Source organism: Drosophila rhopaloa, unplaced genomic scaffold (genome assembly GCF_018152115.1).
Source record: "Drosophila rhopaloa isolate 14029-0021.01 unplaced genomic scaffold, ASM1815211v1 contig_3, whole genome shotgun sequence".
Taxonomy (NCBI): domain Eukaryota; kingdom Metazoa; phylum Arthropoda; class Insecta; order Diptera; family Drosophilidae; genus Drosophila; species Drosophila rhopaloa.
This window is the reverse complement of record NW_025335123.1, coordinates 8,156,345-8,228,433: the sequence shown is the minus strand read 5'-3', so window position 1 is coordinate 8,228,433 and position 72,089 is coordinate 8,156,345. Positions and strand designations below refer to the sequence as shown.

The 72,089-nt window shown below is 40.0% G+C and overlaps 3 protein-coding genes across 5 annotated transcripts; 2 read left to right on the top strand and 1 right to left on the bottom strand.

Moving 5' to 3' along the window:
* The first annotated feature begins 16,207 nt into the window (after window positions 1-16,207).
* On the top strand, window positions 16,208-64,772 carry LOC108046417. 3 transcript variants are annotated; one of them, XM_017126077.1, is made up of 10 exons: window positions 16,208-16,308; window positions 17,012-17,105; window positions 59,518-59,814; window positions 60,364-60,655; window positions 60,726-60,944; window positions 61,009-61,236; window positions 61,293-61,583; window positions 61,862-62,002; window positions 62,075-64,599; window positions 64,669-64,772. In XM_017126077.1, the coding sequence occupies exons 3-9, from the start codon at window positions 59,542-59,544 to the stop codon at window positions 64,588-64,590; spliced, it is 3,960 nt and encodes a 1,319-aa protein (XP_016981566.1). In that variant the 5' UTR covers window positions 16,208-16,308; window positions 17,012-17,105; window positions 59,518-59,541; the 3' UTR covers window positions 64,591-64,599; window positions 64,669-64,772. The 3 variants fall into 3 exon arrangements, with proteins under 3 accessions (XP_016981566.1, XP_016981565.1, XP_016981567.1); XM_017126076.1 differs by having other exon boundaries at window positions 61,850-62,002; XM_017126078.1 differs by lacking the exons at window positions 16,208-16,308; window positions 17,012-17,105; window positions 59,518-59,814; window positions 60,364-60,655 and having other exon boundaries at window positions 60,719-60,944; window positions 61,850-62,002.
* LOC108046418 lies at window positions 29,434-30,580 on the top strand. Its single transcript, XM_017126079.2, is given in 2 exon segments — window positions 29,434-30,084; window positions 30,087-30,580. Coding segments are annotated over 2 exon segments (1,011 nt in total). The 5' UTR covers window positions 29,434-29,498; the 3' UTR covers window positions 30,512-30,580.
* On the bottom strand, window positions 39,866-40,266 carry LOC108046421. The gene has a single exon (XM_017126081.1). It carries the CDS (start codon window positions 40,211-40,213, stop codon window positions 39,866-39,868), a length of 348 nt encoding a protein of 115 aa, XP_016981570.1. The 5' UTR covers window positions 40,214-40,266.
* Window positions 64,773-72,089: the final 7,317 nt, after the last annotated feature.

Here is a 72,089-nt window from a genome sequence, read left to right as displayed (position 1 = left end):
GAGAAACGTTTTCAATTAAGTTAAATTTCTCCACACTCAATTGAATTGAAGCATTCACACGCCCTTTTGCCACACGATCGGCGATCCAACAATCGCATTGACAAGAGGAAAACAACAGGCAAAAAAAAAAAAAAACGGAGAAACAAAAACTGATCGCCAAGTTGAGATGCTGATGAGCTGCCGTTGATCACATTAACACCAGGCGGAGTGGAACGATCATCATTGGCATTAATGATCGGCCCAGGCGCGAGGAGATATGCGATACTCATATTCATATGTATATTCCCCGCAGACTGCAGCGGCGGCTTACCAATTTATTGAAATGTCACTTTCAATTAAAACTAACTGCTGAGCAAACATAATTCATGCGTCGATCACTGCGCCCTCGCAGCAGATCTTTGCATTAATTGATGATATCAAACTGAAGTGTCCGCATTGGCACATTATCGCTTTGTCCGCACTGAGAAAAATAGTAGAGCGCATCAGCTTCATATAATTACACAATTCCCAAATTAATCTATTTTTACTTTAAACAGCCAAATTAGAAAACAAATAGAGCACTATTAATTGATTTTGGCCGCGGTGTTTAAAATTCAGCAAAATTGAAACAAATTAGTATTCAACTTTAAATAGTCTTTTCAAAAAAAAAAAAAACCTTTAATAAGGAATGTTTTCGGCTCCTGCAGTAAATTGAGTTTTTATAACGTTGTTGTTTAGAAAATGACCATATTTTTCTTGCAGTGCCAGGCAGCTGCATTGGTCCAACTTGACCCCAGAGACAATGCCCATCTTGGCACTCATTAAGCAAAGACCTCCTCCGCTCTCCTCTGTCTGATATTGACTTATGGCATTTTTATTACCAGAACCCCTTTTTATTTTTTTGTTTAAGCTTGCAGCGGCATTCCGGGAATTTTTCAGGCTTATACTCGAATTGCATCGCTTGGTGTGGGTCGCAAGGAGCCACCAAGGACATCATTATCATCATCAATAAAGCATAATTCCTGGCAAACAATTCTATTGAACAACAACAAGAATGAGGCAGAATCGTCGTCGTCGTCGCCGGCCCACCAAAAGTGCCATTATAAAGCGAGGCTTCTGGCTCGTGTTACAGCCGCTGACCAAGAATCCCCGGCCCGAGTTCCAGGTTCTCCAGGTCTATGATCAGCGATCGCTGGATTGCAGCTCGGTGGCGCGGCTACACAATAGGGGTCACAATGAATGGCAATTTTTTCAAACTGTCAAAAATTTATAGTTCGAGCTGCCTGTCTGCCAAGCCAGGCAGAAGTCAAGCAACAGGAGCGGATCAGTTGGTTAAAGGGTTCAAGATAAAGATATAAGATATCACATACAAAATTAACATCTTATACTTTTTTCAACTATTTAAGGTTTAGAAATTGTTAAATCCATTTTTTCCTTGCTTTTTTTTCTAATTGATTAAAGGCCCAAAAGCTTTTATATATTTTTAAATAACGTTTAGTTACATTGTAATGTTTTCGCTTAGCTGTTAACTTTTCAATTAGTTTTCAACCCAAGAGCATCTTAATAAAGGCCCCACGTTGGGCGCCACATACATTTTCCACCGCCTCTTTCCATAATTGTCCGTCCCGATCAGAGAGTGGCCATCAGTAGTCGCCCACCTACTGAGGGCGTTCCTCGCATAGCACAACCGAATCCGAATCCGCAGCCGAGTCCGAACTCAAGCCCAAACCGATGGATCCCCACCCACAGCTGCACAGCTCCATCGCACCATCACCAGAACTCCCACCACTTCTTCCTTGGACTCTGGGCAATAGACAAATAGTGGTCGGGCGAGAGGCGCGCGCTGGTCGATTTATAAAGGTGGCTTATTATTGCAATTTAGCCACTGGTTTTGATTTTGCCAGGCATAAAAACACAGCGAGAGGTCCGCGTAAGAAGTGTGTGTGTGTGTGTCGTTTGGGCGCGAGACGAGACAAATGTCATTTGGCAGCATTCGAGCGACTATATAGGCTGTCATGATCATTATCGCAATATATATTCCCCTACCGAGAAACGGCACGCACAGTCAAAGTCGAGAGCTGCTGTAATCCCAGCTCATCTCGCTCGAAATCGCTGTGGTTGGTCTCCCCGTCTCCAGAAGCCAGAATCCAGTATCCAGAATCCGGAATCCCGCTCTATGGATGAATTGTTGAGGCGAAAGTGAGTTATGCCCTCGGCGCGTGCACTGGGCCAATGTCCTGCTGTGTGACACCGTCCCGTCGCTACGGTTTCGGATGGGTTCGATTCGATCCGATCCGATCCGAATCGAGTCGAGTCGATCTGGTGCCTCACCTGTCCTTGGGTTCTGGCCGGCCCTCTTCCTGGGCCACTCATTTGTAATTTATACCCTCCAGCCAAGCAGTCAATAAATGTCATGTTTGTGTTGTTGATTGTCCACACCACCACTATGCGAGCCAAATCCCAAGCCCCCAAATCCCCCAAGCCACCAAGATCCCAAGACCCGTTCTCGTTTTCCCTTTGAGAGAGGTGCTCCAGTATTCGAAATCGCAGGCATTCCTCTTGCCAGGGCTCCTCGCTCTGCGATTTGCATACACAAGATCAATTGCAGGTGATTTGTTTAGCTGTCGAAATCGTCGTCTTATCGTAACTCATTACGAGATTTATTTTGTTCAACAAATGCAGAAGGTGTGATTTGTCTTTGTACCGATCACAGTCCTGCTCGCTTTCTTTCTTAACCTTCTGCCCCGCTTCATTCCACTTGCCGATCTTGGCATTTATTTTTTATTGAGTGAATCATGCATCAGAAGGCCTTACGGTGCACTTGAAAAAATAATTGATTTAGATTACAATTAAAATGTATCAATAATCAATTAGAATATTATGAAATATAATATATTATGAAATATATATATTCTTGATTAGCATCACCAAACGAGTCGCCATGAATGTTTTGCAGAAATATTCTAAATCCTGCAATTTTAAGGCCATAACTTTCCTTACAGACATCCGGTTTTAAAGTGGTATACTTTTAAAGACTTTTGATTAATTTCCTTAAAATCTGTGTTCCAAAATTGATTTTAAATTTTATATCAATTTTTGTAATTTGTATACCCTTGCAAAGGGTATTAAAATTTCAGCCAAAGTTGGCAACGCAATGAAAGGCAAATTTCCGACTTTATAAAGTATATATATTCTTGATCAGTATCAAGATTCCTGTTATAGTTTTTGATTTCTGAAGTTAAAATTTTCGTAGCCACAAACTTATAGAAATATCAATAAAAATATGATATTACCGAATCGGGTAATAATTTTTTTTTTTTCTGTGCAACTTTAGTTCGGGCTTTTGGCTGGTGTCGGCTGAATGGACTTTTAGGCAATGGTTCAATAAATTCTCCTCGCTCCCAACGCACTTGGCAGCATCATTAACCGTCCGCGGACACAAGCACGGACACAAACGGACACGGACACGGACAAACGGTCATGGGGACAAATGGACAAACGGACAGAGACAGTGGGCCGCCCACAAAGGCCGCCCGGCCGCATGATGAGCAGCTTCTAAATGCGACCGCAGCCAGTTGGTCCACAAGCGAAGCGATAATGTGATTTATGCCGTCCATTAATCTGGTAATTCATTTAAGCGCAGGAAACTGAGCCGCTATCCCAGTTCAGTTCAGTTCAGTTCAGTTCGGCGCAGACCACGTCCAGTGTTGTCGGTTTGGCATGCAAACGAGGAGGAGGAGTCGCCTGGTGCACATATTTTATGGCATTGTGCATATGAATCTCTTGGCCGGTTGCCGCTTGCCTCACCGCATCGATTGCAATTCGACTGCTGTTCATCTTGGCCGGGCCAAGAACAGGTGAGGAGCGGCCTGGGGGGATTGTGGCTCAAAAAGAGATCGGGGGGATTACGGAGGAGGCCCCTTGCTGTCTCCCAGCGGAGGGCCAATGAAGTCCAAGTCGAAGCTGGCAGCGATCGCTTGTCGCTTGTATTAATAAAACATTAATTACACACTTGATACTCGCTCAAGTCGCAGGTTTCGATGCTGCAATGCACTGGACAAAAAATTTATTTATTTTTGCGACCTGTGTTGTTATGCATATTCTTATTTTATATTGCTAAACTAGGCTTTGTCTATGTTTCAGTTGGGGGTCACCTCCAACTTTTGGTGATGTATTGTGACCATACATTACAAATATATATATATAAAAGAGTATAAGGAAAACAAAGATCAAGATCAGTAAAAATAAAAGAACTTAGTCTTAAAATAATGAAAAAGTACATCTAGCAATGTCTTTTAAATGTGTTAATTCGAATGATATAGTGATGTACATATATTGGTGATTATGTCTTTAAATCAGATATGTGTTTTAGTAAATTCAAACAAATACATTTGCCGTCTTTTCAATAATATTATTGTTTTACTAACCTTTTTTGTCTCAGTGTGCTGCCATGCTTCAATGCTTTTCTGCATTGCTGCTTTTCTGCTGCGTTGCTTCGATGCTCCGATGCCGCGATGCTGCGATGCTTCGATGGTCTATGAGGTGTCGTTGTAGGTGTTGCATGGGCTTGGCTGGTGGTCCACACGTTAGACGCGCCTGCTGATGCCGATGATGATGCGCAAAATTGATGGGCACACGGCCACCGAATGCTGTCAGTTTGTAGTTGCTGCTTTGCCGGATTTTTGGCCACAGGGGGGAAGGGGGTTGAGGTCACCAGAGTGTGGCTTTCATTCACCTCTTGAAGGGAGTTGAGGTGCCGATTGATGGGGGTCACCTGGGGTTGAGTGTTCCAAAGGGAGGAATTTTAGCAAGCTGGTAAATTGAGTTTGGTTGGGGTCTCCAGAGGAGCAAAGCTGGGTTATGATTTTAGCTTATATATACGTAGAGGGTTTTAAGATCGAGTTGTGTGTTTACTAACTCTTGTTACTTATTTGAAGGATTGAATTTACCGATTTTATTTGATTTCCTGCTCTTCTACATTTTTCTTTTGACTGACCAATCTCTAAGCCCCCTGGTTTCCGTTTATCTATGCCCAATTTCACTAGCAAACCAATCAATTCAGATACCTGGCAATCGTCCAGGTCTATGAGCCAAACAAATTGATGGGCATGTCGTCATGCTAATTGTACGTGTGATTATTTTGACAGCGAAGGAGCGACGGAGGCAACTTCCGATGTCGAAGTTGTCGCTGTCGTTGTCAAATTGAAAATGCAATCATGCGTCCAAACGTCAAATTAAACAGCTCGGAACTGATTTCAGGCGGCAGATCGCACCGAAAACGACGGTCCACGGTCCAAAATCGTATGAGCGAACACCCACTTAACTAATCGCATGATTAATGATGTCAAACTGACACTTGAGGCGAACTCGGCTCGGTTCTCTGGCTGTTTCATCCACATCCTCAGTGCTCGGTGTTCAGTCCCCAGTTCCCAGTTCCCGATTCCCAGTCCCCAGTTTATACAGCAATCCCATAGCGATTCCCATTCCGATTTCCAGTAGGTGCATGTTGGGCCTGCCAATCGCAGCTGCGACGCTTGAATGACAGGTGCTGACAGGTGATAGATTATTGCTGGCGTGCTGCCGATGTTTCTGCTGCAGCCTTTGGACCTTGCGTGATTTATCCCAAAAAAAAAATAAACAACAAAATCAAGACGAACAGGAGGCCAAAACACTCGCGCACACATCAAATTATATGTTTCTGATTATGCGCTGCACACGGAAAGAAAAATATGGTATTTCCTTTAGGACCTTAATGGGTACAAGTCAATAAGATATTATTTTTCGATCGTAGAAAATATAAAAATGATAATTATATTTAATTGATTTAATGTATAGATATGTAATGATATACCAAACACTATTCTTCATCAACAAGAACATTATTATTGAAGTTTATGTTCCGAAAAACTCTTTCTCATCTGCTTGACTTAGATATCATTTTTAATATTTTTCTATATATTTCAACTCTGATACCTTTTAAATCGATTATTTCGATTATATATTTTTCAAATCTCTTCTTTTATCAGAAGTTTTTAGTGGTTCCTTAATATTGTCGATTAAAGCCGATTATTTCGGTTGTGTGATTTTATATCACAGCTTAATGTATCTTCAGATATTGTGTCACCAAATATATTTTTTTTGGAGAAGTCTCTGCTTTTTCTCTCCGTGTACAGCATTATTGCTGCAAGGAAGCACGTTGGCATCGCCTCATAAAGGCATCGAAGCATCGGGCAAGCAGCCAAGCAGTCAGCGGGTAATTGATCTGTTCAATCCACGGCGATCGGCCACGCCGGAATGGGACTCCCCAGTCAGTTCCCCCGGTGGGTGAAAATCGGGGGGAATGGCTTTAGTTGCCAGCACTTTGAGCGTTATTAATGATGGCAACGTGTCCGCCGGGTTTGCTGCCCTATTAGCCGATAACTCAATTCATTTCGACTAATTGAACGATGGGGGGAAAAAACAGCAGGAAAAACAGGACGAAAGGATTACGCCCCGGCACTTTCACTTCCGTTCCGGTTGACATCGGACAATGGAAGGGATAAACATTGCCGTGGCTAGAGTACTTAATGACTTCTGCTTGGATTTGCTATGGCGTTCAAAAGGGCAAAGGTCATTGATTGACAAGCGGTTTTGTTGGGTCTTTTTTGCCTACTAACAGATGGAAATTTAAGAAATATTTATATATTTATATATGCATATTAATATGATTCTAAATTGCAGATTCTAAATTGAAAACCTTTCGAACTATTACAATTTAGCTATTAAATATGTATCATCACATTAATAACTAAAAACTATATATTTTAGGATCTCTTTTTATAGGGTTTAAGAACTTCAAAAAGAGCAATAATTGAGTATTCGACCAAACCGACAATCTACAATTAATATGTCTTGAGAAAAGTTATAATAATAATGGTTGAATGAAGGAATATATTATTACTCTAAATGTGCCAATTCCCCTCTACTTTAACTGGACTGTTCGCATTAAAGGCTGATTCAAATCCATCCAACCGATTTGGACTGATCCGATCCCACGTAGCGACCGCGGGCGCTGACAATTGATTTGTCATCACAATTGGACGTGGCCCGGCGATCTTGGCCAGAGATTTGCCATAGTCGAATCAATCAAAGGCCCCAGCCATTATAAAGCTCGAGGTTAGGGCAAATCAAATCGGTCGGGCAAAGCAAATACAAGAGGGTACACCAGCGATCGTGTCACGTACATGGAATTGGGTTGGCATCGGTTTGGGTTTTCAGTATTCAGTATTCAGTTTTGAGTTGTTCTGGTCCCAGTTCTCCATTTCCTTCAGTCCTCAGTCCTCGGTCTTCCAGGCAAGGTGCCGTCGAAGCCGTTTACTAGAACGAATTTCGTTAATTTTTATTGTGATTTCCTAGAACCGAACGACAGTCAAAGTCTTTGGCCTGTTTGGCCTGGTAAATCACGAAAAAGTGTCGGCGGACACGCGCCTCTAAAAGCCCAGCGAGCGTTCCAATCGAATCGAAATGCAAATTATGCAACGCCGCCAAATGAGGTGGACAGAAATGCGAGGGGGCGGAGGCAGGAGGGCGGGAGGAAAGAGTGTTCTGCAGTTAATTTTTAACGACGCCAGATTTGTGCATTCAGGCGCTACAAATTGTTTATTGTGGGGGCCCCGTGCCCCCAAATCGTCGCACTGTTCTTTTCTTTTCCTTTTTTTTTTTTCCTTACCGAGAGCGACTTGTCGTCCAAGAGTTTCCATCACCAAATCGAATTCGCTGTGGTCAGTCCTCGTCGTCGTCGTCTTTTATCTTTTCACTCTGCAGTCTGTTTCCTGGGACATTCAATCACGTGTTTGGCGGTTGGACGGTCAAAAATCCGATGGTGGTGACACCTTTCCTGGGGGAAAACCATTCCCTTAATTATAATGTAATTGAATAAAATATGTTTTTCCTTTAACCCTTTTAAGCTCAAACAATAAATCAAATATAAATATGCTTTTAAAAATGTGAAGAAATCTACAAATATATTTATATGATTATTTTATCCCTAGAAAAGGATTTTGGTAATGGTACCTCAATGCCGCCGAAAATACATATAAGTATAAATATAGAAACGAAATAACTTAAATTTTATATAGACATTTAAAGTAGATTTATATTTGAGTGTTTGAACAAATAAGTAATATATATGATTTTATTAAAGGTTTGAATTGCTTAGATATGATTAAATACTTCTAAAATTGTGGACTAGTTTTGCAGTAGTTTAAGAAATATGCACTCAACAGAATATGTCGCATCGCCTGAGATCGGTTAGGAACCTTCTGGATCGTATCCCTCCTTTGCTCTCTAACTCCTCAATCCCCATCCCCCCTCCCCACCCATCTTGCAGACCCTGACACACCCCCCCACCCCACTCCTTAAGGAGCAGAACCAGCTTGTTTCAGTCGGCTGTTTAGCCATGCAAATCACGGACTCAGCCAGCAGTCGTCGTCTCGTGTTGAGGAACGCGCGTCAGCATCATAAAAATGTCATTCCAAAGGGGCCTGTGCCCCGAGCTCGATTTAAGCGGCCTTTTAACGGGCCGAAATCCGCGATTCGCTCCACTGTGCGAACGGGTAAAGATCGCCGAAGAAGCGGCAGGCAGAATGAACGATTTGTGTGTTTTAGATTGAAATCAAAATAAAGCTCAAAGAGCCAGCCGACAAGCGATATACCCCATCCCATCCCATCCCATCCAATCCAATCCAATCCGTCCAACCCGCAACCCCCGATTCTGGGGACTACCTTTTGAGGCAGTCACCTTTTACAATGGCCCCATGTGTGTGATTTGTCAAAACTGTTACGATCGCCAAATTGCAGATAAGTCCACAGGCCCCAACTCCCGACCGAGAATCCCCATTTGGAGACGCGGACGGCGGCAGGCCGTCTTTTATAATTATATTTTGTTGTTTCACTTTGTTCGGTGTCATAAACTTATTGAATATCTTGATATCGCCGAGGTTCTGTTTTCCCCTCTCCAATCTCCTCTTTCCGTCGTTTCGTGTGAATATGAATTGGCTGCTCTTCGGCTAATTGGCAGTGACACAAAAGCTGATCGATGCGGCACCCAAAAAGGCCCTTTATTAAAAAACTTGAAACTGTTATAAACTTGGCAATACCTTAAAAATTTTAAAAAATAACTTATACTCAGTATTTGCAAATTGGAAAAATTGTGTACAAAATAATGCATTTTTTTGTTTCGAAATGGGAAACCGCAATCAAAAGTCTAATAGGATAGGAAAAGTTTCCTTTTCAAACCAAATAAATGATGGCTGTTTTAAAGAGGAGAGATTTTGAGTTAAAAAAAAGGTAGCAAACTTGAAAATGGCAATATATGTTATATAAAATAAAAGTATATTTTTGTTTGTTAAAAGGGCTCATGGCTGTCAGAAGCCCTAAAAATTTACAATTTACCATTCTTTTGTAACTTTTGAATAAACAATTTCTGTAATCAAAAAAATCGATTTTGTTTCCGATAAATACAAAATGACCATTTAATTTAATTTCGTGTAATTCATATCTTTCCCCCTGAAGATCCACAACCACTTGGCTTGACTCGTGTGTCAATAATGTCAAACGGAATGTCAATAGGCCCATGGCCACGCGTCAGTCGCAGTTCATATCAGACATGGCGTCCCCCGACCCCGCCCCCTTTTCGTACCGCCCCCCGCCCACTTTTCCGACAAACGATCCGACCGACGGTTCGACTCTCATTAACATAACAAGTAAAGTCAACAATGGAAATTGTTGTCTAAACAAGACGCGAGCGGTCGCAACGTTTCAATAAACGATGCCGGTCTTTCGTTCGTCTTTCTTATATTCTTTTTTTTTTTTGTGTTGGGCGCTTTGCTGCAGAAATTTATTGAGGCTGCGGTAAATATTCGGGGCTCGTTCAAAAGAAATCAAACAAGTAATTTGTTTATTTGGCCAGGGCAATAAAATGAGTAAGCGGCAGGAGAAAGCAACAATCAAAGGGAAGAACGTTGAAGAAAATGGGAGAAAGAGCCGGAGAATTGTGGGGGAGGATCGTTAAAAATTGGGAGCGACAAATGCGGGTAATCATCGTGCTCGTTATCATCATAATAATATCACAAGATCCACTGGGCTCAAAATCAGATGGTGGTTAAAATGCATGCAAATATTTGCATAAATTAAAAGACTGCAGAAACGAACTTTTCAGGGAGAAATTTTAAAGAGATGAGAGTGTATGGCAATAATTTTTGAAATCTTACTTTAATTAAATCTTGGCTTTTATTATAAGATTTGATCTAAAAAATCACATTTAATTTTAATTCATAGATCAATAATTCACTTTTAAGGAACACATTTTATCTCTTTTACTGAATGATCATAAAAGCTCGCTCTGCATCAAAACAATTCCCTTTGAACTCTACAAAAAAAAATTGACAACAATCTAAAAACCCTTTTGCTTTTTTGATGAATCAACCTAAAAGTGCCATCACAACCTTCAAGATCCCAGGGCAAGATCATTAATCCCCACTGACCTTGCACTGTGGCGATTGTCTAAAAAAGTTTGCCCAACAACCGATCGACGAAGTGTGTAGATTGCAGATTTCTGATTGATTTATGGCGATTACCAAACTAATTGCTTGTTCACGATCACTTTATTGCTTGCTCTGCCCGGTGATCACGAACCGAAACCGATTCTCAGACTCAAATCGTATTACGGATGACAAACGATTCATTTCATATGCACATGTGTGTATAGGTACCAATGCTGAAAGATCAGGCCCAAAGATTTATCTCCCAATTTTTTTTTCTTTCTGTATTTTGTAGGGGATTTCGGGGGGGTGATGCTCCAACAGATCACGTCTGCAACGGAAACTTATTAGGAGAATTCTGGTTTGTTTCATAGAATTCGTATAGATGCACCAAAGATGGATGGAGATAGGGTATGTCCGATGCTGACAAATCACCTGTAATAAGTCAAAATGTGTTGCTACTCTGTGGGCCGATTTTTCCTTATTTTTCTGCTGCCTTTTGCCGATCCTAAATGGAAACTCTGTCTGTTCTTATTGATGGCCTGCCCTGCCTGCCTGCCTACCTTCTCCTGCGAGCGGCACTTTCACTTTTCCTCGGGCATTTCTCCTTTCTAATGAGCATCCTTTACCTGTCCCTAAACACACCAGAAACCACAATATGCACTTGAAAAATATTTGAGTGTAGAAAATATTAACACTGTTTTGCAATTATTTTTACAGTTTGAAATAAAATAGATTTTTGCGAGCTTAAAAATATGATTTAAATTCATTATCATAAAACAATATGTAACTACAAAATAGCATTCTACATAAATCAAGTTCTTCATATAGTTAATAAAATAGTTTTTAATCATAATAGTTTGTTCTGGAAAGCCTATGAATTTTCAGTGAAATTTCAAATATTGGAATACATATAAAACCCCTATACATAAAAACATGGAATGCAAGGAATAAAAGCATATAACAATAATTTTGTTAAACGTTCTTCCGTTGTAAGTAATTGGGGTGGCTTAGTGACTTTTTTCTAAGTGTAAGACAAGAGCGAACGTTTAGAACAAATTATTTGGAAATCTCTGGCAAATCGATTTTATATCGATGGGCAGTGCTTTGAGATTTGTTCGGTCTTCAATCTGCCTAGTGGCTGTGTTTTTGGACCAACAAATGAGTTACGGGCTCGGAAATCGATCTGGGTTTAGGCTAACCTAACCCCCGCCCCTTAAGATATATACACCCCTGCCCCGATTTGTGGTCTCTCTTGTTTATCTGACGCTGGTGGTCCCCGGTTTTCGTGTTTTTGGCTGCATCAAATTTTGATTTATCTCATGGATGCACCTTTGTCTGCATTGTTGGTTCTAAATTTAGACCGCTGTTGTTGTTGGTGTTCACACCTTCTGGCCAACAACAAAATAACTGGCAAATGGACAGCGACAAATTCGTTACAAGTTGCAGGGAGGGTGTTGCGGTGTTGGATTCCCGAAGGAGGAGCATTGGGACAAGTCCTCAAGGATGGCCACTTGTGGTGGCTTTGTTAAACAGCGAAAGGCAATAATTGTAGGAGCGACATCGCAACACTGTGGCTGCACCCACAGGTGCACTTGAGAAAATAACTACCCACTCTTAATTACACACTTTTGGGGAGATAAAGAATATATTCACTATTTTAACAATTAATGAATGAATGTCAATACAATTTGTAGTCTTATTGTTTAGCAAGTCATTTAATTAAAATCCTCAAAAGCCTCTTTTAATCATAAAAAATGTTTATGATTGTCTATTGCTGTTTTGCAATTTGTATATTTTTAAAAACACTATTTATTAATTCTCAAACTAGTATTATTCCAGTGGAAAACTTCTTCATGCCTGCTCTTTTCCACCTGACTAAGTTTTTGCATTTTGTAGACATTAATTTTGTTACATGATCAGCAGTTAAAATCGGAGGAGAAGGCGTAACTTATAGGTGCTAGACTTCATACAGCCCCCTCCCTTTCACAACTGACCTGTTCTAGTCGCCCGATTCGATACGTTCAAAACTTCTTAACATTTTGGGTGGTGGCTCTTGTTCCTTTCCCAGGACATAGACCAATCCTTTGGGGGGTGGCGGAAAAACCCAATCCGAATGCTTTACGCTCCATATGCCACGTGCAGCGCACAAAAGTCGTTTTAAAATTTAAGAAGACAGCCAACGCAAAGATGCCAAGTCAAATTCCTGGTATAAAATTCATTGAAAAATTTTATGCAACATAAATTTTGCGTGCAGGATTTGCCTGGCCATCGCCCAAAAAAAAAATCATGGGGGAAAAGTGCGGGGGCGGAAAACTCAATCACAAGTGCAAGTGGACCGGCTGCGGGTGTGTGTGTATCATTTCAATTTTAAAACCAAACGAGCGACGACCCAGCGACCCTGACCCCCGCCCATCCACCTATCCACCCACCGATTCCACAAGGCAGTTGAAAAAGAAAACATAAGAGCCAAAAGGTGGAAGTGATTTTTCACATCGAATTTTGCAATGCCCTTGCAAATAAATAAATTATAATCATTATATTTTTTATGGCTGCATAAAATAAGAGATGTTAGTTAAAAAAATATCCAATAGATTTAATTTAGATTTAATTCCAGATAATTGGTAAGATTACGCAAGCAAGTAATAAATAATATGCAATAAATACAAATTTATTTAATAAATAAATAATAATTTAATAATAAAGTTAATGATTAAACAAATTGAATTAGAAATTAATCATTATCCTACATTAACAATAAAAACATGTTTTCCTCTTTTGTTTGTAAGTAATTATATATATACAAATCCCTAATTAAAATGACCTAGAACGTAATAGTTCCTTAAACATAAATAGTTAAATTATATAATAAAAAAAAACAATTTTTCGTTGTTCCCACAAACCTCATCATAAAATAGAGTAACTTTTTGGTGAGGGTAGGCAAAAAGTCGAGCGAAAAACCCGCCCTCAAGCAACCGCTTAAGGAGCAAGGACTTCGACACACGGCAGGACGACAAAACGGGACACTCGCCTGGTCCGTTTTTGGTTTTTGGGTTTTACTTTTTTTTTTTGTCGGTTTTGGTCGTTTGTCGGTTTTTATGGCTTTTTGATTTGCCATTTCTGGTAGCAAATGATCAAAAATTGAATGAAATTGTTATTTTCAAGTGGAACATGTCCTTTTTACAACCCAGGAGAAAAGAGAGAACCTTTCAAGATTGAGGGCTTCGACATGCCGGTTTTGTTGCGGGTTGTTAGCCTTAATAAGGGGCATCATCTGTCGGTGGGTGGACTTTTGATTCCTTCGCTTCACCCCCTCACTTCTAGATTTCTTGTGTTGTTTGTTGCCAGCAGAAGAGCCAGTACTTAAATCTTCATTTCCATATCCATAGTCGTTTCATTTGGAAATTGAAAAATTTCCAAGCGATAAAATTTTACCATGCCCATATTGCCAAGACGCGCCCGAAATTCGCCGCCACATGTGAGTATTTTCAGGTGCCGTCTCAACGGCAACAGCAATGACAATGAAATGCTCCGGGACCGAAAACAATTAAAATATTTGCTTAAATTACATCTACACATTTCTGTCCTTGCCTCGGGAATGGGTTAAATGGCGGGTCTAGTCTTTGGGGATTCTGTTCTTCTTGGGCTCCCTTCCCCCGTCACATGTGAGTTTTCCTTTGCTTTGCTTCGAGCACAACATTAAATATGAATTTATGATCCAATATTTATTAGCCATAAAGCCCAGCAGGCGCCCAGAAAATCAAGAGCCACCCCCGCACCGGATGTGGTTTTTCTACTGGAGTGTCCACTGCTTAACCCACTGAGGCAGCGCTAATGAACTTTTGTCATCGCCATCATCAACACACATGGCCAACATGTGGGTTAATTCGCATTGAGGGGGGCGATAGTGGCACATAATGCCCTCGAAACTAATGAAAATCAATTGGAAATCTATGGTGGACTGTCTGTAATCGAACTTTATGATTAAACTTAATAGATGATAAGTAGAGCCCCAGATTTTAAGTGGTCTAGGGTAAGAATTTAATTGTACGTAGGGATCTAAGATTTGATGGGTGGTCTTGAGATCAATTTTTTCGTAACTTAGTTTTTCACATAATTTTCAACACGTATTTATAAAGATTATAGAATGATTAAAAACGTTATATACGAAAAACTTATGGAACGGAGACATTTAAGTTCTAAATTATTCTTTAATGTTGTTTTTCCTATTTTTCTTTTTTTATTTCCTATTTATAATTCCCCTAATATTGCTCTCCTTCTTTTGCCCAGCACCTATTAAGAATTCGCCAAAAAAAAAGGGAACTTTGGATTTCACTAGACCTACCAATGCAGAGTATACAAAATATATGTTTTATTGACGGGTCAGAAGGGGTCAATCGGAGCAAACTTTTAATTGCTACCGTTCGACAGTGGCTCTCCTCGAGTGTTTGACTTTTTATTATATTTTATTTTTTATGGCATTCCGGTCGCTTCGACTGTCATTCCGTCAGTCTGTACGCTGGTCCGCTCCTCCGTTTGTCCGGTCTTGTTTGGCCATGTTTTATGTGTTTCGTTTCCATTGAAAACCCCAAAGAGCCGAAAAAACGAGCAGCCACAAAAATTATTTGTAAACGGCGGCTGTGACAATTTTTTTTTTTTTTTTTTTTGTCGTTCATTCCATTCCGTGGAAGTTGCTTAGCCACTAAAACAAAAAAAGAAACAAGCCGGTGAAAAAATTAATTGGAAATTTTTATGTCTCAAACATGTTGTAAGCGCAGAGCCGCACTGGCGGCAACAGCAAGTTCGAGGTTAATTGTTTGATTTTCTAACAAAAAATATAAATAATTTTTAAGGCCAATCTCATGAGAGCGCTACCTGAGACGAGACCACAGGAAATGTTTGGATTGTTTTCTGTTGATTTTTCGGCCTTTGTCCCCCGATTCTGTTACAAATTTCTCGGCCCGCGTTTCCGGAGAGTGTAAACAACAGCGAATGGCATGCAAATCGCTGGGAAAAGGGGTTTGACCCGGGCCCAAAAGGTGACCCAAACGGTGACCCCCGGCGATCTGACCCTCTTCGGGGAATTCCGCGAGGAACATAGCCACAATTAGGTGTTGAGTAAGGGGCTAATTGATCGCCTGGCTGTATTTTTATTTTGGTTTTTCGTCACATTCAGGATAGACGTGCTTCAAATATTTAATTTCATCTTTGGACGACTCCTGATATCATCTTAAATTTTGCAACCATAACTATAACCATTTGCCAAAGGCACATTTTTGACCATGAATTAATAAATTAAAGTGCCAAATTGTATCTGTCTTATTAGGCAAGTATTTTCATTTCTCGTGGATTCGCTTGCGAAGAGTCCATTTCGAATTATCGTAAATAGCAATTAATTCGAATCCCATAACTTGATCAATCGTATTTCGATTTAATAATGGCATCCCTCTAAAAGTTAATGGTTTAATTTTTTATTGTATATTTAATAACATACGGGTTAATGGTTCCGATTATCCACATAAATACTCTGCCGTAGTTTAATATTTAAATATTTGTATTTAAATCCAAAATCGATAACTTAAAGCTCATTCCCCGTCTTTCAAGTGATAATATCGATAGTGGTCGATCGTAAGTCGATTCCTTCAAGAAGTTCAGTAAACTGTTTTCAATATCAGTTCGCAGTGAGCTTTCATCAGTCGATGCCTGGATAGAAATGGAACAACAAGTTTCCCGTCGCCGTTAAAGTCGCGAATGTGTAACCAGAGTGCAAGTGTTTACATTACTGCAAGTGCTCCAAAATCGATCCGTGGTGGGTGCCTAATAGACGCGTCTCTGAAATCCGATACGATCGGGGTTCTAGTGCAAAAATTCCAGCGAAATGTGTCGCCAAGGCTATCGCTTCCAAGTGTTCAATTGGGTCGCAATTCCACAATTCGAAGTACTCGGAGTTGGGGTGTTAGAAATGCCATCTATACGATGGCGCCACTTGTGGCACAGACTCGTTTCTGTCTGAGATTTTGCAGCTCCTGGTTTCTGGTCCTGCAACAAGATCTCTCCTGGTTCCCTAAGTTTTCTGAGTTGTCCGTTGTCAGATTCGCAGACGCCACGTGCTTTGTTACGGGGTTTTTTTTTGTGAGGGAAAAGGGTAAGGATAATGGGTTTGTAGAAGGCGTCTACGATTTCCTGTCCCTGGACAAACAAAAAAAAAGGCGACGAATACTCGATAGTTGAACAGGCCGATCAAACAGTTTTATCTACTTTGCATAATGCACATGGAACTACGCATGCTTTCGCAGGGTACATGAATTTAAAGGCAAAGTCATTCATGAAAGAAACTACATATTAGTCTTCAGAAGAAAATATTTTGTTCTTTTGTTTTTTAAGCTGATTAACAAGTAAGGGAGGTTTTACTTATATTTTATATCATATTATTTCAATTATTTTAGTTTTTGAATTGTAAATTAAAAATTTAATAAATATTTAATTTAATTTCCATTACACTTTATCTTCAGTATTGCCAACTTGACGATTATAAGAACTATATAACGTATTTCTGACATTCCTTACTGCTTAAATGGAAAACCTTAAGAGATTTGTATATTAAAGGTAAGTAAAATATATAAACCCAAAACCCAGTGCGTAGCGTATTAATTCCCCTGCAGCAGCTTCTTTTGTGAATGACTCTCGGTTGAATTTCGGTTTTGGTCAGCCAGTTTGCAAGTCCTCCAGCAAGTTGGTTGTTTCGGAATTGTTTATTTAACTCGCTGCTCTTCCGGCTGCTACTGGCTTGGCTTTATGGTTATGGATACAGTAGCCCCAGAGCTTCAGAGCTCCAGTGCATCTGAGTTCCCGAGTTTCTGGCAACTGCGATCGCAGGGAGCAACAGTAGCAATGAATTTGCATGTAGTACATGAAAACCGTGATCTCCAATTTGTTGTTGCCGAGGAGCGAGGATGGAGGATCGGGGATCGAGGATCGAGGTTCGAGGATCGGAGATCGGGATCGGGGCTCTTGGGTCTGGCATGGCGTTGCTTCGAATTGGTTACAGGGCCGTACTTAGCTACATGCCAAAAAAAGTTTTGTAACATTATTTTAAGGTGCCGGCTTTGCGACTGCATTTGCTACCTTGCTTCTTTGATTCGCTGCTTTTCTGCTTGCCAGATTGCCGACCAGCGACACTGACAAAAAAAAACATAACCAAAGATAGTAAGTTTGATACTCGTAAATTTTATAGTTCCGAAAATATTTCACACAGTTGTGTGCCAACAATATTAAGAAATTTGTTGTGTACATTTTTGTAAAATTGTGAATTTTAAATGCTTAAAATTGATGATGAATTATTATATTTTTTTGTATTGTAATTATCTTTTTTACTTTTTTTTTTTAAGAGTTCTTTTTTAGATTTCTATTGCATGTCAATCTGGTAACTCGAAATACAAATGTTCTATGCAAAAATAGACAAATATTTTTTGATGGAAATTTCTTAATTTGAATGTCACTATGGTTTAATTGTATGGAAAACACAACATAATTCTTTTCTGTGTAGTTTTGCTCGCTCGTTGCAAGTTGTCAAGCTTGCCATGGCAAATTTGCGATCAAGCGACAACAACAGTGACAACAAGAGCCGGTGACGGGACGCCCAATGTCCCAGTGTCCCGCTGTCTTCCCCACTCCCCCTCTCCCCTCCACCGACACAGCCCCTCTGGGCCCCCTCAACCCCCTGAATCTTAACCATTTCCATATGCAACACACAGTGTGATCTGTGAGCCAGGCTTCTTGGGTTTCAGCGCTGTACATCACGTCGCCTTGTTTGCCATCGCATCTCCAGGCGGACAAAAACTTCTCTCTGGGGTCCCAAAAGCTAAGATCCCCTCTTTCAGGAATCCCCCCAACACTCCACTTACCCCGATCCCCACTTCCCCACCCAAAGTCGAGCCTGAACTTTATTGACCATATTGATTGCTGCTGTATTGATCGCTTGTTGCTGATAACAAACAAATGGCCAGGGGGCACAGTGGGATCCAAAGATGCAAAGGTTTGACACACCATGCGAGACACATTTTTTTGCGCTCACTGTTTGCTTTATGATGACGAGCTGATGCTGGCTAACAAATGGGTTTATGCCATTTTTTTTTTTTTTTTTGGTTTACCATCATTGCCACATTTACATTGTTTGATGTTTTCATAAAATATTTTAGATGAAATTTCCAAATTGTCAAATAGGTTATTCTGAGTTTCTGATTGTTGTTTGTTTTCTATTATATTAATAATTTTATTTATATAACCTTAAAGTTTTGGGGAAAACAAATAAAATCAGTAAAACTAAAATTGTGAGTTTTAAAGAAATAAATAAAGAAAACATCTTATTGTTGTATGGTTTTATAAACCTTCACTTTAATTCCCCATTTCTCCCTCCGCATAAACGTAGACCGTGTCTAGCGATGGCTACCGACCTGGCACAAAAGTCAGCGGGTGGCTCCCCAAGATTCCCTGGGACTGGGATTCCAGGGTCTGAAGAAGTTGGAAGCTGGGAGCTTGGCACTGAGAAAGATTCACTCCGGCACGTTGCATATTCATAATTTCCAGTTGGGGATTTATCAATTGCACATCTCAGTCATGAAAACGCATAAACATTTCAAAATGCCTGGCGCGGGTCAATAATTTGACATGAACGAAACAATATGCAGACACGTTCGCCAAGCGGCGATGTTGGGTTAAGGACGGTGGAAACGGAGGGTTAAGGAGGGGCCAGCGGAGGGTTAAGGTCGCCTGGCAGATGGCAGACAATGAAATGTGGCCAAGAAACGCTTGCGGCCAAGTCAGTATATTTATGTTTATATATGTATTTGCCCTGGCCCATTGATGATGTGTGAATAATTGAAAGCGGCAGCAGGTTGAATTTTCGCTGGTACTTGCGGCAACAGGGGGTTAAAAGGGGAACCCCGGCGAAAAGGAAGCACAAGCTTTTCCCGTCTTGATCTGCTGCCTTAACTTTCAAGCCTAGTGGCTGAGTTGTCTGCCAACAACAGGCTAGCAAACACTCCATAAAAAACCCTCAAGAGCCTGCAAGATCATCAGCGAAAAGGGGTTTATGGCTGCGGGAAAAGGGGAGAAAGTCTGACTGCCCCCTGGTTTAACTATCACCAAAGATAGGGCCATTGTCCAGACAAAAAAAAGTTATATCAACTAACAACAGATAGTTACAAATATCAAAATATATTATAATATTATAATTTTGGCATTTGTTAGTTTATAAGACTTGGTAATCTATATTTAACACTGAAGAGGTGATTTAATAAAATAAAATCAAAATCCTTTGTTTTGTTTTAAAATATGTTAAATATTTGTATCTACGTTTGAACAATTTCGTTAGCCTTCCCATGTAATGATGTTTAATCCCTAAAGATTATAAATATATAATAAAATAAAAAATCAAGATTTGGACATCACACAAAGCCATTACATTTTTTCTCTGTGCAAAAATTGAATTCCTGGATTGTGTTAAAGACCTGAGAAAAGGGAATGGGTGCGATGGGGGATCGGGAAGACGGTGGGGAAAGACGGAGAGACGCCCACACACAAGCTGGCAGTTTTTCTGATTTTTCAGAGTTTGGAGAGCACACACGCACACACGCCCACCTTTTCGCGATTCGCGTAGAGCCTTGGCCATAAAATCTGGAAACCTCCAAACGCAATTCAGTTCATCTCCAGGGCTTTCTTTTCCATCTTTATTTCTCCCTGGACAATTTCGTAATTAATTTATTGCCCCGATGGCGCGACTTTGCGATGTGTCAAAACTATTTTTAATTGGTGTTGCAAGTCAGTCAGAGAGGATTTCCCCCCTTTTCCATTCCGATCCCGATCCCTATCCAGATTCAGATTCCGAACCGATCCGCGATTCCCCGAAGATCGTAAACCAGGCAAGATCAAAGCGGGGCTGACTGCTGAAAAGAATTCACTTTCTATTTTCTGCGATTTAATTGATATTTCGCGGCGTTGTGTCTGTCGCATTTTGCCCACGACCAGCCACGTGACTAATGTCCTGCTCAATAGACACTAAAGATGCATTACCCACAACCCAGGAAAAAGCACTGCGAGAAACTTTGAAATAACTTATATTGAAAATATAACGAGCTGCTTCATAACATGACTTATAAAAGTATAATTAAATTTGTGGCATTCCAATATAATTTTATTTTGTCCATTGATTTGATTTCCAATGCATTTTTTTATTATTCATTACATCTTGATAAGTACTTGCTTTTTTTTACATTATCTTGATAGTTGATTTAAGTGGAAAACGATGATTAAAATTCATTATTTTTTTGTGGTTATACATGAATCATTCTATTTCTGGCAGTGTGCCAAATCAAACTAATTCCATCGAAATTCTATGTTTATTTATTTCGTGAAACCAAGAATGAAGCTTGATTATTACTCATGTTTGCATAGAAATTCTGTTACTCATATGTTTATTTGTATTTATTTTATAAATAGTTATTTTATCTAGATTATTTTGTGAATTTGCAGAATTCGTTGTATTTAAAACTGAACCAAACTAAACCGATCCCAATGTTGAAACTAATGATGATAAAAATGTATATGTAATTAAAGAATTATATATTTTTATGTGAAAAGTACTGGTGTTTGTTTGGATACTCGGTTAAGCCTCTATATTTACATGTGTATGGATAGTTATTTTATCTGGACTGTAAATTGTACTATTTCTCGCAGTGTGCCATACCGAACCGAACCAAACCGATCCGATCCAAATGCGAGACGAGACGAGAGACGAGACGCGTCGCAAGATCTGCGTTCACAATTGCATTTTAATGCAAATTTGGTGTCAACGCAATATCGACCATGACAGACGCAGTCTCCGGGTCTTCCAGTCTTCCAAGTCCCCCAGTCTTCTGCTGCCCCCTCCCCCCAAAACATATATGCCCCGTCTCTTTCTCGACGCTCACGCACTTCTGCGGCCCTCTCTATCTAGCACGCATAAGGCCATCTCTTTCGACGGTGTGTAAGTGGCGGCTGCTGGGTGTTAAAGTGACTGATTACGTTTGCGTTCGCTGTTTTTGTTGCGAGCGGAGCTGCCTTTTGACGCTAAACGAATTATACGCTTACGTAGGTGGCAGACACTCTGGCAAAAATCGGAGAAAGAAGCAGAGCGGGGCGGAGTAGGGGGGGGCCCAAATGAATTGAGACGCGCCAGAAAAGTTATAAATATTGTCCCTAGAGGGGCGTCATCGCCGCCTTGTTGTTGCCTCGTTTTGCGATTTTGGCCCGATGTTTTTGTGCGGACTCAAAAAGTACGGCGATCCTTGTGTGGGCGTCGCGAAAAATATGTCTCCACATGGAGAAGTGAAATCAGAGGGGGTGAAGTATTGGAAAGGGGGATAATTGCCTCGAGGGAATTATGATTTACTGCCATAACTGATTTGCACTTAAAAATCGAAGTAATCATCAAATGGGATTCGATGAAAAACTATCTTGCTTGGTTGGGTTGGTTTCTGTGTTATATTTTTAATTTTTAATGAAATCTATACTTGGTTTAATAAATAAAATACAATGGTTCATTTATTTTTAACTAATTTGTTATGTTTAAATTGTAGTTTAAAAATACGTGTTGAATTCTTTTTAGTATTATATTTCCAACAACTTTTGATTTTTATTACTCGTGTGGTAAGCCGTAAGATCTTTTTGATATCGCTTTGACATCTAAATCAGATATCACTTACTTTTCCATCGATTTCCGAATAGGCGTTACCTCTTTCTTTCCCATTTCCCCCTGTCATCTTCTCTTTTCAGTCCAATCCCATATTTACCATGACATCTAATAAAGTCGTAAAATATCGCACGCACTCGTAAAAGTTCCTCGGATTTATGATTGCCGGTGTCTAGGGTTCCCGGTTTAAAATTCATTTTATGGCGTCGCGGCTACTGTCTAAGGATCGGTTATAGTCGTCGGATCTGTCCTGCTTTCAGATATAGCCCGCTGGATGTATCGATGTACTCGCACTTGCGTAATTGAAACCTTTCCCTGCCTTTCGGATCGGTTTATGGCGATCATAAAGCGATGGGCTACCGTGGGCCAACTACCTGGCCATTGAGGGAAATGGACGCCCATTGATGTTTATCGGTCTATCGGTGAAAGTTTTATGGCTTGTTACGCTCGTAACTGTCCTAGCTACATAAATACTCCCATCGGCCGAGCGGTAGCGATCGCTCTTTATTGCCCCGAGATGTTATCTAATCTTTGGAGGGTTTTGCCACACTCACCTGCCAAGGCCCGAAAAATATATAGATTTCTGTTCAACTAAGACATCGATTGGTAGTTGTATCCATTAAAGAATAATTGCAAAATCATATCATAAAAGCTTTCTACAATAGGGCTCAAAAACGTTGGCAATGCATAGCTTTAAAAGAAGTTAACATATTATATTAAATTTTATCTATATATTGGTGCAATTTGTATTTAATCAATGTTAAAATGTAATTTAAATTGGAAAAAATACTTTCAAGTTTTTGTGATTCCAGTTTTAAGATTTCAGTGTTACTTAAATGGCACAATCCTGATTTAAATTTAATGGCTTACTGAACTCCGGCCAACTTCTCTAGTCTCCCATTAGCCTTCTCCATTGATTAGCATTTTCAATTGCCATTGCGTCCATTATTATTGAATGTCCTCGACCGCTTTAAAGGAAATTTCGGTGGGCAAAACGATTTTCAATATCTTGGGCCTGTCATTTCCTTTAGCTCAATTTTTTATTGCTTCCTGTCGCGCTTTTCCAGCTTCCTGGGATATCCATTCACCCATTCCCCATATTTTTGGTTTTTTTTTTGTGTTTGCTGCCTCGAATCGCATTTCAAAAGGCAACTTAATCGAGCAAAATAAACCGTTTTCATATGCTCGAATTGAGGCAAACACGTCGCATTACAAGGGGGGAGTATTGTCATTTGGATTTGGTTCTTCGGTTATTTGGCTCTTTGGGGAATTTCCAAACGGGCCAAGGGGTTGCCTCTCCTCTCCTCACCTTTTATTTTCTTTTTTTTTTTTTCCTTTTTTGCACGGATTTTCTTGTTCACTTCACGCGCCGTTCGAAATGCGCGAAATCTCTCAGGTTTTCGAAGGAAGGGATCTGCGGTGATGGGAAGTGGCTGCCTTTGTCAAAGGATTATCACTTCCTTTTGGGGGGGACATTTGAAAGGAGCGAATTGAAAAGAGAGAGCCAGTTCTTTTCTGGGGGCAGAGCTCTGCTAATGAGCTGTGCCCGTAACTGACTCTCTCGTTTGTTGTGCACTAAGAAAAATTATAAATCTAAATAATTAGAATTGCGTTTATGGGGTTGCACTGACTAATAATTTAAACTTAAAATTGCCTCCATTATTAGGGAATTTAAGATATTATCATTATAATTATCTAAAAAAATAGTTTTGAATTTGACTTGGTGTATTTTTATGGGCTTATATATTCTTATTTCCTTCCAAAAAAAAAAACAAGTTGAGAATTACAAGGTCCCTAGGGAATATGACATTAAGGAAAAACGGTAAAACATGTTTACCAAAACTTTGAAAACCGAATCAAGTTCCCAGCTACAATTAGCTCCCAAACCAAACTAAGTACCTTTTCTCCCGGTGTAGTATTCCCCAACCCCTTTCCGTTTTTCTCAGTACATGTGCCAGAGATGTTGGATTGACAGTGTGCAATATGCGTTGATTTTTTATGGCCTTCAATTTGCCGTGGCTGTGGGGCCAAATGCCGAACTCCGAGTCGAAGTATAAGTCGATGCCGATGCTCCGGAGTCGCGCTGTGCCGATCTCGAAATGCAGATAATAATTATTTCAATATGTGTGACTGACTTGCTTGAATGACTGACTGCCAGACGGACAAACTGACAAACGGACGGACGGAGATCGCAGGGCAATGCCAATGCCAAAACGTCGTCCCAGATCGTCATCGTCATGATCTTCATTATCATTATGCGAGTGGATCAAAACCGCGACGCCGCCAACAACATTTCAGTCTCTTCGCCAGCTTTTTTGTATGATCTCACAAAGGGTATTTTAAATTTGACCAGAAGTTCAAAATTGCTGGAGAAGCAAAAAATAGTGAAAGTATTTATTCTTGTGTCAGTTTTGTTTTTGTTAATAATAATACATATTTTTTTTGGCACATTCAATTCAAGGTATTTCAGTTATATTCAAAATATATTTAAAGGCATTAATTGAAGTATTACTTTCACTTTTTCGTTTGGTAATTTATGGCTCTCCCATATAATACAATGAATCTTAAAAGTGTAATATCTGGATATATTTATATATTTATGTATATCTTAGTTATTTAAAAGCTAATAAGTCCAAATAAAAATAAAATAATTTATCAAATTACGATAATGTTTTTTATTTCTCTGAGGGTCTCCGTTTTCTTAAGAATCTTGTGCTAATAATATTTAAATTAAAATTATTTCCCAAGGGTATTTGCAATTTCGATCCCATACGTTGGTATTTACTTTTGATTTCCTTTACTTTTTTTTATTGCTCTTCTGTTTGAGTTTTTGTTTTTGCATGTGCTCGGCTCGGTTTTGTTCTTTTTGTTTTTGTTTCGGTAATATTGTTCTTGTTGTTGGTTTTCACTTAATCACTTGTTGAGAGCGAGACGGCAAGTGTTGGGTTTTTAAGTTGAAAATTGAATTTCTAAGAATTACAAAACAGCAACAAAGTGCCGTTGGCATCTCCCTGACCCCCCTCCCCCCACCAACCAAACCGAACAACCCCAATCCAAATCGGAATCCCCCCTCGAATTCGCCCCATACGATACGATACCATCGCACCACCATCTTATTCCGATCTGGTTGCCTTAAATCCCATATCCTCCAGATATCCCCCCCTTATCCCACCCCCCACACTTTCCATATCCCGTATCAGCGCGGCGGGCTTCGTTTCATTGCATTGCATTAATTTTGCCAATTAAAAAGTAAATAGAGCCTGCATCCTTTCGCTGGTTATCTACCCATCTTCCTGTCTCCCTCTGAAAAGAGAAGGGCATACCTTCTGGGGGCGGAAAGAGAAGGAGCATCTTTTTCGGTTGTGGGCGCGCAAAAGTTTTCAATACAATTTAATCCAATCTGCAAACACATATGGATGCAATATATATATATATATATATACATATATTTTGGTTGATGAATGCCATAGGCAGTGCCACGCCCCCTGACAGTCCCCCGCCTCTGGAAACATTTGCGGATTGCCCCAAGTGCCTGGCTCAATTCAATCACTTTTTTCGGGGGAAGCCACACAGTGGGATGAGATATGTCCTTGGCAACCGCGGTATGGTGCCCATTGTACCCCCACAATTAAAATTGCCAAAAGGCAATAAAGTTTCGTCGCCCTCTACAAATTTAATAAAAGCCACAATTCTACGAGATTGAATTTGCAAAATACAATAATTGTAGTAGATAGTATAATTTAAATATACATACGTGAGTATCATTAAAAATAAATATAGCCTATCTATTCTAAGTAAATATTAATCTGGATAGATATGATAAATAAATAATCATGACTATTATATATTTAAAAAACTAAATATTTTAGGAACACATATGTATGTATAAACATATCATCCAAAAAAGTTGCCGTATAATAATCATAACTACTAAGCCAGTTAGTAAGACGCTTATATATATATATCATATATATTTTGTTCCCCATATTTAAATAAATGATTAAAGTGCCATTGAAAATCTTTGACTTAATAAAAGAGTTAGCTTCTTTTAGTTTGGTTTCATCAAAAGTAATTTATTATTTAAATAACATAAATAACTTTTGATTATTAGAGCTTTTCTTTGTTGTTTTTCCATTTTCCCGTAATCATTTGTTCTTTCTCTTCGGTGACAAGTTCAGTAGTAAAGTCCAAATTACTTGGCATATATGTTTTTTTTGGGGCACTCTTCAGGGTTTTTCTTTGCGGCGGTGGTTGCTTATAGTCTTCTAGTTGTGGTTCAAGAGTGGGGCAGGCAATCTTCTGGGGCATCCAGTCGCAACCGTTTTGTGGCGCAATTGTCTCAACCGTCGACGCGTCGCTTGCGTATCGCATATCGCACCTGATGGGCTGGTCCAAAACAGCCGGCTAAAGCCGCTCCACCCTTTCGGCCCCTCGTTTTCCTCCCACCCCGCATACTCGTACGTATTCCCCATCTTTTTCTTGGCCGGATCGCTCTGCTCTGCTCTGAGCCGAAAGCCAAAGCCAAAGACCCAGGCCCAAGTGGCAGCAGCCAACCATTCGTATAATTGTCGATGCGTTAAGGTAATTGTACACCCAGCCAACTGGCTGCCAACTGAGGCAGCAGTTTAGGTTTAGACCTGGCCAAAAGCAGAGCGGAGCAAGGCCGACCCAACAGCAGCACTGCGAGAAAATTGGCAAGCATTTATGCCATTATTAATTATTTCAATCACTTTAAGCTATACACAATTAATAAAGGACATTTTTCGAAACGCTGACGGACTTAAAAGTTACTATAAATTATTAAATCTTTAATAATCGCTAGAGATCAGTTTGTTTTTAATATCCTACATCTTAATTTTTTTCTATTTCAAATAAAACTGGGATACAATTGTAAAAACTAAATCCTTTAGTTGTTTGATTTTTCGTCCAGTGCATATGTGTATCTGTATCTTGGAGCATACCGTTTCCGAGGGGAGGGGGGTATGGTGGAAGGAGGAAGGAGGGAGAAGGGGGTGTCACTGGGATGGATAGCTATGCCTTCTGTTCAATGCCGTCGCCGCAGTAGTTGCCATCGTCGATTCACTCAGTCGTTTCTAAGTTTGCGTTTGTCGTCGTTTGCCATATTGATGGCACGCTCCGCCGCCTGTCTTTTCCACCGCCCATCCTCCTTTTCCGCTTGCCGCCCACCGCCAACCGCCCACCACCCACCACCTCCCACTTTTGCCGCCCCTGGAGAGCATTTAAAATTTTAGTTTTCTGCTGACAACTAGCATTTTGCCATAGACAGACACATCGGTCTTAGTTTGGTTTTCGGTGTTTGGTTTTCGGTCTGATTTGCTAGATTTGATTTCAGGAAATCTCAGCCGTCTCTGTCCCTCTCTCTCTGTCTATCTCTATCTCACTTTATCCACCTGCCTGAATGCACTCGGTTTTGGATTCCGATTTGGATACCGATTCCCATTTGGATACGCATTTGTCAGGCCCTTTTGTTTGGCTCATTGTCTCCGGTCGCCTTTTGTTGCAATTGAAAAATTATAGCAATTAAATGCCAGTGAAGACCAAATGCATTGACCAAGGTCCAGTTGGTTTGGCAATGCGAAATGGGATTAGATTCGCTGCGGTTTTCCCTCCAAAGTGGTGTACCATCAATGAAAGCGGCCATTCGATAGCATATGTTCTGCTCATTGCACTTTTCGGTTGAGTTCCTTGTGGTTCAACTCGCCAAATAAATTATCATGTACTTACTATACACGATATATAGAATATAGAGTTGTGTTTTGGGTAATCATTTTATTTGATGATTTTCTATCACTAACATTTTTTCCATTTTAAATGCTAAACATTTTAAAGACATAAATTAACATGTACAGAAAATAAACAAGTAAAATAAAGTAATCGGTGGAATAATTGGAGAGATTAAAAAGTTTATTTTGGATCTCCGTAATTATTTCTACCATAAAGGTATATAGAATATTAAACCCAATTAAAATTCTTCGTATCTCTAATAATTTGCAATCCCCGGCGCTTTTCGATCGTCGATCAGACTTTTATTGGCGCTTATTTTGGAATTCATTTCCGAGGACTGTTCCCGAATTCCCCCACATGTATATGGGTCCTGGAGTCAACTGCATCGGCACACATATAATATATCACAGTATATCCGAGGGTTCGTTCGCTGGCAGTTTCGTATAATTTTTATATGCAGTCATCAACAGCTCATATATGTTTTTATTGCCAGCGCGAACAGCGATATGCATCTGAGGCATCAGAAACAAGAAAAAGATCGGGCGGCAGATGAAGATGCGGCTGAATCCGAATCCGAATACGAATACGAATCCCAATCCGAATCCAAAGATCATTATGATGATGATTATGGTTGGGATGCGATGATGACTATTTCTGCGTACAGATTTCCAATAAAAATTCTGTCGACTTGAGTTCGAGTTCGGTTTTCGGCCGAGACTCCGTATTTCATTTGGTGTGTGAGCGAGATTTACACGCTGATATACAAGGGAAATACACAAAAGTAACAATAAAGGCTGGCTGCGGAGATATACGTTAGTCACTCCGATTCCGATTCGTTGTCTCTTTCTGGCCCTCTGGGCGTTGAGATTTATTTCTTTATTTTGGCAGCCAGTGGCCAGTTGTCTCACTGTTTTATTACCAGGAAATTTGTATTTAATACGTTTTTTCCGCGTTTTTGTAGCGGGTTTCGGGTGCGCGACATTGTCGCCTCCAAGCTTAACCCACTAACCGAAAGGTTCTCCAGCTAACTGTCGGTTATCTCTACCCTCGATCGACACGAAGGGCTAGCCTATGATCTAGTTGGCCCAAACAGTCAGTTGGTCGGTCGGTAGCCAATTTTCAATGGAAGCCACACACAATCAATCGGTTCGCAGAAGTCTTTAGGCCCTCGAGAGCTCCTAACTCATAAGGGCCTATAGCTTCTTTTCGATCTTATCGACCCGTTACCCGTTGCCACCCTAATCGATTTCGGGGTATTGTAAGACAATTTTTGTTCTTTTTAGAAAATGTCTTATAGAACTTGGCAGCCAAACAAAGTCCAACGATTGCAATGTGTCAATATTTGTGAGTTAGAGGTTTTAAAACGACAATTAGAAAAACTAAGCAGTTGTGAAAAGTAACTCAGTTGGCCGAGGTGACATTTTTGATTAATACGTTATACTTTCAACATTAACAGTACATATGTCAATAGGTCCTCATATAATCAGGATTTGATACCCGTAGAAATCAAATAAAAACACGGAAAGATGGGTCGCGCTCCGGTGAGAAGGAAGTCGCGTCCTAAAGTTAATCAAGGGAATGAGGAGGATTACTATTTGAGGCAGGAGGACGTCCAACGATCGTCTCGACGATGGTCATACATCCGGCGAAGGATTCCGGATTCCGACAGCGACACCGATACAGACTCTGATTCCGATTCCGAACCGGAGAAGAGCTCTGTTAAAGCACCAACCCTCTTGAAGGACCTCAGTGCCTATGGAGACTGGCACTTGCCGAATGGGAAATTCGATTTCGAGACGACTGGCAGGGAAATGCTGATGAATCTCAGCAAATTCCCCTACCCGGAAATGTTCCATCCGCCGCTCCTTCTGGGCGCCAAGTTGCGTAACCCCGTGCAGCTGAGTTGCAGGCCCTACGTCACCAACATCTTCGAGGACGCCATGCCGGAGATTCGGGCCCGGGCCAAGCAGTTCCTGGATCCACCACCGGAGTGCGAGGGAGCCGTGGGCTACGATCCGCAGTACTTCCAGACCCCCATGCGGATCAAGCCCCTGTGCCACCGTCCCCCCTTCGTCCCGTTCAAAGGAGCTGGGGCGGCGAGTCCTGGATGGATGGCCGCCGCTGTGCAAAGTTGTATGTGGAACTCACTCAGCCGCTGGTGGACTACGGGAAACTGCGTCGGCACAGGAAACACAAACCGAGACCCAATAAGCTTCTGAAGGGATTGCGAAGGAAACCAGTCACTCAGGCCAGACCAAGGTTGTTGCGACCTCGAGCCAGGATCGTATTGAATTCGGAGTCGGAGGAGTTCTACCAACAATCGGGGGAATTCGAGGAGGAGCAGCTCATTTCGGGGGACTATTACGTGGGGTTGGCGAATGAGGACTTTGATTTGGACACTGAGGTCTCCTGGCACTCCTCACTGCCCGAGGACCCCGAACCGAAGATAGCCCGAACCCAGTCGGATCTGACACTGGACTATTTGAAAACCCGTCCTATGATAAGGCGTTGCCACAGCTTGGGCAGTATTCATTATTAATTATTATAACATCATTTGTGTTTTAGAAAATGTGCTCGCAAAAAAACGTTTTAAATTGTTTTTGGTGTTCCAATATTAAACATGCCTAACATACTAAACATGCCATCCTAAACAAATATTTGAGTTGTGAATTAGTTACTGCAAATATGTGGCAATTTATTCCCCATTAGTAATGAGTATTTTTCAAAGCGTCTTTCAAGAACACCCGTTCGAAAGCCCTCCTCTCGAGACCCCCTATTCCGATTTCACGCAATTAAAAAGACCAGCAGTTAAACGGGGAAAAAGAGCGGCAATTGTAACAGGCGGCAAGCTCATCGATCAGTTGAAATTAATAAAATACTCAATAAATGCGCTCACAAAAACGTGTGCAAACAATCGATCAATCAGCGATTTGACAGGCCCGCAAATTGCGGAGTGAGTTGGCTTCGAAATCGCCGACTTGGTTTTGGATTGGGATTGGGACTTGGGTTGGCGATTGCGATTGGGTCTGGAGGCCAAGTTGGCTGACAGCCAGTCTGCTACCAATCTGCGAGTCGAGACTTCAAAACAATTACACAGCAACATTTCCAAGAGCCGAGTATCTGTGAGACTCTCGAGTATCTTAGGGGACTGAATCTGAATCGGAATGGGAATCGGATTTGGATTTGGATTCAGATTCCGAATCGGACAACTGCCACCGTACAACCGCGACGACTGTTGGCCTGTTGATTCAAGCGATTAATCGATAACAAATAAAAACATTTCGACAACTACTTCCAAAGAACGCGCTCCCAGCAGTCACAAAACAGCAGTGCCAACTCCAGAACAAAACACAAGACCTCGGCTTCTTTTGCCACAGTGAGAAAAAAAACCTGGTGAATATAGTCAGATATTTTAATGAAATTTATTTAAAATATCAAAATGTCTGAAAGTTAAACCATAAACTTTTATTACACGCTTGAATTGTGCATATATCAAAAACAGGACTAAACAAAATATTTTCCTACTAATAAAAAATGTTGGATTGAATTAATAACTTGTGTTTTACTTTTAAAGTGATTTACTTTTAAAGTGATATAATCATTTAAAACGCGATAAAAAACTATATATATTGACATGAGAAAGTATTACATATATTGAACATGTTTTAACTTATTAAATCCCATGACTATTTCCCAAATTCTCTCACATAAAAAACACTAAGTTTACATTTTTAAAATCACTATAAAGGGTTTTAAAAGTGTGCAATAGTATTATTAACGAAAGTCTAATGGATTAATTATCTAATACGGCGTACTTTTTCTTTACTACATTCTTTATATAAAATTATAGAACATTTAGGAGAGCAACTAGTAGTGTTTGGTTTTACTCGCCTTTGTTAAACATGGTAATCCTATTTTTAGGATCTAAATTTAAAGGTCCTAATTTCCTATTTGTCTCAGTGTACTCCGCCCCTTGGGCAACTCCATCGGAGGCTGTCAACAACTCGACATTGTGTGTATGAGTGGCGTGGTACGCATAAATGCCATGGAAATTTTCTTTTTAATCAATTATGAGTATTAAGCCAAGGGGCCAGCCGTCCATATGGGGATCGCTGGATGTGGGATCGCGGCTGGGTGTTTCGGGGGATATTCCGGGGATTCGGGGGTATTCGTGTGTGTATCTTGTATCTTGTATCTCCGATCGCCGATCGTCGGGGTGAGAGAGCTCGAATGCGAGGCGCGCGCGGCGGCCGCAAGATAAAAATCGCAAACATTCTTTATTGAATGCTGTAGATGCCAACGCCAGACATCTCTCTGTGTACACCCGTGTGTGTTTACCATACAAGTGTAATCCCCAAGACCAAGTGGAGTGGCACTTCGAGTACTTCTCCAGCTGAAGTGGTGGCCCACGGTAGGCAAACTGCCAGTCCTCTCCCTTGAATCGGTTCGGGAATAGATCTGCCGAAGGGTGGGATATCAGGATCTTTTATGGAGATTCTGCATAGATCTTCACGTTTACGGATCGTCACAATCCATTCAAATTCAATTGGAATTGGAATGTGGATAAGGAATCTGTTAAGAATTTTGAACCGATGAAATGGAATATGTTTTTTTTTTTGACAATGTCTTAATTATGGTGTACAGAAGAGGCTCTACATAACTATGTCGTGGGGACAGACAAGTACACAGGAGCACAACTGTTGGACGATTTTTACTGGATTTCCCCGCAGTGGTCTCTAAGTTTGGATATCTAAGATGCACTTCCTCCCTGCTGCCAAAAACACTTAATATTTTAGATCAAACCCACATGCCCAGCGAGTCGAAGAGGAGCGCACAACGTCAAACAAATCATAATCGGTGGCTGGTAGACAGTAGCTGCATTCGCTTCAAACGGTCGACAGTTTGTCTGTCAAATTGACATTACACGCAGCGACGCGACTGCGACGCCGGCAGAGGGTAAGTCAAGTGTCGGCAGAGTCACCAACAAGTTGCGTTTACATGGCGCAGGCTGAAGGCTCTGCTCTCGTACACTGAGCGAAAAAATGTCAATGGAAGCGGGTTGGGATTAATAGCTTCCTATAAAAGTGACAAGTCATAAAAAAATTTATGTTCAATAATAAAAAATAATAATAGTTAAAAATGAATTTAAGTATTCATATTTTCTTTGAAAATACTGAGCCATAGAAATCTCTAGAAGTTTAAAACCATTTCAGAAAGGTATCTAAAAGTATGCTTCACAAATAAATGCGCACCTTTGGACATTTGATTGAATCGATTGGGAATTTTAAGCATATTTTAGCATACTTTTGAACGCTTCTAGAAGTGATTTTAAAGCTCTTTGGATTTTCCATTTATTGATAAAAAAAAACATTCCGCTTTTAAGAACTTGTTGCAGATAATCCCAAAACTTTTACCAGTGCACCTGGACACTCTCTACCATGGACTTGGACTTGGTTCGGGACTTGGTATTGGACTCGGATTTGGAATCAGCGGGTCTGAGTTTTATTCCGGGCGTAGGCCGCTTGACTGACTGACGGACTTGGCTGTTGGCTTCTGTTTGCGGCGCTGACTCAGCTGAATCTGGGCCTGAATCCGAGTTCGAGTTCGAGTCCGAGCCTGAACCTGAACCTCAAACCGAAGCTGAAGATGGTGCAGAGAAGGAGGCAGAGGCTGGGGTAAAGGCAAAGCCAAAGGCCTCCATCTGAAGCCGATGATTTTCCGCTTGGCTTGGCTTCGCCTGGCAACCTGTTGGCAACTCATTAAATAATGCCGATGACTGGACAAATTCGTACTGTTTTTTTTTTTATGGTGATTAAACAAGCCAAGCATAATCCTTGCTGTGCAGTGGAATTGCATTTGACTGGGGGACCGGAACGTTGGCGTTATAATTCTACCAGCCCACCTCCATTCGGGTCCTCTCCTTTATTTCTCCTTATTTCCCCGATTCCCCGATGCCCTGATCTCCTCCAGCTGACAGTTTCTCTCCTCCTGGCGAGGTTGCTTCTGTTCCTGTGTGTTTGTGTGCCAAAGTGACACTTGTACAGATTTTCTTAATGCGCCAAAGTGCCACTTGTCGTCTGTTGACGCTCCTCGTCCTCCGTTTTCCCATCTTCCACTTCCATCCACCGAGAATATACCAGAATCCCCAGAAATCCGAGAATGCCAGATCGAAGCCGTTTTGTACGTGTCTCGGCAGTGAAATTTTGTTAAATCAGCGCTAAAGCGATGGCAAGTTACTCTGGGACTCAGCGACTCTGTGAATCCTCAAAACTTGTCCGTCGAGCCGAGCACAATTCTAATTGCTGGCCAACGCACAATTTGTCACATGCCAAATTAATAAACGACTTGGCCAAGATGCACCTTCGTTGGCCCAAAACAGTAGCAGCTGATTTTGGCCTCAAGTTGGCAGAATCGGTCCTTTGATTGAGTGGATGAGTTGTTGGTGGTGTGTGGGTTTCAATGGAGGCTCAAAGCGTTGAGAAGTGGAAGTAGTTTTCCTGTGCAAAGCGACTTTAACACTTCAGATGTGTGAGGTCTTACGAGTAAGGCAGTTGAAATTGTATTTTTAGACTGGCTTTACTGGTGTTTATATGAAAATTAGGTGAACGGATCTAGATTTTACTTATAAATGGTTTAAAGTATGCAATTCTTAATAGGTCCACGGGTAATTCAAATTTGAAGCTATAGTACAAACTTGTAAAAATGGAACATTTGTACCTGGAGACTATTTCAAAAAAAAACATTTTTTAATTGATATTTTTCTGAGCACTCCATTGAAAAGTCAACCATTTATATATTTCACCTTTTGAGTCGCCATTATGAGTAATTACAGATGAGAGTAATTACCTTCCTCCAATCACCGAACATTTAATAAATCTCAAAGGGGCGTTCTTAAGCTCCAGCAAACCAGCGACTTACTCTTAATTGCAGCTAGTTGTTGTGATTATAATAGTGGTTACCTAAAACTGATCTGGGTATGCTCAACTAGTTAATATGTTAAGACCGAAATTCCATTCGGTTTTTTGTTTCTTATTTATTATTTATGATTATCAAAATACTGCACTATTGGGAGTACTCAATATTAATGCGAATCGGTTATGTGATTATCAAAAATTTGATTTCAATATTGGTTTCTTTTGTACTGCTTGTTTGAAATATATATTTAATTGTTTAAAAAATCTTTGGAAATTTTATGTTCGCTATATCTTAAAGCATTTGGCGGTATTTAAAAATAAATAACCTACTTCGTAACCTAAGAAAATTTCGAGTATATAAAAGAGTACAAAAAGTCATTCAAAAATTAATTATGGTATCTCTTAGTCGAGCTTATCAAAATCCCAAGGATAGCCACTTGTTGCTGCTGGCTGGCTGATTTTGTTGTAATACTGGGCAGAGCCCCGGGGCAGTCTTTATTTTCTTGGTTTTCGCCTCTTGTTTTTCCCTTTCTCTGGTTGAGGCTGCCACTTAATTTATTTGTCACCGAACCGAAGCGCAAATGAAGTTCGAAAAAACCCGACATGCAAAGGCATCCGAGAAAAGTCAACAGCGACCACGGAATCGTTTGAAATAATACGAGAGGGGCGGCAAAGGCGAAGGCAGCAGCAAAAAAGCTGAAGAAATAATTACAAATTAAAATGAAACACGGAATGGGACAGACAGACACACATGAGGAAGAGCCAGGCTCTGAGATGGTGATATAGGGGGCATTGGGGGCCGGAGTTTTACCAAGTTTATAAATAGCTGCGTTGACGACGCCGCTGGCCACGCATGCGCAAAGATTTGTCATAATTGATAAACGACAACAGCAACATTCGAGACTCCTCCATTCGAAAAAAAACGGGGGAAAACTGACAAGACAGCCATCGAAGTAGCCACTTTTTAGGGGTGGACCACGGCGATCCCAAGACCCCCGGTCACAGTTCCCGTCACCGTCACAGTGACGGTGACCACGCCTCGACGAGCACACAAATCGAACCACTGCAGTTCTTTAATCGTGAATTTAAGGTCAGACAACGTTATTTGTCCAATTAATGGTCAAAAGTTAAAATAAAATCTGTTCTTAAAATGTTCAATAACATATTTCGATGGCTACAAGAATTTATATTGATTTTATTTTACAGAAAAAAAAGATCGCCTCACAACCAAATTTTATTTTCATTTTGTAACGCATCTAAGAATAATTTTCTGTATTACAGTATTTACAATATAATTATTTACATAACATATTAGCATTTAATAGAAAATTAACATTACACACTTTAGGATTGACAATAAAATATATGAAGTACAACTTAATTAACCCCTCAATAGACACTTTAGACAACATAAACTTCTCTTCCTTTTATTTTGAGCTAATTATCAATGAATAATCCCTTTTTAAATAAAAGCGGTAGAAATCTGGGATATATATTACTTATGGAAAGGTCTCAAATAAAACATGAAATTATTGTTTACAATGCATATGCAATAACATCTGTAACGATTTAATTGAATTAAGAGCCATATTATCACCAAATTACTCAACTAAATGAATAAATTACCGAGTAAATCCCAATCGATCTTCACACATATGATCATTCAGATATCCAGATACTTTCAGCAGCTGCCAGACATAAAATAAAATCCGAAATGCAGACACAGGTGACGATGACAATGACAATGACAACTTCAGCAGCCGATTCAGCTGGAATCGCGGCTTTAACTGCAACTTCAGCTACAGCTTCAACTTTGAGTTGAACGATGACGCCAAATTGGCAACGCGTTTCTGTTCTTTTTTCCCCGTTTTTTTTTGTGGCCCGAACGTGAGAACCAATTGCTATGTATGGTCATTACAAGCCGACCAGTCCAGTCCTCCAGTTGAAGGTCCGTTGGCCAGAGCGAGAGATATAACCCATAAATATTTTAATGATGATTACATTTTAAAAACAACGAGCGCTGCCAGTGCACTGGCACGAAATCGAATGAGAGAAATCACAGGTCCGATCTGGGTGCTGGGTATTGCGATCGGGATCGGGATCGGGATCGGAATCGGGGATCCAGGATCCCAAAGAGTACTGATGATGAGCTACTACGCCAGCACTGGGCGACACTGACGACATTTTTCGAATTACATTGACAGGCTGGGATGGGACTAAAAGCGATAATTATTGCCAACTTGCGGCGCTGTAAGTGTTGGCGATCGTGTTTCGCGGCAGCGTTTGTTGCAGCTGTTTGCTAGCCCGCCCTACCCCCTCCCCTTCCCTGGTATATCCCCTGGTATTCCCTGGTACATCCCCTGGTACACTCCCTGACACACCCCTGTGTCCCCAAAATACTCACTGCCTGATCGACGGCGTCTTGCCAATGTAATTTCAATAATTTTATCTGCCGCCGCTCGCGTCTGCAGTGATTCGATTGGCGAGCGGTGACAGATCAAAGCCGCTGCTTTCTACACATAGAAAAAAGCATATACCAAATGCAGAGTAGGTGACATAAATTACAAAAAAGAAGTTAAGTTTAAAGAGAATGAGACGTTAGCAAATCAAATTGTATTTATCAGTTATTCTGGCTCATTGCAAGGCACTGATGTATCAACTATTTCTCTTACAATAATGAAACTAAAATTAAGGTTATGGAAAGGTTTATGTCAAGTGATTTAGCATTTTCTTTGTCTTGGATATAAAGCATATATTGTAAGTTCGTCCTTAGAGTGACTTCCAATATTCTTTCAATAGTTGGGAAATTATGGAAACATAAAGAGATTCAATTCACACTCTTTAATATAAACACATAATTAAGAGCTTAATTGAAAAAAGAATATCCACTAAAAGTAAATTATTATCAAGGGATTTAAATCACTTGTCAACAAGTAAGCAAAGAAAAAAAGAACGACGTCTTTTGGAATGAATCCATGGCAATTGCGATTTCAAAACGTATTGTAGTGATTTTAAAGCTTGAGTGATTTTGGTGTCACACCTCTTATATATTTGTGTATTTGGAGACACATTTTCAGAGCAAATATATATTCGAAAGGTGTTTAATTTTCGCTCAGTGTCCGCGGCGGCAAAGATCAGTGATCGGCGTTCAGCAGGCAGGCGATGGCGATGGGTGGAGCTGCTCGATTCGACTGCGTTCGGCACTGCCTGCTCCAGATGTTTAGCTGCACTTTGGCGGCTCGATGAGGAGTTCCTGCGATCGCAATCACATCCAGGTTCAGCCGAGGTTGAGGTCCCGAGCTTCAAGTCCCCGTAGCCTTTGCGATGCGCAATCATCAACATCAGAGCGAGCGTCATCAGCCGACCACTGCCAATTACTCGGCAGCATTGTTGACATGCCTTTTGCCATTTGCATCGTTTTCGTATTGATTTGTTTAACTCTTCTGCTCTTCTGCACACAATTTTCGGCTTCCAAACCGAACAGATTCGATCGAGATCCTCTGCATTTTTATCCCACGGCCCAAAGAGCGTGTGAATGGCCATTGCCATTGCCCAACGCGACCAGTTCAATGTGCCGATCAAAAATATGTCAAAAATCTATCGAAGAGCGACGATCAATACGATCGTGTGTACCTTTTTGTTACCTCCTGCAATCGGTTGCATTCTTGTGCGTTCTGTAGGTCAGTTATCGACCTACTTTACGTGATATTCCCATATATTCTTTGGCTTTTAGTTGTGGATAAGAAAATGGGTTTTGCTCAGACTCTATCAATTTGTGTGATTTTAATAATGTATTTTAATAATAACTACTATTTTCTAAGTTAATATTTAGCAGAATTTAAACAACCATTTTCTCCATCCCATAATAATTACTAAAGTAATTTTTTGTGCAATTTATCCATATATTTGAATTTGTTCAAAATTACCTTACTTTATTTAGAGACTGATGATTTGAAGAGAAATTATACCAACCAGCTTTAAGCCAATAATAATGATAATATTTTATTTTACATATTTTTGTTCGCTTAAAAGCCCAAAAAGCGAAACCCGCTCTATTTAAATGTTAATTTGCTTTCTAAAAAATTAAAGAATATTTACTAGGGATCCGCGAATTTGAGTTTCACGACTACAACTTATCTCCCAAGAAAAAAAAAACACAAAGCAAACTCTCCCCAATCGGTTAGATCCACTTTCGGGCAATTAAAATTCGATTGAAATCGCCACGAGGTGAACATGTTAATGGAAGATCGCCACGCCTGTAACCACAGCCGCATTTTTCCCACACCAATTGGCAATCGAAGGGGAATTTAAAGGAAGGGGGTTTCTGTTCCAAACCCCGATATATCGGGTTCCCCCTACACAACAAAAAAGCGCAGTCGCATTTCATTTGGGATTCCGTAAGCGTTTCGGTTCAAACATAAAATAAATAAAAATCAGTACAATTCGAAGAGCTGTTGTCGCCTTTGAGCTTTTGCGACAATCACTCACGTTGCCATTTGGCGGTTCCGTCTCGAATCCCCTTAGTTCCCCCTTAACCCCTCTTAGCCATCCAAAACTACACCTTAACCCCCTTGTGCCAACTCTTTCCTCGAGCGTTCAATCATCGGCGATCGTCTTTGAGGCCCGATTCGTTCGTTAAAAGTTCTGCGTATTGAAATGAAATTTGTGTCGCTCGACACGATGACTTATTCAATTATTCGATACGATACCACGTGATTGAATTATTGAAATAAGTTAGAGTTCGAATCGGGTGTCAGTTGACCATGTGAAAGAGCAATTTGTAAACCATTTGGCTGGCAAATTTAACTCGAAAATGAACTAGTAACTAAAATCTTAAATGTTATAAAATAAAGAAACAAGTGCGGCTTAAAAAAATGATGCCATTTTAATATAAATATAATTATATTATATAAAGTTTATAAGTTTGCAATACGATAATTGACACGATAATTTGGAAGACAATGGTATTTAGTTTTATTTTAGATCCAAATTGGTTCGGAGTACTGAGATATTAGCTTGGAATTGTTGGGACAATTTGAATCTTTCTGCCTTTTCCTGCTGATATCCTGCATCGTTTTCTTTCTGATTTTCCTGGTTCCAAAGGGTATAGATCCATCTCCCGACTGTTTTTCTCCAAATCTCATGGTTTTTAGGTAGTCCTCTAGACTAAGGGTCCTGACACCCTGAACCGAGCCCAGTTTGGTGTCATTTATATTAAGACTGGCCAGAAATTCTGCGATTGTGGCATAATGAACGCCATCGCGACGGCATCGACTGTATTCCAACTCCTGGTCACTACTGCTCCTCCGGATCTGATCTCCGTCCATTATGGGATTTATATGTATATAACAATTTTGAACTGATTTTTTCCAGCCTTGTGCTTTTTTCAGCTACTTGACTGTCTGAGATAAAAATTATAAAACTTAGCCAACTTTGCAAATGGATTACTTTTTAAAACATCGATTTCAAGCCGTTTTAAGGGAGGGGTATAGTTAATTCGGTGCTATATTATTGGCTATACGGATAGTCTCAGCTCAATTTTGTTTTTTGCATGTGATTGGGCAACATTTAAACAATATGTGTGATTTTTTTCTTCCAAAAATATTAAAAATTGACTGAGATACAGGCAATCTCCGACGGCGCCTCGAAGAAAAGATGTTTTGCGGTGTACACGATAACCGGTCACATAATCATCCGAAATGAAAAAATCCAATTGCATTAGTTAAAGAACAAGATTCCTCAGGTAACGCTGTCGAGTTTTTATTTATTTATTTATTTTTTTCGATTTTTTAAGGCACTTGAAAGTCAAAAACACCGATTTTCGCCTAAAACGTCGAGATATTTGTTGCTCTAAAAATAATAAATTAAAAAAAAAAAAAACTCGACAGCGTTACCTGAGGAATTTAATTGAGAACAACTGTGCAAAATTTCAAAACGATCCGTCCGATAGATTTTGCCGGACCGTGTACACCGACTTTGAAAAGGGTAACTTTTCAGGAGAGCATTTTAAAGTTTTGGAAACCCTTACAAAACAAGCTAACTTACCTACGTTCAACTGCCAATAAGTTCGGAAACTTTACTCGGATCGATCTAAAACTTTAACACAATATTTTCAAGATGTTGTGAATTCAGAAAAAAAAATGCAAAAAAAAATTTAAATACTATACCCCCCCCCCCTTAAGTCGATCTGCGTTCAAACCTTATTGTTTAATTACTTAATACACAATATAGTTCAAAGTTGAAATAATATTATTCAAGAAAAGTCATCTTTATTTTTAATAAAAAAATGATGAAATGTGATTTTATGACAAATGATTGATAAGTTATGGATATAGTTGACTTAATGCTATTTTCTTTGACTGCAGTGCACCTGCCTGGATTTGTTTGATTAATATTAATATAACATGAGTTTGAACAAGTAATAAACATGTGGCTTTTCCTTTTTGTAGAATAAATTCCAAGGGGAAGGGAATGAAGCCGCACTCGCTTGACAGCTCATTTTGCATAATTGTGCGGCGCGACGGGCAACGCATACAAATCGATTATTGAACCGAATTCCTGATATATTTTTTATGGTTTGATTTATGATTGCCATACAGTTGTCAGTCAGTCAGGCGAAGAAGGGTAAGTTGAGTGGTTCTTTAACGATTGAGCATCAAAAATGCTAATTGAGCTGTTTATCGATTTGTCAACAACAATAACCCGCAAACAAAGTCGAACAATGGCCACATCAGCGGCGAAAATGTCATTTCATTGTTGTTCAACTTGATGGGGCATTCGGGCCCCCTTCCTGAAAGCCCCCCCCCCATCCTCCTCCCCCCTTACTCACTCTCCATTGAGTTTTATTGACTATTAAAATTGTGTCAAAATGTGTTTGAAATTTTTTATTGTTAATTATACGCGGCGGGCGTAATGTGGAACCAATAAACAATATCGGCATCGCAATTGGAATTCGGTATTAATCGTTTGTTGTTTTGTTTCTTTCATTATTTCTTCGACTCTTTTTTTTTTTGGGAATACTGGGAATTAATTTGCCGAACTAATTAAAGTATAAGGCAGGCCAAGCGTGAAACCGAAACTGAAATCAAATCAAAATCGAATTCGAAAAACGCTCAAATGAATAGACAGGCGGATCGGACAAGCCGACAAGTTGAAGTCCCAGATCCAGATGCAGGGCCTTACACGGAGAAAAAAGTTGGAATGGTTTAAAACAATTTTCAGTAGACTTTAATAATAATATTTCTTCGTTTTTCTTGCGTTATACGTTTGAATAAAGCTTACAAAGCCCTATATAAAATTAAATATTGAAAGTTTTAAATTCCAAATTTAATTTTATAACAATTTTTTTTTGCAGCCTAGTAATAAAATAATTAGAAAGGAACATTTATAACTAAATTACTTGAGTTTTATTTACCAATATTTTACTGAGCATATGTTCAAGAATTTAAAACATAAGTTTCCTAAACTATTTATCTAATTAATATATTATACTTCCCAGGTATTCTATTCAATTAATCAATTAGAAATCATTGAACAATCACGTTTTCCAGCAGTGCAGAACCAAAGTCGAAAGGGAGTTTCGGTCGGAGATTGAGTAATGAGCCCTGGAGTTAGAGCCACGGCAAAACCGATTTCACTGACCGCCCTGACTGAATGGCAGAGTGAAGGACTGACGGAATGACTGACTGAGCGAATGACTAACTGACTGACTGACTGACAGAATCCCAAAGGAAATCGCGGGGGGCTGGCCAGGCGGATCCTGACTGACATTTGATTATTGGCTTCCAATTTGTTGCAGATTTTGTTTTTATTTTTCATTCAAGCGCAAATTGCGTGCCTGGCAATTTGCGAAAATGCAAAAACAAAAAAAGAAGTTATATCCAGATATATAGTGGCAGAAGAGCGAAAGAGAAGGCTAAAATGAGGGCCGAGCGATCAGCGAACAGAAGTCAAATTGTGGCCAACATGGAAATTAATGGAGCAATGGAGCAACGGCGATCGAGAAAAAAAGAATACGAAAATCGGAGAATGGAGATCACGGCTGCTGTTGCCGCTGCTACTTTTGCTGCAAAAATCGGCGGCAGGAAAGGAGTTATTAAGACAGAAAGGGATGGCCATAGGTTGCCCAGGTCTACCTTTATATCTTTTCATTTCTTCCGTACTTTTCGCTCGCTCTGTTTTCTGTTTTTTTTTTCTGTTTAATGAAGGCAGTTCGATCGATTTGGCTGGCTGCGAATCGTGGCAGCCCCACCCCCTCCGCCTGGACCCAATTTCCAGTTCCAGTTGCAGATCCGATTTTTAGAGGCGGCACTTCTACACGGCAATCGTGAGGTCTTCACGGAATTAACAAAAAAGGTCTACGCAAAACTAAGATCATTTTAAACTTTATGCTAAAAAGTTTAGTATTTATTCTTAATTTACTTATATCATTTTGATTCCTTTACCTTTATTATTATACACTATTTAGGTTACTGGATAAATATTTTCTTAATTTTAAGCAGCCCGACCAAAACTTACAAAGATTGCAATCCTTTAAAAAATATAAAAAAAATAATGCTATATATATTAATAATATAATATTTTAAAATTATGTAATTAATAATTCATTTTGTAATTTGTCTGATTAATATTATTATATCACAGAAACAGTAGTAAAGTTTGGTTTCCTTGTAGTTTTGGTTGGGTGTTCGAAAAATGCTTGTACTAAACTACTATTTCGCTTTACAATACATCTAACTAAACAATTTTCAGTCCATATTTTAAATGGAGCACTGGTTTAGTTTTGTTTCCAATGGCCTTTTTGGATCGTGTCACGTTGCAGTCTCCAATATCAGGCAATTCGGCGACCAGTCCTCGGCACAATTTCAGTTTGCTGCCACAGATTCAGCCGGTAGTTGGTAGTTGTTGCTGCCGTGGCTGCTGTTGGCCAGGCCAAAAGAGCCCAGGGTCCAACCAAACCGAACCGAACTATGGCAAACCGAACTGAACCAGCGTTTTCGATCTGTCTGTCAGTCAGCTGCCATTTTTGCTTGGCTCGAGACTTGAGACTCGAGCTTCGAGATCCGAGATCCGCGACTCGGCAGCCGAAGAAGCTGGAAACTGAAACTGAAGCTGAAACTGAGTGAATTAAACTGGGGGGGACCTGGATCTGGATCTGGGCAAGAAATCAGCCAACCAAGTCGGCGAACCAATTGATTGACATTGCCCACAACGCCCTTTTGCCAACTTGGGGCGGTCTTTCCATCCAAATGGTGGCCAACTTTTGCGGCCAACTGTACCGGAAATGTGTGAAAATGCGAAGAGCCATGAATGAATCGCTTAGTGGTCAGCCAGCCAGACTTCTGTTGAATTATTATGCCCCCGACCAACTACTAATTATACAACAATAATTAATTAAGGCAAGAAGCCGAGCTTTTGGCCAGCAAAACAAAAGACAAAAAACTAAAAAACCAGTTGGCCCAAAGCCGAAGTTCATTCAAGAAAAGCTGACAATGACAAAAACAGTTACCAGCCGTCGTTGAGCGGTCAAAGCCGTGTAATTATGAAATTCAAAGAAATGAAGCATTAAACCGAACCATCTCGAAACAAACGAGAAATATGATATATGGAAAAAAAGTGTTTATAACTAAATTAGCATGAAGCCACCGCCCATTGATAACTCCACTCGTGGCTCAGTTTATCTTCTTCTTTTTTTATTTTGGCTCTTTGTGGTTGACAAATTAATATACAAAACTAAACCCTTTTTGAAGTCGACCGACCAGCTGGTTAGTAGCGCCATAAAAACCAGGTCCATACTTTGATTACCACAGGCAAAAACTCCGCTTTTCTCACCATTCTCTTTACGATTATTTTTACAACTATTATTATTATTATTTAAGCCGCCTCTTTTACAATTTCCAACGAAAATTGTGTACTCGGGAATGAATTTATAGTCATTAAAGTGTGAGTTATGTCTTTATAAATCCATGTTAGTTGAGCTCAATGGAAAGTCGCGACACAATTCGGGGGGAGATAGAAATTCAGGGAAATACAAGAGGTTCTCCAAATCCGAGTGTAGGGAATTTACTAAGAATGTTTAAATATATCGTAAATCTAGCTTTTCAAATATGGCAGGTAAGGGAATCTATTTCCTGAATTTGGAGAATTTAGTGGACTTAACATACGAGAAATCTAATCTTTAAGTTTTTGAATATTTCCGGATAAAATCTTTGTATACTTTGACTTTTTTCTTATACAATTCTTAAGATATCATCTTTAAACCTTATTTATGTATTATTATTATCGCAGCCCATTAACTCTAATATCCACTGTTTAACTCTTATTTATGCATTTCGATCCACATTTTCTTCTTTAAAAAATTCCACTGACTTCCCCTAATTATTATGAGGTGCTGTCGAATCGGTTCCAGCAATTTACCTCAGACAGACTCCAACAATTAGTACAACTCCTGACACTTTCCTTGGATTTCTGCAATTCTTACGTTCGGTTCTCATCGCTTCAATTGCGAAGATTTTCCATTTTCCCATGGTGTCCGCAATGCCCGAGACGTGTACACATTTCTAATTAAATTTTCAAAGTTGCTTTTCCATTCTGTGCGATTTTTGATTGACATTTTACATTAAATGTTCTGCACCCAGAGCTCGCGGAAAGTGGCCACAGCGAACGGGCAACGTTGAAATTGATCAATTTCACATAATTTCAAGGCAAGTCGGACGCGGTAATGCAAATCCGACAGATGCGACTCCAACTCGGTCTACTCGCGACTGTTAGAAGATCTTAGATCGCTTTGCTCCCCGCTTCCCGCTCCCGGTTCCTCGGCTTTTGGGGATGTGTGTGGTTGTGGATTCTTTGGCCAAAGACTGGACCCGGCTTATGATTGACAACGGCTGGATTGAGCCGAGCTGTAAGTCCACGCAGGCCCAATCCCAATCCCAATCCTAAGCCCAAACCCAAACCCAAACCGAGGCCCAAGTAAAACCAAACCAAACCCAACCGAACGGATCTGAACTGAACTGAAAACCGAACCGTAGCGATCCGCGACATCCCTGACAGCTCGACGGCCTTTGGGCGATTTAAACGTTTCGGTTGCCTCCCTCACCGCTCCACTCTAAGCACTCAAAAAGATGGGGGCTACAAACGCCACCAAAGATAAATAAAAAATATTAAATTTAAAAACGTAATATTAAGAACTACATTACGTGTAAAATTGAAAAAAATTGCAGCATTAAAAAGTTTAAAATAAATCAATTAACAAAGAAAGCTCTAATGTCTACCGGGATTTAAACTCGGTTTGTCGTGTTTGTTAATATTTTTCCTAATTTATTTTGTGAAGGTTTGTGATAAACGACGTGAAAAATAAAAAAAAATGTTAGCCTTAACAGACTGGATTTAAGATTACTTTTAGTATTAGTATAGTATATATTTTGAATTAGTTACCTGTTCATACAACTTTTGTTAGAATGGAATATTTTTTTACAAATGCACTGTATTTTTTTTTAAGTGCACTGCAGCTCACCTGAGCTTTCCCCCCTGCCCCTCGCCTTTTAATTGCTCGCCGTCTGCTGGATTTCTTCAGCTTCTTTCACAATTCTCATTGATCTTTTTTCGAATGTGCGCAACTGTCGGATTTTGTGAGCTGTCAGTGGCTCTCTGCCGTGGAGTCGGTGCCCCTCCTTAACCCCTCCGTGGCCCGTGTTTAACCCCTCTGTGCCCCCAGTTTTGGATGTGTGTCTGTGGCGTGGCATATCTTTGATTTGCTAATTAACGGTTTGTCGGTTCAGTTTGACATTTGAACATGAGTTCTTGACATTTCTCTTTCTCTCACAGCCGATTTGTGTGGGGTGTCAAGGGGTTAAGGGGACTTTGGGGGTTAGCATCTGGATTTTGGTGGCAGCCTATTGATTTCATTTGACCTTGGATTAATTAAATCTGCCTGCGTGCCAATTCTCCTTAAATGTATTGAAATCATTCAAAAGAATGTTATTGTGTTTTGAAACTCTTTTGTTTTTATGTTGATATGGTATTTTTATGAATTTTTCAAATGGTTTTAATTTGAAAATTGATAACAAGAATTAAGTAATTGATCAATTTATAAAAAAATATATAGATATAATCCCGAAAAAAGGAATTATTTTGGGACCTTGGTTATTCCATTCCCTTGACATTTTCCCACTGACTCGGAGTACAAATCGGTGTAACATGCCAAATTGATGGTCAGTTGGGAATCCAGACACGGCATAGCATTGTTAACACCTTGACTTCCCCGTCCCGCTGGCCGGTTAATATTAATGATGATGTGGTGTTGATGTTAAGTGCAGTTTAATAAATGAATTGTCTCCCATTCCAGCCTCCGCAGCATTTCCAACATTTCCAGCATGCAAAGAAAGAAGCGTTTCCAGAGGACGACCATTTCCCGTTGCCCCAAAGGCAGCTCGTAATCCATCACCAGATTTCGTTTGGGTTTCGTTTTGCATTGCATTTGCATGTGCCCAGAGCAAAAAAAAGAATTCTGGAGCGTACACTCAGAAAAAAAAAGAACCTATTCATTTTTATTAAAAATGTGGTTCGATTTCAGAAAGGCTTGCAACTTAAAAACATTACCAACTTTCAGTATTTTTTTTTAAATCGTCTGTTAATGTATCAAGCTTTAGATTTTTTTAATATAATTTTTTCAAAATATTTCCTGTGTGTTCTTCGGCTGTTGGCAAGTGTATATAAATTATGATTTATTTTTGGTTTAAGTGTCGTGTCAACCTATTTAATATATATATTATATAGTAGCCTTGTTTGGCTGTTGGCAGTAAATAACGACTTCTGTTTGGATTAAGGTCCATTTTATTTTAACTTCGTATACTTTTCAATAGGGTTTCGTTCCACTGTGCTGGAGATCATTTGTCTATTTTCCCTCTTTTGGCTCCCTTAAGCAGCTCATCGTCGTGGCAAGCCTATTTCTTACAACTTCTTCAAACAACTGCAACAACTGGCGTATCATAAACAACAACAGCAACATAGCGATGTTGCTCTTGCACTTGCAACCTGCAACTTGCAACTTGCGACGCAGCAACATCAACAACAGCAACAACAAGTTCCTCTGGGGAACCTTTTGTGCAAAGTGTTTTGGAATCTCTCCGTCGTTTCGGTTGCTAACGTCTAACAAGCCAAAGAAAAATGGGCCCAACGCCAACTTTTGGCTAAAGCGCAAACACATTAAAAATTGCTCCTTCTTCGTCTTCGTCTTATTTCTTTGCAACTGCCTTAGATTGTTGCTGTTGCTATTGGTGTTTGGCAAAATACCCTAAGAAATTGACTGAAAATGAGAGTAACGATAGCCTTAACAAGTCGAAAGGCAATATAAATTTCAGTTTAAGATTTTCTGTCTTAAAAAATGCAATTTTGGTTGTATTTTTAAGCTGTACACATACTTAAACCATTGTGGATCTAATTCTTGTTGGTCTTATAAAACGATAATTTTGTTTATGCACAAACTGATTTGATCTGTAGAAATTCCCTTTAAAGTCATATTCCAGTTGGGTTTGTACACATTCTTATTAGAATGAACTGCTTTGATCGCGACGAACTGCTTTTACCCAAGAATATTTCTCGGAACCTCTTTAGCTTGTATATTACCTTATTAAAATTGAATTATGGTTACTACACATCTTAACATAATTCAATTTTAATAAGGTAATATACAAGCTTCCAAATTTTGTTTTCATTCTGTTAAAATTTTTTCTTTGAGTGATTACGTTAAAATTTTTAGCTTTAAAAAAGCAGCTTCTTATTTGATTAAACTGCTTTAAAACAAAAGAAATGTTGTAGTTCTATTGGTTTGTATTAAAACTTATCAGATGTTTAACAATAAACTAACTAGAACATGTTATACTGGAGTAATATGTATAATTTCCAACAATCATAAACGAAATACCAACAATTTAGCAGGCAATGATACTCGAAATATTTATATTATGTAGCGTATTCGATTTTCGAACGTTGTTAACTAATTTTTCCATGGCCATTGCATTGGGCCTGAGGCATCAAATGCACTTTGCGAAAAAAGCATTTCCTCCAAACTTGTCTCGATTTTTGCTGCCTGCCCCGCGGCGATTTTAGTGCGAAATAGCTCTCTTTGCTGGGCTGCCAGTTTGCAACACTGAGAGAAATGAAGATCATTGTTAATATTGACACTGGTTAAATTTTGATTATCAATTTAAATGCCAATTATAAGGATTTTGGATGGGGTATTTTACGAATTGTTTACATTCCAAATAAATGTAAATCAATTCTAAATAAAACAATTTAAAAAGGACTTTGATAGGCGCAATTAACAGGACCTACCTACAATTTTTATTAATTTTTTGTTTTACCTTAAAAAAAAGTGTGATAATGAGCAGCTATATTGGCAGTCTTCTAATAAATATATGTAAACATTCTTTGAAGCGATTTAAAGTATTTTTACAGTGCATTTTGGTAGTTTGCTGGCGCAGCAACAATTTGCAGCCTGGCCATGCGATTTATCTTTGGGCTGGCAAGTTAATGTGGCAATTGTATGCTAAGCAGCAAATGCAATGGTGTTTTTTTCTTCGTTTTTTTGGGGATTGGGGGCAGGGTTTTGGGAAAGGGGAGCGGCGAGGGCCTTCAAAAAGGGGGCGGGGCCGGGGCAACGGTTTTCATGAATGAATTAGGCGGTGGGCAAAGTTTGGCTCTCGGTGGCGAAAGGGCAACAACTCAATTTACAGTTGTTATATTTGCTGGCGTTTTTCCTTGTTCCTGGTGATTTTTCTTCTTTCCCTATTTCTTCATTTTTTTTTTTTGCTTTCCTTTGACCAAAGCGGAATTCCATTGCCCACGGGCCGGCCATTTTTTCGCTGGAAAATTACCGAAGAAAATAGTCGAGAGAAAGACGCATATTCTGGTTTGGGACATCTCATGGGTGTGATTTTAATTTCATACACAAATGAACGCGAATCGAGAGATATACACCCGCCAGCCACCCAGAAAATAGCAATAACTCCCACGAAGATTAATAACATAGAGGCGTCCGCTCTCACACACTCGTAAATAAATAACAAAAAAGAAATACAAAATGCACAAAAAATGAACAATAAGCGCGGGGGGGTAGGGGCGAAAATGAAATTTATGCATAATGCCGAAAAGCGAGCAGGCGAATGGCCCATCAAAAAAGCGGCAAATAAAAGGCAAAACTGAAGAGGAATACTCAACAAAAAAAAAAAAAATGCCAAACTAGGAAGAGCAATTGGATGAATTGATGGGTGGCTTTTTGGAATGGGGTCTTTTTTTCTCATTTTTTTTTTCCTGGTCTGGGGAGTACAGAGCACTTGACTTCGAGATGACGCTGAAAATTAAAAACGAATCATATATGCCCTCAGTTGCAGAAAAAAAGGTGGTTCAGAGGGTGGGAATTCGATAAAGGAAGGTACAAATGTCTTTTAACATTCGGCAGAAAAGGATGCAAAAATATGTTTAAATATGATTAATCCTTAACATTTTTATTAGTATTATTATTTATTTTTCAATGAATATTAAAAAGGTTGTATAAAGAAGCTATATAAGATGGAAACCATCTACTTGGGTCAGAATCCTTAGGATTCTTAGATTTAAAACTTCGGGTTTCAAACATTCTCCTTGATCCCATGTACCCACTGATATATACCAAAAAGGAAAATGGGCCACATCCTTGCTCGTACATCAAGGATCAATGGCACGTACCAGCACTAAAGTTATTAAAGCCATAAGATACACAGCCAGGCGGACGGGCGCCCGCAATCCAATCTCAATGCCCAACCAACCAGGCGTCCATATGCAAAAAAAAAAAAAAAAAAAAAAAACGTATATATATTTTTGTATATGGAGATGTACATATTTTGCATATACGTACAGATAAATTTATAATATATGTGTGCGGCTGTGCGTTTGTGTTTTTTGTGAGCGATACATTTTGACGCACCCCCTCTAGAAATCCCCCCTCCCCTTCGAAACGGTGCTACACGACTTTAAACCCATCAAACCATTAACAACAACAACAACAATAGGATGGAGACAGTTCTACCATCCACTTATACACCGGAAAAATAATATTGCCAGTCATCAAATGGTTAACTATTACAAGATACTTTAATTATAAATGTCATGAATCATTAGAGATTTTTGTGCATTCTTCAGATAATTTTAAGATTTTTAAAATGCATATTTGTAAAAAATTAAAATAAATATTTTCAGAGGCTGGATCAAATTTGTAATTTTATTTAAAAAAATCATTCATTATTATAGATTATTGTGATATATTTTTTAATTAACACATTTGTATATTTTAAAACATATTCTTAGATATATTTTGAAAAGATTTGAAACCGCCAGAGATTTCTGTGATACCAATTAAGGTGATATTTTGATTAACTTGACTGAAATATATACAAAAGAATTTTTATATTTTTCTCAGTGCTCAAATGCCATCCCTACCCCCATCATGTGAGTAAAAATTTGCGTATGAGTCAACGGCAACGACGTTTATCTTTCAACCACCACCCATCAGAACACACAGGTATGCACCCCTCCCCGCCTCCCATTCCACCCACTCCCACTACCACTGCCACTCCCCCGACACCGCCCATTCCGCCCACTTGATATGTATCGCCGTTGTCGTCTACAGTTATAAAATATATATGAGTAGGGGCGACAAACGACAAACGCTTGGCTCAAGAAAAATCGACATGGCAAACGTGTCGGAAACGTGTCGCAAATTTGTCCGTCGAGCGTCGAGCGGAATCGGAATGGCAACGCGTTCGCCCACTTTCCGGGATTACGGAGCGGTCCATTACGGACTCATATACACGTAAGCCAGGCCTCGAAAAAATATAAAAAAAACTAAGAAAACAAAATAGGTACTGGTGGTATAGTAACAGATTGCGTTGACTTAGTTTTAAACTAGTAGTGAGTTATCCTCTGGTTATAGTGCGGTTTTTCGGAATTAACTAAACCTTTCGGGATGAATTGATTCGGATTAAATGGATTCTTTCTCTTATGGCATTATATTTGGTAATATTTATTTAAAACCTAAAACTAACTATTTGTTTAAGTTTTATTAGTTTAACGGTCATTTGAATATCTATCCAAAAGTTAAGCTTTTAATACCATTATAAAACCATTTTTTAAACATTATCTATTTATCTACAAATAGAGATGCAAAAATCGAAATAAAATCACCAAAGTATTAAAGTCGAAATATAACTTTTTGGTATTAAATTCTTATTTCATTCATACATTCATACATTGTCTATTGTTTATTTTTAAGACTTATGGTTTATTAAATGTAAGCCATAAGATACGTTTTCTTAACAATATTTTCATCCCGAAAACGTTTTATTTAATTTAAAAATATAAAATATCCCAGCGCCACTGTTGAAATTAATGTGGTTCTGGTAAAATCGTCTCGGGATTTCGGGATTCCGTATTCGGGGTCCACACAACGATGAGAGCTGGTGCTCTCCGCACATTAACGCCCGTAACGTAATTAAACAAAAATAATGGTCTCAATAATCAAGGCAGAGCCATTAAAGCCAGCTACCCCTTTTGGCTTTTTTCGGAGTCTAGTGATTATTTGCTGCGGTGCTCTTAAGTTCCAACCCCCTTTTTAGATTTACACACATGGAGATTTATGGGCGGGACCGGGACCCCATGTTCCTACTTCCACTACGTTTCTGTATCAAAAATCAATTAATGACAATAATTTTAAAATTAAAACAATTCTGCGTGTGCCGCCAACATGTGTGAAATTTAATGACTTTGAAGATATTTATGGAAATAGACCAAGTCTTGGGCGCCCAAGCCTTTTGCCATTTCGTTTGCAATTATCGAGTATATTGCGTAGCCGCCCCTCTGTCCTGCCGAATCGCTTCCGAAATGGTCGCCTTTTCGTTGTAATTAGATGAGCAGAGCAGCGCAAGGGTTTAATTACATTTTGAATAGGAAATTTATGAAACAAGTTTTGGTTCGGTTCAGTTTTTGGGCTCAGTTCGGTTTCGTTTTTTTTTTTTTGCTTCATAGCTGAAAATTTCTACAGGACATTGTCAGCATGTGTGCCCGATTGTCTCTCTTTCCACTATATATATCTATTCCTCTTGCGGACTTCATCTTCATCTGTGTCACCATCTATCTAACCCCATTTGTCCCTGGATTTTCCTATTTATGAGTCTGCTTTGGCTATAATGTCTTGCCCTCGGGCAGACTGCGGAAAAATCTTTGTTATTTCTGGGGAAAAGGTGGTCGGAAAGGAAACTATTTATAATTAGTGCGGATAAATCGTTTGTGGTGGATGGAAACAGAAGCTGTGAATTCCGGTTTGATATTACATTGAATATTGAAAGGGATTTCATTTTTGAGGCAACAAACTTTTTAATTTGACCGAAGTGATAGCTTTTATTTTTTTTTATTAATTAAACATTTGGTTAAAAAAAAAAATACAGGTCTTAGTATTTATAAAAAATATCTTACTTTTAACCATCAATTTGAATAGAATATATTTTTGATACCGTTCAATTAAAAGAACATTTGATTCATATTTTGTTTGCCAATTAGGATGAAAATAATAAATATATTCGATCTGTTCGAAAAATGTTCCCTGCAACAAAATATTTCCCACCCTCTTTGACCAATTGTTTGTGTTCATAATTTGATTTTTCACAAATAAACAAACAAATATTGAAAGCCGCTGGCGGGATCGTTTTTCCACATTTTCCTCCCGATTTCCCGCGTTTGGCAACCCTAAAGAGAAAGACAAAAGTTTGTGGCATAAATATATATATCTATACATATATATATATATTTGATAGATGTAATTACAAGCAAATATGCCGCTAACGCTGAAAATTTGCCTCAAATTGAGTTTCGACATGGGTTCGGGGTTTTGTGCAGATTCGGTTTCAGTTTTGCCCGTCGAATGTTGTTCAATTAACGTGGCTGGGTTGTTTTTGTTTTGGTTTGTCTGTCGATGTAACCCCGGCATCGCAAAATTGGCAGCAAAATGACAACCGCGAGCGTTTTCCGCCGACTGCAATGTGCGAGATGTGCGGCATCAACATGTTGCACAAATATAAACATAAATCAATTAACATTTTTCGACCACGCCATCGCGACGTGGCTGTGAACTACTGGGTTTTCGGGGTTTTGAGTCCTGGGAGTCCTTGCTTTTCTGGTCCTGGAAATGGTGGGATGTGGCGTTCAAATTCGCCGGCGGCGCTCATTTTCAGAATCGACAATTTCCAACCACTGTGTGCGAGGGAATTCCCCAGTTGTTCCGCGTTGCCTACTTTTAGACGCAGTGCCAAAATGACTTTCGATTGGAATTAAGAGTCCGTAAAACCAATGGATTTTCAAGGATGTTCAAACAAAAAATCAGTTTTCTATTGTGGGAAGAATGATAATAATCTAAGTAAAGCTGACTCATTGAAACCTGGCCTAAGTCATGTTCGAAATAAATACTGAAAGATAATGTTGGGTATTAAATAACAACAAGAAGCCAAAATTATATTAAAATACATGAAATTACTTGACAAAAATTTAACTGTTAACAGTTTCATTTATCAATTTCAACACTTCTTAAAAAAAATAAAGCTTTTCTTATGCATTTTAAGACCGAAACGGCCCTTAAAAATCGAATCTACTTCTGATTGGCTTTAGATCTACTTTCCATCCCAAACAACCAGTCAGACTCAATTTAACTGGCAATTAATGTATGCTGCTACTAGGGTTCTTTAGTCCAAGTTTGCCTCACATTCCCAATTTCCATTCCCCATTTCGAAAGTCCAGTATTCTGGCATTCGATCCATTGCCGAAAGTGGCAATCAGCAAAAACAACAGCAGGACAAAAGGCCGCCACACGTTGATGTTGCTGCTTGCCACGCCCCCCTATTGCGTCCAAATGTGGGCGGTGGGTAGGTGGGTGTATGTGTGAGAAGGCCATGTCGACACCTATTACCATTCATTGACTTTTGCCATGTCCCTGGGGTGTCATCTATGCAGGTTGCTTTGGTTTATCCTTCCATGTTGCTGCCGTGGATGTTGCTGTTGCTGTTGTGCATGTGGCTGTTGCTGTTGCTGCTGGATATGTTGCTTTTGCTGTTGCTGTTGCCCCACGCGTTTGATTGCATTTGCAGGCGAAAACCCAACGACCGTTTGCTAATGTCCTTCGATAAAGCCGGCAAAATCAACACCAGCCACCAAAGGACACGGGCTCACTCCTCTGAAATTTCGGGATATGTGGATATGGGGATATGGGCCATACAGACTGGCCTCCGTTTTCATTTGGTGTTTGATTGGATTTTCAATTATTCATTATTATTGGTTGCAATTTACCTGGTGGCCAGCAAGGATCCACACATCCACCCATCCTATCCAGCTGCATTGATTGCGTTCCATCAGCAACTGGATGTCGCTTCAGTTTTCCAACTCATCAAACTCCAATTGCATCATTAAACGGAATTTTTGATTTGCTCCCCCGGATTTTTGCCCCTTTTCATTTGCATTTGTGTGTTTTACGGATGTGATTGAGTTTTCCAAGTTCGAGTGGGGGTTTCGATTGATGATATCCAGGCACTTTTCTTTGCAATTTCGTTGCATTCAAGGTCGCCGTAGAGTTCATTGATCAATTCAACGCGAAGTCAAGCAAATCAAAGCTTCAACAATTTCAACAAGCTATAATGCCCCGCCCAAAAGCTATTAAATGGCTGTTAAAGCAACACTCTACTTAAAAGCATGTTCAATTTTTTAAAGATTTTTAAAGAGTATATAAATTTAATTTTAGTTTAATCTTTTTTTCTACAGTTTTAAAGTTTATAAAGTTTAGCTTGTGGTGTGAAAAAGTTTCACAAAATTAAAGAATGATGTAAATAATAATATTTATCATTATTATTAATGCATATATTTAAAAGGATTTTAATTAAATCTACCTCTTTTATTTTTTAAGAGTAACTTCTAGTCCATCCCCCCGAATAGCTCAATATTTGCCATATATATAATATATTTTTAGCAATTCGGATTCCCGTTTAAGGTGGACAATTATCTGCCCTGCTCTACGAGACGGCAATACCCAGAATTCTCGTGAGAGGGTGAGGGAATGGAGAACACAAAACCGAGACTCCAGATCGAGCCATAAAGATAAAAACTACAAAACAAAACCAAACCAAAGCCCCGAAAAACAAGCCAAGTGGCCACCGACAAAGTGTTTCCGACTTTTTCGTAGATTTTTGCTGCCAGATTTTTATTGGCAGAAAGAGATAGCTGGCTAACAAGATGGAAAGAGGTAGAAAGAGAGACCGATTTGATTTTTACGAGCATCATTTCATTCCATTTCGTTTTGCATCGGTTATTTGGGATACTACGTATACGTATGCCTGTATATGGTATATGAGCGGCTACTTGTCTTGGAAACCGACAAAACTCTTGTCTGATTTCGCCGGCGACAATAAATTAAGTCAAGTGTAGCATTTAATTGATTTTAATCATAGATTAAATATCGTAAAACAACAAAGGCCGGGGCGTGGGGCAATGGCATTATATAGGCCAAGGAACAACACCCAAAAGGCCGCCGTCGCGTTGACCAATAAAGTCAACAATCAAATCAAACAATCCCCCCTCCTCCTTATCCAAAAATGTGGGCGGTGGGCAGGGCAAACAAACCAATTTGTAGCACAATAAGTTGTCGTTACTTGGTTGTTGTAATCGCTGTTTACCAATATGTAATCCTCAGAAACAACAAGAGACCGACTCCTTGCTGTCCTGTGCGTATCCTTGTTTTCGGTGTCGGGATTTCGGTTTTCCGTTTTCGGTTTTCAGTTTTGGCCCTGGGATTTTGGATTGCGTATTTTAGATTTCAGATTTTAGGGTGCTGGGTGTTTGGTCCGTCTGCTTGCTTTGAATTTCAATTACCCTTGACTTGATTTTGGGGGAGGGACGTCGGCGTTTCACAGCGGACATCAGGCCATTGGCACAAGCTTTAAGGACAGTGCGTTTCGCAGATATAAGCCGCTGATAAAGTTGTATAGCCTTGAGAATAGCGAATACTTTGTGCACTAAAGCGCAATATGCATTTACATTACTTTTAACGTTTTATTTTACTTTTAACGTTGCCCAATTTTTGGGCGCATTTTCTTGTTAGATATTAATATACATTCTTAATCAGCATCACCAGGCGAGTCGATCTAACCATGTGCGTCTGTCCGTTTGTCCGTTTCTACACAAACTTCTGCCTCAATGTTATAGCTATTTAGCTATTTGGATGAAACTATTCTGTTGCAGGTAATATATAATTACGAACGGGCCGATCTACTATATCATATAGGAACAATTGGGAAAATTATAACTTCGTTGTTTCTTAACATATAGCCATATACTTTTATACAAAATCGGTGGACTTTATCAAGAGCTGCCATTGCTAGCTCCATTGTTTTTAAGCATCGAACTCGAAATCTAGCATAGTTCATTTTTAGAGAGTAGAGTAAACTTAAGCTTGCCAAAGTTTGCTTCTATTCTTGTTTAATGTATTGTTGTCCAAAGATCTAAATAAAACAAAAGCTCCAGATGCTTTCCGTATTTTTTCTTGTATATGGTCCTCTCTAATGGAACGCACTGTATGCATATGCAGATATATATTTAAACATAAGGGAGCAAAGATTTCCCAGGGGTGGGGGAAACAGTGGGGTCGAAAGGTGAAAGCCAGGACAGTGGAAGAAAATATTCGCGTTGCTAACGAATCAAATAAATTTGTTGGTCAATTAAAAAACTGCAAAACGCGCACAATTTCCACATGTGTGGCAGCAACAACCACAGCTCACCAGTTCTTTTTTCCCCCCACCCAGTTTTTCCACCATTTTCTCCCCTGCTTTTTCCTAAGCCCCCTTTTTCCACCGCCCCTGGATGATGCTGCTGATTTTTGTTCTAATGGCTGCCAGCGCCAAATGAAAAGCTTGGCGTGAAAAAAATGCATTGCAAACCAATTTTTTCTTCTCTAGCTTTTTCTTACCAATTTTTTTCCCCCCATGATTTCCTGCATGGTTTCTGACTAGCTTTTGACCAAAAATTCACCCCCCTCCAATTTTTTTGCACACAATTTTTTATGATATTCTTTTTTGGCAATTTTTTCAGTTCGCGTTTTTTGTTCTTTAATTTTTTTTTATGTTAAACTTTGGCCGTAAACTAACTTTGTCGGGTGGGGCTTGATAGTGTCTAGGGAGAATTGATGTTGCACAGGGGGTATTCCGGGGGGAGGTTAAGGGGTAGCACCAGTTCGAGCTGAGCTGGCCACGTTAGTTATTAGTCGGTGGCTCCATGGGTTGAGTGAACATGAGAGCGGCGATAAATGTCTAGTTCAGCACTCGAAAAAAAGTGCACCGAAACGGTGGAAGCGGAAAACATTGATAAACCAAAGGGAAGGCGACGTGCGAAGGGAAGGAAGATCTGAAAAAATGGAATCGGGAAAACTACACGATAATCGTAAGCTTAATTTCCCTCAAAGGAAGCAATCAATTATGCGGAAAATATTCCACAAGAAGTAATACGCCGAGCAGTATGAAAAACATATAAATGAAAAGGAAAAATTTCAAATTGCTTTTAAAGAGTTGCTCTGATAAACATTTAGTTTATCTAGTTTTCTTAAATTTTCAATTAAAATACTATTTTTTATAAACATTGCTTAAAAAATGTACAACTTTACCTTCAAATAATGTACGGCTTGTGATTGAAATGATACACCAGATTATATACTTTCTAGATTTTTTCTAAACGTATATAGATGTTGAACAGCGGGAAAATTGACATCGGCTGGCTGACCAGCGAAAACGAAAACTAAATAAAAATGCAGTGCAATTTACGGTTCGCCGAAGGGTGGGGCGTTGGGCGGTGGGTGGTGCCGTACACCTAGATGAAAGTCAAGGGGGTGGTGGTGCAAAAGGGGCGTCCAAAGGGGGTGGTGCTGGCAAACGACTGCCAATTTCATGCTATGCTCTCCCTCTTTTGTTCACATCGCTCTCATCTCTCGCAGCAATATTCCTCTGCTGCGGCTCCTATTTCCTCTTGTTCCCCAATGAGTTGTTGCTCTAGCACCCTATATTTTAAAGACTTCTGGGGATATTCCAAAACAAATTTGAAACACATAATTTCCTTGGAAAATCTCATGGTTTTTAAATTAAGAAGCAATACAAATTAAGAGAATCATTTTGAACCTAACCATTCTTTCTTAGGAGCAGACAATCTTTTTTGGCGTTAAGTAGAAATTAAAATTTGGAGAATATTTAGTAGTTATTCCCACTTAAAGGGTATCTTTCATTCGATTTTGTACCTTCATTATTTAATTTTTTCCCTCTTCTTTCACTACTCTTTACTGCGCACATTCTGATGTACTATATGCGCTCGTTTGGTGTTTGATTAAATTTACAACAACGGCTGCAGTGGCAGCTGTACAAAAAATAAAAGAAAAAACCAAACCGAAAGCTCTCTTTCTATAGGGAACCGCCTTCGGGTCTCTACTGCGCCTGTCCATCGAATCAATCGATAACCAATAACCAATACCCGATGACCCACGACCAATAACCAATACCGATGCCTAACATATAAATTGTTGTAGGCGTGGCACCGACTGTTTTTCGAAATGCCGAACACCGAGAGACCCCGAGCACGACCAAAGCACCGGAATAGGAGCAGGATTCGAGCTCGGGCCGCCACGCCGGAGGATGTCCTAGAGAATCACCTGCAACAGCTTTTCGAGGAGCAGGAGCTACTCCACAACCTGCTGATCAGCCATCGACCCGGTATCAAATCCCAACTGGAAGATCTCGGGGGCGAGAGCAACTATGAGTTCGACACTCAGGACGAGGATGGGGATGATGGAATGGTGGAGCCCCTACAGGTGCCTAACTTAAAGGTAATAATCCCAAAGTCATGACAAAAATATATATATGTTTACGTATGTTACTAGGGTTAAGGTAATATTATTTATATATTCTTTGGATCATATCCAATTATAATACAACTTTAATCCAATTTTTCGCCTAACAACAATATGTCTGTTCCTTTCTACAATTCATTTATTTTGAGATACAAAAATAAACTCATTTTTAATATCGTGTAAATTCTCATCAGTAATGATGTTCACAAGATGAGTGCTTCTTTGCCTTGCTTTGATAATTAGATAGTTGCTTTTGAATGATTATGCTTTTTTAATGATTATTTCTTAAAAAACGTATTTCCGAAACGTAAATCTACTATATTATAAATTGGTTATTTACAACACACCATATTGAAAATGTGTTTGTTTTTAGCACGTGATAAATGTGTTAAAATATATCGGTTTGATAATTACAAATCGAGTTTAATCAATTTGAACATAAAATGTGTTTATTCGATCGGACTATTTTAAAGCATACGTATGATTCTATATGAATAATGATTACATTTACTTACCTTTTTTAAGGTAGAGCAATCGAAAGAAGTAATAGAAGAGGATCAACAAGAGTTTAACGACAAACCGGATCCCGTGATCCTGGCCGAGGATGTGGTGGACTTTTCAAGTTCTCCGGAACTGCCTAAGATTCCGTCCCTGCCGCCGCGAATGTATCCATATCCTATGAACCACCGCTCTAGTTGCATTCCATTGCCCTTTTTGGTGGGCAAGTGCACTCCGCCGAAGGTGAACGGTCAGGGATTCGATCCTCCCTTTATGTATCCAGAATTTATTGCAAAAAACCAGGAAAGTCGTGTGAAGTGTGAGTTAACTAGAAATAAGAAAATTAATTATACAGTTTTCAAGTTAATTACTTACCATCAATTTCATAGACATCTTCACTTTAGTGGATAGCTTGGTAGTTCAAATGGAGCGTTTCCTTAAAATAAGTGAACATTTGAGAGGCGAAGGAGCCCCAAAGAAGCGTTCCACAGGAACTGTTCCCAAATCCAGGCCCCCAAGTCAGTTCAAAATAGATCAGGTGGGCCATGCCAAATACACAATCACTGTCAATCCTCGTTTCAAGGAGCCAAAACAACACAACCAGTCCAGTGAGTGAGCTATTCGGAAGAATCGTTTTATATTTCCATAAAAATTGTTTGGTCTCACCTGCAGAGAATAAACTTTTGGCCAAAAGTAGGGAGCAATCATTTCATCAATTGCCAGTGATACATCCGGAACCGGAACTCGATTTGGATTACGAGTTTGGAATGGAGCACATTGAGAAATTTCGGGCCAACAAGGTTCGGGACGAATCTCGTGGAGGTACAGGAATCGGCAAGGATAAGAAAGAACCCACTTGTAATACGGGAGCTGTGAAAAAGGAAGTGGTAAAAAAGAGAGGTAATTAATTTTAGAATAAATGTAAATGTTTATATATGTATCCTTCTTATATTTAGACCCCCGTCCAAGTGGACCTCATGAATTTTTGGATGGATTCCCGGAATGTTCATTTCAAGGGGTGCGTAAGTCCACCAAGGCCATTAAAAAGCAGGCAAAATGGTTGAACAACGGGGGAGACACCCTTCGTCCTTCCACTCCCATCACACGACCTTGTACTCCCGATGACAACATTCCCTGCACCTCCAACCAGGCCAAAAATAAGATCCCGACTTCACGATTCTCCAGCAAGGAGGAGTTCTTTGACACCAATTGCGATTTTTTAATCTACAAGGACTCACACCCGTCCGGTGAGTATTGTCTTTGGCATAGCTCAAATCTACCATGGTTAATATTTATATTAATGGGAAAAACAAAAACTTTTTTTTCGTCGGTGTCCTAGAATTTTGCAAAGTTTTGCTATATTTTAAAATCTTAACTCTAATTGGAAATTGTTTACGAGACCTTTAGTTTCAATTGGAGTTTGGTTGGAAGAGATGTGTTAGACATTCCCGGGTATAAATATTTCCCAAAGTAAAAAATCTTTTGCAATTAATATATATAACTACAAAAATAGTATCTAAATCAGCAAAAACTAAGGCCCGTGGAGCTGCTGAAGAGCTTGCAGATAATAAGGCACCCCCGACCGAGAATAATCAAAGTGCTGAGAAGCCAACCCTTCAGCGAGGTATAAAGAGGGAAATGACATTGACCGAAATCAGACGTCTAGGTAAGTTAAATATCTTTTTCGTTTGCCCCGCCCAAAAGGAGCAGCCTTGAACGACTTCTTCACTGATCACAGGACCAGAATTGACGGATTATCAATGGGACATCATTTACTTTATGAGAGAGTATAGAAAAGACAAAAAATGGGAGGAAAAACAAAGGAAGGCAGGGAAAGTTCCAGGAAAGCGACCGGAAACGTTTATGAAATTGAAAAAAAGGAATCTGGCCAGAGAGGAGCTTGCAAGGAAGTACTCTTATGTGCCAATTAAACGGGTAAAGAAGCGCCCAAAGTATTATAAAGCATTTAAAAGATACAAGGAATTCCTGAAGGCCGAGCGCGAGTACAAAAAAATCCAGCAAGCCCGCAATCCTATGCTCTATCCAGCAAAGAAAATGTCGAAAAAGGAATACCGTTTGCGAATGCAGAAATTGCTGAATATTCGACCGCGGAAGATCATGAAACCGCGTCGTATGCCAAAAACTAAGATACGCAATCAGCCAGTTGGAGAAATGCCAAAAAGTTACGAAGTTACAAAACGCAACGAACCAATAGACAGGGGTCAGAGATTGAAGAACCTCCTAATGGATGGAGAACGACTGAGGAAGCAGGAGAGGCTGTATCATTTGGTCCTTCCCGAGGATCCGCTGAAGGCCGTCTACTTGCCCGTTCTCGAGCGCAGAGAGAGCTTTAAATCTTGTTTACAATGTACTTCCATACAAATTATGGAAAATGACCCGGAAAGCGATTTTCAGTCTGCCAGGTCCCATCACAGCACCACCACGGAGTTCAATTCAGTGATGAGCAAGATTCCGTCAGGAGGCAGTCTCTCATGTCGCAGTTCATACTCCACCTGCAGTGCACCTCCATCGAGAGCCTCCTCCAATGCCACCCTTTGCCACGATGCCAATCAACCATCGGACACCTTTCATTCCTGCATGGATATTCCCGGAAGAAGTATCCGAAAGCTATTGCGCATCAAGAAAGGTACAGAAAAACGTGGCAACAAGAAATTGGGCATGGATCTCGGTGCCATGGGAGATTTGCCAAGGACAAAGGATAAAAATAAACGACGAAAGCCAGCCAAGGACATTGCTCAGGAGGACTTGCATGAGCCGGTGGTGCGGTACATACCCTTAAAGGGGGATTTTAGGTGCTATTTCGAGCTGGATGGCGTTTCCCTGCAGATCATCCAATGGGTGGCAAGAATGCGGTTCAGAAAGGGACCGATCGATGGTCAGAAGAGGATCTGCAAGTATTTGGCTCATTTTTACTGGGAGCGTTTACTGCGCGATGGCCTGTTCTTCCACTGGTTCGTCAACGAGGGCTTCTTTCCGGCTCACTATCTCACGAAGGAGCGAACCGCCGAGGAGCTGGAGACGCTGACCAATTCCCAGCTAGACGATGAGATTGTTAAGTATATAGACAGCGTGAACACTCCAGATGGGGAACGAATACTCTTCACTTTTAAGATGGCCCACGTGATGGTGGTCTCCTACTTCAGGGTGCTCTACTATCGGGCCACCTCCGAACGGAGACCGCCCGAGGAGAGATTCTTGCTGAGGTGCCGCTTTGCCACTTCGATGGTGGAACTGTATCAACAGGAGCGAGGTCGTCAGTTGTTGAAGGGAGGAATCAATTGCCTGAAACTGCTTCATTGGGCCCTCCGGCACGAGGGTCGCGTCAATCAGGTATACGATGAGCCCGTTAGCAATGCCGAGGAACGAGCCGGCATAAACACCTGTCTGGTGATGCGGACCCCCAATTTGGAGTCCTTAAAGGAGTTCTACCAACGACGCGTAGTGCCGCGACCCGATGCACTGGCCATCAATCCCATGGCCTCGAGAATCAGGCGTTATCCCAACAAGGATCGGGCCCGACCCGCCGACTTCCTGTGCCCCATTCAGGGTTGCCTCAGCGGGCTAAACTCACAGATCCTAATGGCCCACTTCCTCAGCGACCACTGTCGCCGAATGGAGGAACTCTGGCTCACGGACCGCATGGTTCTGCTCTTCTATCCGGACTGCTATCCTCCCATGCAGATCTACTGCATCTGTGTGCTCGCCTTGCTGGGCAGAATGCCGTGCAACATGGTGCCGCAACCCAGGCTTGTGCTCAACCAAGAGCTACCCTCGAAACTTCTCTATTTCGCCGAACACATACCCTGTTTCTTAATGTTCGCCCAGGTCGCCATGGAGTCGGTTGAGGCGTCGGTGGGTCGGAAGTTATCACCCGTGAAAACAAAGCACGGTAAGGACCCTCTAGTTCCACATGATAAGGACCATGCCACCATGTATATATTTTGGCTCGCCACCGCCGATCATGATTATCCAAATGTTGCATGTAGAGTTTATATTTATTGCCAGGATCGCAGCGTCAAGGGCAGGTCCCTATTGGACTTCATGAAAATGTCAGAATTTAAAGGCGTGCCCGACATGGTCACCAATTATCCGAAAAGCTATCTGGCCATCGATTATCCCACAATGGTATCGCTTACCAAGGATTTTAACGAGCTTATTTTCATCGAAGTGCGATATGTCAATAAATTGGTTGACGATCCCGAAGATTCTGGTGATGAGGTCTTTGATGTCTAAGATCGGGAGGTTCGATTCTAGATTAGTAATATAATTTATGCGTCAATTTAATTTTTATATATTTTCCTTTCATTTCAGAACCTCTTTGAAAGACATTTTGAGGGCTTTATATACATATTTATTTTTATACGCTTGTGGTAACTGATGTTTTAAAAATTGTTACGTAATTTCCAATAAATAAACAACACAAGTGGATGTGGGTATTAAAATTATAAATCGGTTTATTTTTTAGATAGAAATAATGGGATGATTTCAGTTCTTGGTAAGTGAACTTAAACGTTAACAAGTGCCAAACATTTATTCTATTTATTTCCATTTTAATATCTAGCTATCGCAAGAAAAGCAATCAAAGCAAAAAGTGAAGAATTTAAAATAAGCAAAGCGAAGCAGCAAATCAAAAAACAATTACGCGGCAAATGACATTATCAAATGTCAAATGTCATGTTCGGTGGGCCATCCCCCCCTCCCTATTTTTATTTCTTGAACTCCCTTTTTTTTTTGTATCTTGTATCTGAAGCATCTCTCGTATCTCAAACTGAAATAATCGTAACTGAAATGCAAAGCAGCTAAAAAAGAGAGCGCATCAAATTTGTTCGAGGCAATTTTTCAATTCATTGAAGTGGAATTCATAGGAAGCCCCGGACTCGGGAGACTCCGGTGTCCGGACTTTGGATACCAAGCGCCACTTGACTTGTGACCCCCCGCCTACTCTTGTTGACCTCCGCCCCTGTGAATGAAAACCCCCCTGGGGGAGGGGGTGGGGGGTTGGAGTATCTGAAATCAAAATCAAGATTTTGGATTCTTTTATACACGCGTATTACTCGTACCCACCACCCCTCCGATAAAAACAGGGCCTGGCTGGGAGTTCACTTTGTTTGCTGGGGTTTCTTTTATTCTCTTGAAATTGGCTTTAAGCCCGTTGCTTGTAAATAAATCTGTGACGCTTTTGTATTGCCTTTTCTTTACGTTATTGGTTGGCGAGCACTGAGCAAAAGGAACTTGTAGCGTTCTTAAAATACTAAACACATTTGTGGACATCTTTGAATGGTAACGAAATATTATTATAATATACATTTGTTTAGAATTTATATTAGTTTGCTGATATATATAAAAAGGCTTACGATTATATGGTCTCTATTTAAATGGGTCCTGATTTAGTTTTAAACAAAAAAAAACAATGTTATCCTAAGTGATAATATTTAAATTCAATTAAATTAATTAAACAAATAAAACTGGGAGCCCAAAAAAGTATTGTAATTGCATACAAATTTACAAAAACATTTCAAGACGCATTTCTTCAAGTGGAGCTTACTTATTGCGGTTACTTAAAGATATCATTACCTATAACAACCGATGTCCCACCTGGATCTGCGATTCCTTATGCATTCGCCGACTTATTCCGCCCGATATTGATGACCTCGCATTTATCTCTGGGAGGTTGAAAAATCGCCCTGACAATGACCCTGGGCCATGGCTTCTAATGAAAGTCAACACGCAGGGCTCTGAACTAATGACCTTTGGAATGGGGAGGGGAAATGAAGGGAGGGGGTGGTTTCGCCTTTCATCAATCGAAACGAAAACACATCAGAGACCTCTGGTCAATTTTGAATACGTCGATTACGAGCGACGTTTATTGATAGTGAACTAAACCCATACGAAAATACGAGTAACGAAAAAAGAAAAACTATTAGTAGTGAAACCTCGCCTTCCGCCAAGACAACCCACATATGTCACAACCCCAGGAACAAGTACGGGGAAAAATGAAAAATGATCTCATGGCAGAAATGGCATGACTGCTTGTGCACTGGAGGGTTAACTCTGCTGGCCACTGTTGGGTTAAGGCGGAGGGTGCACTTCCTAGAGATGCATATCGTCAGGATAATTTCAATTTGAATTGCATAGTTTTTAATAAATATATCGTTGAATAAATACAATTTAACCTTACAATTATTTATCGAATTAAAATGTTTACTTTTGGTTGAAAATATACTGTTTGCTTATCAATATTAGCGACTATCTATATATTTTGATACATAAACTACGATTATTTCGTCACCTTTTACCATCTCTAATGTAGGTGTGTCGGCATTCGTCCAATTGCCATAATTTATCTGTCACATGTCGAATGTGTGTCAACGTCAACGCAGAGTAGGAAAAGTAGAAGCATCCGCCACCGCACCACCCATTACCCACCACCCACCACCCACCGAACCACCACCCACCTCCTCCGGCACCACACATCATCATCAGTATGCCACCACCCACTGGGCGGTGTTCAGATCTCCTTGCCGGTCAGCTGTCATTAATATTTATTATGTCACATGCATGCCCGGGCCCAAAACATCGACTTCGACTCCGGATACGGATCCGGTTTCCAGGTTTCCAACTTTGTTCCGGATTCCCATCCAAAATACGTGCCGGAGCAGCTGACCAAGAAGTTTTGGGTCAAAGGTTTTTAATATTTTAATAAGCCGCATGAATATGGCAGGCAATCGGCGACAGGAGAGGCCGAAATACCAAAATTACCCCTATAAACTGGGTACAAGCCCCATTTTGACTAAATTTCTACTTTTGCTACTACATTAACTACATTCCTACTAATGTTCTGAAGCCTTAAAATAAATGTGTTCCTCGTCATACAGTATTATTTATACTTTGATAATCTCTTTAAAAATGTAAAACAAACTATGATATATCAAGAGCAAGTTCTTGAATAATCCTTGAAATATTTGTTTGAATATAGCATAAAATCGCCCCAATAATTTCTTTTGATCTCTCATGGCACCTGAACCGCATCCCGCCCAAAATGCCACAATTTCGTCCAGAAGCACAATGGGCTCATTAGCCGTTTAATGGAATATGTAATGTGCATGGGTCGAGTTGATAAAGTGACGAGTGGCCAGTTGGATGGGTTTTTGGGTGATTTCTGGGCTGGTTCGATGGTGGTTGATGGCCGACATGGTTGTCTCTGGCTCGAAAGACTAACAAACTAATCCAATATTTTTATTACGAAATGCCATTAAGGGTCATTGAATATTGTGGCATAATAAATAAATGGCCTGGCTACACCGACGCCTACCATATATATTATATATATTTATTTGTATATATATGGTACATGTGGGTCTGAGTATAATCCCAGCTATCAACGGCATCATTATTCAAAGACGGATTTAGCGGGGCGATACATATGGGAATGGATTTGCGAGGGGGAGGGAAAAACTCTGACACACATACATCAAAGCGTCTTAAGTCCGGGGAAGAGCAGACGTTTTATTCCTACCGAGTTGACTACTCAAAAAGCGATTTCTCTGCCTGTCTTGAATGTGCCACCGAAGCCATTTTCATTAATAGGAAAATTCTGGGGAAAAGTGTGTGTGCGATGGGATGGCAAATCCTTTAGCCACTTGCCAATTGAAAATAAGCCAAGTGCTGTGTGCAATATCTCTCTCGTTCTTTTCTCCTTTTCAAGGCGGCTACCCATTAATAAGCCAGTTCACACCCAAACACCTGGCGCCCTTGGCTCACCTTTGGCACCTCCCACCACCCACTATACACCGCCCACCTTCTCACTCCCCCTTCTCCTGGTTAGCCACTCAAGGACCAACACGGCCAACGTGCGCTTAATTAGTCCGTTTTGTTTAAAACGATTCTGATGACCATGGAGCTGATGATGATCCTCATGTTCCCCATATACGTACCCACATAACGTGTGTGCATATTCAGATAAATGCATATACACATGCTTATATATGTTTGGGCGTTTCTTTTCTATACTCTTCATAGGGGTATTATGATTTTAGAGACTTTAAAAAAGCTAGATATCATTAATTTAATTGAATTTATTTAGATAATAAATGGATGCTGTGGAGAGCGAGCAACAACCTAAGCTATTTTTAAAAGCAAATTTTTCACCTACATTTCTTTCTTTTTTTTTGCAATTTAAGTCTTTTAGTAAGCTTAATTTAAACTAGTAAAAAAAAAAACACTATCACAGGATAAAACTGTATTTTAATATTTAAAAAAAATAGTTGAAGTTTTACAGGTGTATTCATTTGGTTCTTACATTTAAGCAAATTGTTGAAGTGTATCTGTAAAACCGTAGCTTTTCTTTTAGTTCCTGTATATATTTTTTTCCCATCTCACTTCCTGCAGGAGCTACTTGTTTGCCAGCAATTCAATTTGCCGGCTTTCTATACTCGTACACCCACTGGTTTTTTTCATGTATTTATTCTTTTTTTTTTTTTTGCATTTTCCACGCCGGTCATTTCTCCCACTTTTCACTTTTTCGCCGCGCTTTTCTTTCAGCCCGTGTTTGCGTATGTTAATCGAAATGTTTGGCGGCCTGAATGGGGGGCGTTGTGTATATATACATATATGGACATATTTTTTCCAACTCGTTCATCGCACATGTGTAACGCGGCTTTGTTTAACATTTAATGGAGGTTAATACCTGGCAGCACGTCCATTTTCCGCGGAAAGGGTCAAGTGCAGCATCAAAAGCGAGGGTTGTGTGTCCAGCATATTGGGGTTCGCATCTGCAGTTTGCACGATACAATGAGTAGGTGGAGGACCATTGGGGGAATTGGGGGATATTCGGGGGACCGGGGCTAATGTTATTGCCACCACATTTGATTGTTGTCCATTTTCCCGGCGCCTGCGGGACTTCCATACTCCTCGCAACCCCCGCATTTTCGATTGTTGTTGCAAATAGGCGAGTGATTTTACGGTTAATTGATTTTAAAGCGATTTCGCTTAAATGTTATCTCTGCATTGTTGTTATTGCGGCTCCAACACTGGATCATTTTGGGGATTTGAAGTGGGTTTTGGTTGAGGTTTTGGGGGATTTTTCGTTATTTTTTTTCAGTTGTCTGTGATTATATTTACAGGATTTTCTTTGTTGGCAGGGTAATTAAAGTGCAAGGTGTGGGTTGAAGTGAGCTTCAAATTAATGAATTGTAATTAAAGAAATATCCACTTGTTTGGTTTTCTAGAAAAACAATCATTGGAATACTTAGTAATTTCTTTAATATATTTCTATTTTCTAATAATTATAGTTGGCAATTCACACAACTCCATTAAAACGAAGAGAGTTTAGGACCGTGTCAGATGCTCTTTATGTATTTGCTTTGGCTAACCCAATTTCGCTACCCAAATTGTTTCATATCGACAGCGAGGCAATCGGTACAACGTCAATTATGTTACAACTTGGGGAAATATTTAGCCAGCCCCCTTAAAACCCTGCAATTAGAAACCATCCACCTAAGTGACCAACAAAGGTCCTGGCCAAGATTGTACTCGTGTGTTCATTAAAACAATAAAAAGAACACACGCGCTGATACAGATAGAGATGGAGATACGGATACGGATACGGAACCGAAGGCCTAATTATGATTTCTCCAACTGACAGCGGTCAAAACAGCCTTGGGAGGTTATTATCGAGGGGTGGCATGTCCAGTCAGCCCAAAGTCCGCCCCCCAAAAACCTTTCCTTCAGCTGACCAAACGAACGTCTATCTGTGCGTAACGCAACGTAATTACACAACATTCTTAGCTGGGCATTTCGCCAGTGGCTATTTGCCCATTGGTTTTACGAGCGTGCTGCACTTTTGCGGCCATCATCGGGATCAGGATCCGGGACATCAGGACATCAGGACATCAGAGCATCATCAGCAACCCCGAAACGAAAAACTATCCCACAATAACCGAACCGAAGCGGTAACTGTAACTGTTTACTGGAGGCTGTGCCACCTGCCCGTCCACCGATTGTGTGGGCGTACACCGTAAGAAAATTAGACCTTAAATAATATTATATTCTAGTAATTATTTATGAAATTTTTCGTATGACTACCAAATGCTTTAGTATGCAGGAATAGTAAAATAGTATTTAATATCTCCATTTAAATACGTGTTATGCTTTTATTTTTAAGAAAATAATATAAGGGATTTTCTATGGAACTCTTGCTTTTTACCGTATCTCTCTTTCTGTGTTTTCTCGATACAACTAATACAATAAATGAGAAACCTAGTCAATTTTTTTAGAGTGCTCTTCCAGTCCCAGGAATGTTATTAGCAGCTTGCGTGCAAAAACATTTATGAAATTCCCAACCCCATGGAGGACATCCCATGCCTCACCACTCTCCGTCTTTATGTGACGACGCAGAATGATACGAAAACGTTTCGTCATAAACTTCAATAATCGTAAATATAGATTTCTCCATTTCCCCTATCCTCGTAGGTTGAAATTAATAGTTTTAGGCTTTCGTCCCAGCATCATCGCATCGCATTTCATTTTCCCGTTGCCTGGTCAGTTATATTGCCACCCCGTACCCTGTACCCCGTAGCCCCCGTATCCGCCGTATCACCCGGAACTCCCGAAATCCCCATCTATGGGCCGCTTGTGTGTAATGCACATTTATGTCGCCGGCCAGTGGCTAACAGTTTTATCGTTTCGTCAATGTCATAAATTCTGATCTAGTAGCCGAAATTGAACTTAATGCGACATAGACACAACAGACCGGCAATGTGAGGAAAAAGTCGCATCACAAGACGCCACATTTGGAAGTACAGTTGTGCTTGAACAAGAGAAAGGTGTAAATTGTCAAAGGGATATATATTTAATAAACAATTTAATCTTAAATGAGTTTGGCCTCCTTATCCAAATGTGAGTTTTTTAATATGAAAAATAATATGACATCCAAAGAACATCTATTTTTTGATGAACTTAAAAATGTAATATATGAATTTCATTAAAAATGTGTTTGAATTACAAAAGTAAAGGGTCTTAAAGTGACCATTGGCCTTCAGCATACACATATATAACCTAATACATATAAAACTAATTCGAGACCCTGGAGATGTCCAGCAAACGTTCTCCTTCTCTACTTACCAGCCCTTGCCAATAATTACATGATATGATATATGCCCAGACACATCGATAATCGCGGCTGGATAAATTATTATGGTCCCCCCTTCTCGATTGGTAAACCCCAATGGGTTTTCAGCCTGCTTCTGATTCAGATTTAGATTCTGGTTTGGGCTTATTATTTATGTTGCAATTAGCGGTGCATGCTTTTAGGAACTGAACTGGTCAAAGGCGAGCAATTTTAATGACCATTTGAAGCGCATTTCGTTGTTGGCACTTTATTTTTATTTATTTACGTACGAATGCGAATCCCTGCGAGGGGTGAATGGAGTGAGGGTTTCCAGTTTGGGTTAGGAAATTCCTTATCAAGATGTTCGGTCGCCAGTTCTAATTGATAGGGCGGACACGCCCACCACTGCCGCCCGCCCAAGCCGTTCGATATATTCGCGTGTTCATAATTTGAGCAGAAGTGGAGCGGTTGAGCCCCCAAAATGCCACGGAAAATCCACAAACACATTGTGTGCTAAATTACTAAATCACAGGGTGGTTCGACCTGGGATTTTCAACGGGTGCGGGTCAGTTCTACCAGTTTTACCATGGATTTGCACAATTTCTTGGTACTCGCCGTGTTGGCG

What these genes read in the sequence shown, in the direction of transcription:
- LOC108046421 (XM_017126081.1), bottom strand. Translation starts at nt 40,213, where the DNA reads ATGGACGGAGATCAGATCCGGAGGAGCAGTAGTGACCAGGAGTTGGAA.
- LOC108046417 (XM_017126076.1), top strand. Translation starts at nt 59,542, where the DNA reads ATGCCGAACACCGAGAGACCCCGAGCACGACCAAAGCACCGGAATAGG. An exon ending in TACAGGTGCCTAACTTAAAG is followed by an intron (nt 59,815 to 60,363) that starts GTAATAATCCCA and finishes ACCTTTTTTAAG; the next exon opens with GTAGAGCAATCGAAAGAAGT. An exon ending in CCAGGAAAGTCGTGTGAAGT is followed by an intron (nt 60,656 to 60,725) that starts GTGAGTTAACTA and finishes TCAATTTCATAG; the next exon opens with ACATCTTCACTTTAGTGGAT.